Source organism: Triplophysa rosa, linkage group LG21, assembly GCF_024868665.1.
Source record: "Triplophysa rosa linkage group LG21, Trosa_1v2, whole genome shotgun sequence".
Taxonomy (NCBI): Eukaryota; Metazoa; Chordata; class Actinopteri; order Cypriniformes; family Nemacheilidae; genus Triplophysa; species Triplophysa rosa.
This window is the reverse complement of record NC_079910.1, coordinates 18385376-18457464: the sequence shown is the minus strand read 5'-3', so window position 1 is coordinate 18457464 and position 72089 is coordinate 18385376. Positions and strand designations below refer to the sequence as shown.

Here is a 72089-nt window from a genome sequence, read left to right as displayed (position 1 = left end):
CTTGCAAGATCAGAAGTGCACTTGGATCTTTAATCCTCCCCACTCTTCACACATGGGTGGATATATACTTTAAGTACCCGGATGTTGCATTTTTTCAACCTAAAATATGAAGTGCGGAACTCTGGCCACTTGAGGGTTATCAGACGCTTCTCGATCAAAACTCTCCTCTTCACACGCATTGTGCTGTGCGATTGACGTCATTTGAGCTCTTCTGGGAAACGGATATACTTCCGGTTAGTATAAAACTGTTTAGTATTCCATTTCGGGACGATACTACCCTTCTAAAATTCATACACTACATGGTTGAGTGCATAATGTATAGTATGTCTTTTGGGACACAGCTACCGTCTCTACGCCCCCTGCACCAGTGCTCTCCACCAGTCACTCACGTTCCCACTCACCCAACTACTAATTGCATAAATATTTTTATTAAATGTTATAAACGTAAAATAATAAATGTGGCAAACATTTGTTTTGTTCTCTTTATTAAAAACGAATGCAAAAACGTGACAAATAAGCTGAAATATAACTTTACCATTTTATAAAACAATCCATAAAGCCACACACGTGTAACATAAGCGTTATGATGAATGTCCATGACAATACTGTCAGACGCAGGTTATATTATGTCAGTGTCTGAAATCGTTCACTCATTTTCACTCACTTCTTCCCCATATAGTGGACTATTTTTCGTTTTAGGGAATAGTGAATGAGTGAACAAGTAAGGGAATGCAGACGTAGCTTATGTTTGTCAGGTCTAGTTGTTTAATGCTGTCATTAACGCTAGTGCTGATCTCTCCCGTGGATGTTTATACCAGTGGATGTTTATACCATTAACGTCTGTCAGCTGCAGTGCCCTCGTGCTCCACAAGAGACCACTCTCCCCATCACCCGGAATTTCATTATTCACTACATTTCCCATAACCCATTGCCCGGACTCGTTGAACACTGATCATTCTCACCTGTTTGTAATTACCTCTGTCAATATAGGCTCTCACTAAAGCCTTGGTGTTTCAAGTCAGATCCGTGGACGTGGCTTGTTGGTTTTGACTAAATCTTTGGTGTTTCAAGTCTTATTGAACCCTAACCCTAACCCTAACCCACACCTTAACCTTTACCCTAACCCACACCCTAACACTAACCTTACTCTAACCATCTAAACTACTTATGATTGTTAAAATTGATGAAAAAACACGTTTGGGTGATGACTCAGACTCGAAACACCAAGGATTTAGTGAGAGCCGTCAATATAAGCCTGGTTGAATCATTCTGTCATTGCTAAGTCTTGTTTGAGTCCCACTGCATTTCTGAGTGTTCTTCTATTGGATTACTTGTGTTTTGATTCTTGGATTTGTTTATCGTTTTGGAACCTCTGCTGCTGTTGTGGTTTTTCTTCCTCTAATTCTTAAGAACGACTCTTGAGTCAAGGTTTTGAAACCAAAAGTAAGTTAGACTTTATTGTCACAAAGTTGAAACAAAGCCGAGTTGGATTGCAATGCAACTAACTTCTCTTCTTCCAGCCCAGCTTATATACTCGTCTTCTCAGGCACATGCCACTATTATTAATTACCATAGGAAGTAGGAAGAAAGGGTCTATTCTCTTACAGCCCAATTTGGTCACAAACACATATCGGAACAGGAGGACTATTCTATAGCATCCTGATTTGATTTTCAACATGTGATTATAATCATGTGAGCGGCAGACTCAATCATGTGAGCTGCAGACCCTCTCCCATCCTCCATACATGCAGGCATAGAAAACTACATCGCATAGAATAATTCAAATACATAATGGTAGAATAAGTTTATACATATAATATATTATTTTGGCTATAAAATCTTCAACATTTCCCCCTTTGAGACGGTCACGTCTCATTTGACTGATTTCATTCAGAGAATTGCTTCATAACTCGGTTTTCTTGATTAACCATCTAATGACTAAATAGTCACAATTTCTCATTACCAATAACCATTTATGTAACATTTCTCTGAAGTGATCAGAACCAAACCTCTTTCTCCACCATTGACTAGGAGAAAGTAAAAGATCCTGATAACAACAAAAGATTATAGTTAATAAACTTGTTCAAAGCATGTGCATGCAATTGGTTCTGCGCTTGCCTGTGATTGTCACAGTTATGTAGAATATACAGTACATAACAATGAAATAAAAGAAGAGAAAAACAAAATAAGCAAAATGAGAGTATATATATAAACAAAAATAAGAGTTATAATGAATACTAAGTAATATGAAGATAATAAAAATAATTAAAAATATATGCATAAATTGAAAACAAATAAAATATACATTGTAAACAAAATAAAACAAAACAAAATATGCATAATTTGAAGATTACTTTGCTAATGCATGTGTTTTAGCGTTCATTTCAAATATTCATTGGAGGTATTTGAAATTTCATCTGCCCTTTGCTAATTCGATACTGTTTTGTAAAGCAAATCTTGATAACATTCTTGTTGAGTCAGATTTCTTTTCTCGTCATCATAATATCTTAACATTTCCATTTGTTTGACAGTGGCTTTGATAATTAGGGATTTTAATAAAGGTAATGCACAACAAAATAATAATCCTCGAATGCCAATTGTCACTCCCAAAAGTATTCCTAATATGGCTAACCATGCTCCCCATGGTCCTAACTTTAAATTAAACCAATCCCATATTTTTTCGTCTCTTCCAGCATTACTTGCCAATTCTAGTTGTAATTCTTTGAGTTTGGTCATAGCTTTTGCAAATGTTCCTTCTGGTGCTGTATTATTAGGAATATATGTGCAACATATTTTTTATTTGGTTTCCAAATAAGATGCACACACCTCCTTTGTCTGCTAACATCCAATTAAGAGTTAATCTATTTTGCCATGTAATTTTACTGGTTGCATCTAATTGTTCTCCTAAAGAAATTAAAGCTTCGTTGGTATAGTTAATGAATCTTTGTTGATTGTAGTATATATAATTTATCCATTGTGTATTTTTATTTTGTGAAATCCAAATTAAAATTGATTCAAAACCTGATTTAACTTCATCTCGTGGTTTGAACTGATCTGGTATACATCTGGGTTGACCTATGGAGTCTATATATACTTTAGGATCTGGTATATAACTTCTTTTAACTCTGTGATTGATTGCATTATTATTTTCCCTTGTGGATTCTGAATCCCATTCAATTATTTTGATTTCTTGTATTAATCGTACTCTAGTACATTTTCATCTCCATCCGGGGGGTAATGAAGATAATAGCTTTCTTTTTCCACAAATCCAAAAATAGTCAGCTATTGCTTTAGTTTGATCCTCATACAGGTCTGTTACGGGTAATGATATAGTTTGATTTTCACAAGTTTCAGCTGGACTTATTTTTTCTCCTCTTCTTATTCCTGATGGGTAGGAAATCCATAGAATCATCAACATTTCGAAATGTCTTTGTATCTAGATTCCAAACGACATAAATTGTCCCACATCCCTAACCCCTGTGGATTTGAAAAACATTCATATTCTTTGCTATAGTCTATGCTATACCAGGGTGGAATTTCTACTTGGTCATTTTGTCTTTTCGTACCTTCAGTTATTTCAACGCTTTTACATTTAGCTCTCAGTAGTGGTATATTCTTAAAGAGCAGCATGTGTCCTGGATTACTTAGGAAGGCCAAACATTTAGCTGGACAAAAATATCTTGCGTCTTTTCTCAAATGGCAAAAGTCTCTCTTGAATTTAGCACAATGTTCGTAATCGAAAGGATTTGGGACCACTATTACTTGACTCATCTGTGTTTTAGTGCAGAATAAACAGTCTTTCTTTTTTAACTCTGTTGCTGTATAGGTTGCCCATTCATACCATTGATTACTCTGTGCTGTTTCCCATAACGCATCAAGTTTAGTATCGCCTTCATCCATACTGTAATCCTCTTTGATGTTCCTACGTTGTTTTCCATGAAATTCTGGTACGGATTTGTTACTGGGTTCCGTTGAGAGCTGAAAAGTTAATGGTAGGGAAGTGTGGTTGAGAGTCTGAATTATCGGATCTGGAGTTGTGGTGTTGACTGTAGCTTGAACTTTTGACAAGCATATGACAATCAGGCATATTGTCGGAGTTATTATTTTCATTGTTTTGTTCAATTCCTTCTGCCACACTTTGCAATTCATTATTTTCAACTATCAGACTTTCTTGCTCGTTGGTTTCCGGTCTATTTTCTCCTGTTCCTGTTTTTTCTTTAGGAACTCTTGTGCAGTGGTTCAGGTGGTACAAGGTATTTTTCCCTTCCACTTGTACTGCCGTGGAAGTAGCTGCTACCACTTTATAAGGTCATTCCCTTCTCGGTTCGTTCCATTTCCTCCTGAATACCCTTAGATAGACTTGATACCCTGGGGCAATTGGATTGATGATCTCCGTCTCCGTCTCCTCACACGACTCCTTTCTCTTTTCCTGCACACAAATAGCTTTATGGATAGCAGTTAGTTTTTTCATATACAATCTCAATTCCATTTGCAATTGTTCTAATGGGGGTCCTTGGTATGGGCCTCTGCTGCATGGTACCGGCATAGGTCGACCTGTAAGCATTTCGTGCGGTGTTAAATGCGTGATTCTGTTAGTTTGCATGCGGTAACTCATTAAAGCAAGAGGTAGAGCATCCACCCAATTAAGTTTAGTACTTGCACATATCTTGTTGAGCTTGGACTTGAGAAGACCATTTATTTTCTCAACCTGACCTTGACTTTGAGGATTGTAAATACAGCCTAATCTTTGCTTTAGGGCTGAAACGATTCCTCGAGTAACTCGAGTAATTCGAATACAAAAAATCATCGAGGCAACAAAAATTGCCTCGATGATTTTTTGTATTCGAATTACTCGAAGTTAAGCTTCGTTTAATCCATTTAACTACAGTACCCACGGAGCGCTGCGTTTCCCCACGGACCGTTATTACTGACGCACAGCCCGCTAAACTCTATTCATGTTACAGGGCTCTCAAGTCTCCTGCATTCACCGTGAGACACACGCATTTTAGTCTGTTCACACGCTCACACGTATGTCTCATGCTGATAAATAAGTGATAGCTTATTGAAATGGTGAACTGCTATTTTACTTAGTTTTAGTCTATTTTGCGAGTGAAACTTGTTTTCCGGCTGCATTGAGTCCATCAAACTAGATGCGCACTAGTGGATGCTGGATGCTGTGTTATTTACACATGCCATCTGACTGTTCTGCGTGTCTGAGTGAATGAACTGCACTTTATGAGGACATGAACTTCATCTCCAGAGTTGCTCTGAGAGTTTATTTCAGAACATTTTACTGAGTGAAGCTAACACACTAAAAAATAAGCGTCTTCCGACGACCTGCCAAAATAAAAGTCCAGTTAACTCAGTATTTTTATGTGGACAAATATATTACCATTTAATAGTAAAAAATAAACTAAAACTAATTTAGATAAACTAAATGCATCATGCATAAGCTGAAGTTAGTTGTTTACCTTTGAAATTATTCTTTCTATTTTTATTAATGTTTCTTATTTACACATTTGTATTAGGCCTATATTGCATTTTGAATGTAATATGGCAATGGAATGTACTAAATGGGTTTAGTTTTCACACATATGAATGTATGCAATTTCAGCAATAAATATGTTAATTTTTCTAAAAAGGAAACAAATTAGTTGTTCATTTTAAGAGACCCGTCTTATTTTCTCTTGTGTATTTAGTATTGCTCTTTAATAAAGAAAAAGTACTTATTATCCGAATACCCGATTAATCGATGGAAAAATCAGTAGAATACTTGATTACTAAAATAATCGATAGCTGCAGCCCTACTTTGCTTTGTTCTTAAATGTTGTAATACTTGTTTTAATGTTTTTTGAATGAACGAGGATCCGAACTTAATATACTTGGAATTCCAAAACGCGGAAACACTTCTCTCGTCAAAAATGTTATTACTGTTCCTGACCCTTCATCTGCTAATGGTACTGCTTCTATCCAACGGCTAAATCGGTCGACGACCACAAGCATGTATCTTTTGCCCTGCACCCGTTTTATCATATCCACATAGTCCATCACCAAGTGTTTAAAGGGTCCTTCAGGTACGGGTATATGACCTATTGGTGTTGTTATTCCCTTTCTCACATTATACTTAGCACAGACCTCACATGTGGACAAAAATTCCCCTACCATAGCGTACAAGTATGGAGACCAATACCCTTGTTGTTTAATTTTTCTTATTACTTCCCCCTTTGCACAATGGTCAAAACCATGTGCATCTACGATTAGGCTGTTTAAGAGTCAGATTGGTGTAACAATATGTCCTTTATGTGAACGCCAAATGTTTTTGGAATCTTTTGTCGCTCCTCTTTGGAGCCACATAGATTGATCATATGGGCCTGCCTGCTGTTGAATTCTGATGATGTCATCTAAGCTTGGGTTTGGTTCTATAATAACTTCTGGAGCTATTATGGCTACCTGACACCCTGAGGCTTTTTTAGCTGCATTGTTGTTACCTTTAACCCTCTAAGCGCCAAAGTCACAAAATTGCGACAAGACGTCATAATATGCTAATTAGATCACTATATTTACACCCCACTTAACTTTCTGTCATGCCCAACATTTTTCTAATTTACAGAAGATCTCTATCTTTAAGACCTTTCAAGCCACAAGCTTTTGAAATCTTGATGTCAAAATCCAGCATGTTTTCCAAAAAAACCTGGCACCTAAAGGGTTAATGACAAGGTCGTTTCCTTTTTTGTGAGCTTGACATTTGATGATAGCTAATCGTTTTGGTAGCATCATAGCATGTATTAGTTGCCCTGTTTGTTCAGCATGTTGAATGGGATTTCCATCACTCTTTTTAAAACCTCTTTGTTTCCATACTGCTCCAAATAGATGGCAAACACCATGTGAATAAGCTGAATCGGTGTAGATATTTGCGGTGTGTCCTTTCGCTAATTGGCATGCAGCTGTAAGGGCTTTTAATTCTGCTAGTTGAGCAGAGCAAGGCTGTGTGCAGTGTTGAGATATTACTGGCACAAAATTATTTCCGTCTTTTTGTACCACTGCATATCCAGTATGTATTCCCACGTGATCTCTAAAGCTGGATCCATCTACAAAGTAGGAAACTTGTGCTTCGGGAATTGGAATAGACTCAAGATCTGGTCTTAATCTAGTAAAAGCTAATGCATTAGCCACACAATCATGCGGTTTGCCTTCGTAAACCAAGGGAATTAATTGTGCTGGGTTAACAGTGTTACATCGTTTAATAGTAACATCAGGATATGTAAGTAACGATGCATATACTAAAGTTCGTGCTGGAGTCAACACAAATTTTCCTTGCCAATTAATTCTGCAGTTTTATGATGTGTATATATGATAACTGGATATCCCATAGTTATCCTCGAGGCTTTTTCATATGCCTGATTTACGGCTGCAAGACCTTGTTGTTAACATGAAGGGTAACCTTGCGATACATTGTCTAATTTAGTACTATAGTAGGCTATTGGCTGTTTTTTCCTACCAGTGCACGTCTCCTGCATTAATATAGCTGATGCAAATCCATCAGCTCTGTTAGACACATACAAATGAAATGGTTTGGTATAATCAGGTACACTAAAGACAGGTACTCATTGTAGCTCTTTCTTAATGGTCTCGAAAGCTATCGAGGCATCAGTATGCCATGTTAATGAAGCATTTAAGTTCTGCAGTCATGCTTGCTTCATAAGGTCTCTAAATAGAGATGTTTTTATAGCATACTCTTCTATCCAATCACTACTGAAACCAGTAATTCCTAAAAAGGTCATCATCTGGCCTACTGTTTGTGGCAATGGTGCTTTGCTTATGCCTTCTAAGTGTGTTGGCGCTATGGCTTTTGTGCCACATGCGATTAATCGCCCTAAGTATTCTACCTGTGGCAGGCAATATTGCAGCTTGGTTTTAGACACTTTGAGACCTTCTTGGGATAATTTTGTTAGCACTTTAATGGAATCTCTATGGCACTGTTCCAGTGATGTTGAACACACCATTACATGATCCATATATTGAATTATTGTGCTATCTAGCATAAGGTCTTCTAAATCAGCTTTGAGAACCTGATTAAATGTATGGGGCGAATTCTTAAAACCCATCAGTAGACGTTTATAAGAATATTGTTTACCTGCATAGGTAAACGCAAACAGGTGTCTACTTTCCTCTGCCACTGGAATGCTAAAAAATGCAGAACAAAGATCAATTAACGTAAAATATTTGGCATTAGGAGGGACATATGTTAGCAGCGTGTGTGGGTTAGGAACATCGGCTGGACAATCCTCTACTATATCATTAATTGCTCTCAAATCATGTACAAGACGCCATTTTGTTTTGTTTGCTTTAAGGATAGGATAAATGGGAGTGTTGCAATAACTGTTTGTTTCTACTAACACTCTGGATTTAACTAGTCCTTCAATTGTATCCTTTATACCTAATTCAGCCTCTTTGCTTAAAGGATATTGCATTTTCCTGGGCAAGCGTGCATTCGGTTTAAGTTGCACTTGTACAGGGCAGGCTGATTTCACTAACCCTACATCCGTCTCATGCTGAGACCATAGCTCAGCTGGCACTTGTTGTTTAACGTCTTGTAAAAGTTCAGTAGAATTAGTCTCTACTTCTGGTAATGACATCATTGGTACTTGTTTTTGGCTAATGACAACTTCCTGAGGAATACCTAGCCATGAACTACCACACAAAATTTTTATGTAATTCTTGTTAGCAGAATGATAAATCAAGGGATTTATTGTAGGCTCCCATTCACATTGTGCAACTTTTTTCATCATTGGTCCTAAATCTTTAGCTTTCCAATTTTTCCCTACATATAAGAATATATGTGGAATAGAATCTTCTACATTGAACCATTTCGTTATGAAACCATTTTCTCTTATTTTTAGAGCTGCTCCCTGTTTATTTATTATGATATATTGTGAGATCATTTCAATTTTTTGTTCTTTAGTTCCTTCCTGCTATTCCTTTTCTGTGTCTGAATTCCTCGTGGGGGTCATAGTTCATTGTGCAGTGAAATCCTGACTTGGGTGTCTGTGCTTCAGGGATCTGTGCTTCAATGAATCTACCCCATTTATTAATCGTCTGTCTCACATCATCCTCTATTTGTCCTATCCAGTATACATTTGCTTTTGGGTCAGATATAGTCATTTGAGTTCCTACCATATCAACATACAATCCCTCTGTAGAACACCAAATTTGCAAACCCAATTTACACAATGCATCTCTTCCTAACAGATTAATAGGAGTCTGATCTGATATCAGGAATGGTACGGTCACACTTTTATTTTTTGTTTGTATGCAAATTGGGGCAGTCATTGGAATTAGCTGTATTTTTCCCGAGAATCCTACTGTCTTTACAAATTTTCCAGACAGGGACTTCCTCTGTGATGGCTCTATCAATTCAATACATTTGTGTTGGGAGTAGGTGTTGTTAAATAAATATTGGATGCTTTGAAAGTGGTTGCTTATTTTTTTTTTTGTGAAAATGGAGGACACTTCCTTCACTCTCTATGTAGTGGGTCAATTTTGCCAGATTATACTGATGCCAATGCATTTTGTTTTCATAACATCATGAGTGAGTGGCCTTGACAAGAGAACATTGTGGTGCATTTGTAGTTCTATGAGCATTTGCACATCTGTACATCAAAATGCACTTGATGACAGTTAGTTATTGAAATATTGAGTATATTTACTGTATTACTGTAATTTATTCTGTATTTTGCCAGATTATGGTGATCCTGGGGTCGTGATGATGGGGCCCTTGAATATTGTTGCCCAGGGTACAGTGAAGTGTTAATCTGGCCCTGCCTTTGAGCAATGGAAATTGACCCTCGGAGGGCACATAGGGTGGGGGCTCTACACACACATTCTCTGACACACACACATGCTCCTTTTGTGTTTCTTGGAGTATTTTCCTTGCCTGTTTAAGTGAAATTTGTCCTTCTTTCTTGAACAATGATAAAACTTCTTGTTCTTTTTCTCTTTTTTCCTGTCTCTTTTTATGTTTTTTATTCATCTATTTAATTTTGTGATTTTTTACCAATGTTTCCATTTCTTCACACAAAGCCACATCAAAAGAACCCTCTTTCGGCCAGTTCGTGATCATTTTTTTGGTTCTTTTCTGCCATTTTTTAGAGATATTATTAATAAGTTCTTTACACAAGGGGTATTTTATTCCCAACAGTTCTACAGGAGTTGCTGCCATCATTTTTCAATACAGCTTTTTTCACACAATTATTAGGGTTTTTTTCACTCAAAAACTTTGTCAAAATTCTCTGATTTACAAAACTCTTTCTTTTAACAAACTTTTTATTTTTCCCAAGTATTCAATTTAGTACAGATTCTCAAAGTGATACCAATTTTTCTTCTAATTAATACCAAACAGCAATATAAGCCACTTTTTCCTCAATCCTAAATTTTACACATCATTTTTCAACCAATCACAGAGTATTCAAAATTTTATAACTTGTTATATACCTTATAAACAATAATAGACTCTGTCACATTAACTTATACCGGTAAGACTTTAAGCAAGTAATATTCGTCATTCATACCAGTCCCTTTATTCATTTAGGGCTCATATTCGCAAACATCCTTATCTCTTTATTTTTAGAGATTTATGAATTCATTCTGTGTCTCTTTATTCATAGGTTTTATGTGTTTATACTTTACCTTTGTCCCTTTATACAGGGATTATATGTATATATTTATTCCTTTATTTACAGGATTTATTTATTCTTCTCACGTGTACTATCAATTATATTCCAAAGCTTATGGCCACAGTCACACTTCAGTCATGCTCACACAGATCTCATCAAACACAATTTAACCACACACCCTAAAGTTTGCACTCTGTCTTCATTAATTCACCTTTGAATAAATAAAAGGCAACACTTGAACAAACACACAAACAAGTTTGCTCTCTGTCTTCGTTTTCCTCTGGAATCAACGAAAGGCAACACTTGAACAATCACACCCTCAAGTTTGCACTCTGTCTTTATTAATTCACCTTTGAATAAATAAAAGGCAACACTTGAACAAACACACAAACAAGTTTGCACTCTATCTTCGTCTTCATTCTGGAATCAACGAAAGGCAACCCTTGTAGGACTTTTGGCCTATAGGACGTATTAGCGCTTTTATTTAAATACTATTATAATCTAATATAAATTCTACACTTACATAAGTATTAAAATCTGAATTCACTGTTCTCCTCAAGACCAACTCAACAGAAAACACAGATCAATGCATGCATTTTTACTCTTTTGGAATCAAAACCCCTTTAAATCTTTCATTTTAGATTTTTTCTATTAAATTTAGTTTGACGAATTTAGAAGAACTTAAAGTGTCTCACCACGAGCAGTCTCTGGCAAACAACACAACCTAACTATTATAAGCAAAAACTGCTCACCTTGGCCAAATTGTTGTGTTGTTGTCCAGACGCCGCCCGCTGTGGTCCACTTCACTGCTCTTTCAGGGGTCCCTTCATGGTCGCCAAAATGTTGTGGTTTTTCTTCCTCTAATTCTGAAGAACGACTCTTCAGTCAAGGTTTTGAAACCAAAAGTAAGTTAGACTTTATTGTCACAAAGCTGAAACAAAGCCGAGTTGGATTGCAATGCAACTAACATCTCTTCTTCCAACCCGGCTTATATACTCGTCTTCTCAGGCACATGCCACTATTATTAATTACCATAGGAAGTAGGAAGAAAGGGTCTATTCTCTTACAGCCCAATTTGGTCACAAACACATGTCGGAACAGGAGGACTATTCTATAGCATCCTGATTTGATTTTCAACATGTGATTATAATCATGTGAGCGGCAGACTCAATCATGTGAGCTGCAGACCCTCTCCCATCCTCCATACATGCAGGCATAGAAAACTACATTGCATAGAATAATTCAAATACATAATGGTAGAATAAGATTACACATATAAGGGATTATTTTGGCTATAAAATCTTCAACACTGCCTGCCCCGACCTTTGCCTGTATCGTTTGTGGATTAAAGCTGCATTTAGATTTTCAACCCCTGAGTCTCGGAGCAGTTCGTGCCAATACCTGTGGATGTTAACCTGTATTGAGCTCCGGAGGTTGACGTCATACAATCTAAACTCCGCCATTTTGGCAGGCATTCAGGAGAGCGCTAGGGCAGATGTAGCATTGATATCGACAGTGGTCGAACAATAATTTAAAACCAGACTGTTTAGACCTTAGTCAGGTATAGACCAATTTGGAGTCAACGTCACGGTTACTTCACTGCCAGCTGCACGCGCATACTGGTTGCAGAAAAACAGTGGAAACAAAGCAGCAATGAGTGAAATGGAGGAGACAATTCCTTCAAAAACGTGTTTTGTGTTGTTGAATGTCAGAATAGGAATGGCAAAAATTATGGTATTATTTCCTATGGAATACCATCGTTGAATATGCCATTTTAAGCTAAACAAGTCATTAAACGAATAGGCTGGACTGACGAAATCATCCGGATATGTAAGCTTCAGCGCAAGTTCTGCCAGAGAGACTCAATCTTACGTCACTTACTACCCGTATGTTTACAAACTTATAATTAGCCTATACTGATACTCAGTAAGTCTTAAAGGGATAGTTCACCCAGAAATGAAAATTCTGTCATCATTTACTCGCCTTCGAGTTGTTCCAAATCAGTATAAATTTCTTTATTCTGATGAACACAGAAAAATATATTTGTAAGAATGCTATTAATCAAACAGATCTCGCCCCCCATTGATTCCCATAGTGGGAAAATTACTTTATCATTATTTTTCTGTTAAGTACAAAAGAAGACATTTTGAAGACTGTAGGACAACTGTTATGGTTCAGGTAAGAAAACTCGAGAGTCACGTGCAGGGTAGCTAGAATCTTTAATTCCTCATATCAGCAGAAACAACATAGGGGAAACACAATGCAACTGAGGACCGCCAAGCGGTGAGAAATAAGATATTCAAAATTTCCTTTAAAAGGAAGAGTCAGGAAGCAGGGTCTCGGATGCACGGGGCAAAAAGGGCTCGAGCGCTCGGCCAAAAAAGGGGGAAGGAGCAAAGGAGGCTTATATCAAGCGGCCGGACCGCAACTGAGAGTAAGAGCGAGGATTGTGCCCACGGCGAGTCCACTAGACCGACGGGGTAGACGAACTTGGATGAGGATCCACTTAATCCGACAGGAGAGGTTATTCCAAACAGGAATCCACAAGACCAACAGGGTAGAGAAATTTGGGTGAGAGTTCACTTAATCCAACAGGAGAGATATATTCCAACAGGAATCCATAGAGCGAAATCCCTCTAGCCGTCCCACCGATCAGGGAGAACAAGAGATCCATGCAGCGTGTCTGACACTGCAGGCAGACAAGACACCACGTGGCAAACACAGCTCTGGAGCCTGGACGAAAAAGAGGTGATTACACAATACCCAAGGCAAGATAAGCGATCGGCAAATCGCCGGAAATAACAATGACGATCTGACACAGGACAGAGGCACAAGAGGGTTTAAGAAGGAAAAGAAATCAAGGGAGAGAATGAGAAACCAGGCGGGGAGAAAGAAAAACCGGAGCCAACCCAGGTGAAAGGAGTGAAACAATGATGAGGTAATTAATGTCGACACAAGGGGGCGGGGCTGTCACGAAGACACCGAGCACATGGAAAGCTGTCAAGCGGAACCATGTGTTCGACAAGAAACAAAACAAACAAGTGCTCAAACCCGAGACCTCAAAGACAGCAAACCGTTCTGACGCACTTTTAACTATCCTTGTATTGTTTCCTACTATGGTAGTCAATGGGGGCAAGATCTGTCTGGTTATAAGTGTTACGCCTGAGAATAAACAGGAAGAATAATCACAAGAGAGAAGTGACGTTTTCTCAGCGATGGCGTTTACTCGTATATTGTGAAACACACATAACTCAGGTGCATATAAAGATTGGTTACAGCAGCATATAGATTTCATCTACTATTTTACGGATAACCATCCGCAGACAGTTCTCTAAACATGTATCACTCTTCTCACCATCAGTGAATAAAGCATGAATACAGTTGCATACATTCTGACAAACTCACAGTTACAAAACAACAGTATGAACTGAATACAAAATAGAGAAACGTCTTTTAACTTTCCCACACGTCAAAACCAATATTAGCATAATGCGACCATGCGGTATGCTCCGTGGGCTCGGCTCATAAAAACACATTAAACATTTCAAATAAACCTTTACTCTCTTTACTCTAATACATACACGTGTCATAACCATTGAAACTCGTTTCCGAAATGTATTATAATCACTTTAGTGATCCGTTACCTGAGAATAAACAGGAAGAATAATCACAAGAGAGAAGTGACGTTTTCTCAGCGATGGCGTTTACTCGTATGAGCCACCTCTCGCGATCTCGCCTGAGAACGTTCACCCGTATGAAGAAACTCTCGCGATACAGTGTGAACAACAGGGCATGAGCAATCAATCTCCGATGGACGGATCTACGCTTAAACTCACTATAAGAATCGAGCCCAGACTAACGGCTCTGTTAGAAACAATACGACCATCACTAATTGCATTACACCATTAACAATAAAACAATCAATAATGTTAAACGAAAATTACTTTGAAACTTTGAATAGAACTATGACCATATTAACAATATTAATATCTGCCAATGTGATGAGTACTGTGAATACTACCAATTACATAAGCATTCTTTCAAATATCTTTCTCTGTGTTCATCAGAACAAAGACATTTATACAGGTTTGGAACAACTCGAAGGTGATTAAATTATGACAGAATTTTCATTTTAAGATGAACTATTTCTTTAAGCATGTTAGGGCCTATCCATTTTTTAGCCCATGTACATCAACATTTACTGTAGTCGATTACGTGAGGTGAGGTGACGTGTAAATTTAGCCCCAAACAATATCCTTTATTACCCCATCACTCTATTTCAATTACCTTTTGTTTTTTGGTCACAATATAAAAGTAATGTAGTCAGATTTCTTAAGGATTACTTCAGGGTAACATATGTAATAAAATTATTTAAAAAATATTTTCATTTACACAGAAGCAAAGCAGCATCAGAATTGTCTTGAGGAGACTCAAAGCAGAATATCAGACGATAAAAAAACAATAACTTATTAGAGAGGGCTGAAAGATTAAAATTAAATCATTGTTGATTATTGACTTTGATATTGTAATCATGATTATTAATGTAAATAATGCAAATACAATACATTTTAAACGTCATATTTTAATAGGCTATATATAGATAAAAACAAGCTGAGAAGCATTTAGGAATGTTAATTTTTTTGCTATTTTATGCATTAAAAACATAAAATTGTATATAGAAATTGGTTGCACAGCACAAAAACACCTTACTCTGTGATACACAGCGCCTCAGTCTAGAACGTCGAAAATCACTCTGGCTGCCCTGCCAACAATGCTGTAGAAAGATTTGTGGACGCTCTGATGCATCGAATGCTTATCTTGTATTTAAAGGGGCCGCAAAGCAAACAAGCCTGTTGATTTTGTTTAATCCAATATGTGTCAAGCTGTAACACTGTTTTGCATGCTCTGGCGCTAAAGTTAGCATGAAATTCCGCTTATTTTCAGGAAATATATAACGTTAATGCACATCAGCAACTCACCAGGAACACCAACAATTCCAGACACCTTGGTCCACGCATCATTTTTTAATTTACAGGGACACGTCGTATATGATTGGGAAACCCGCCACAGCAATAATCAACCTCTTCTCCATTTTGCAACTAATGTGGTCGGAACCAAAGTTTACAGGGCTGCGTTCTCTGGGCAGGCAGTTCTCTGGGCAGGCAGGGGCCACTTATGCTTTTAGGGGGCACACTAACATGTGTCATGATTAATTTTCAGTCATTTTTCACTGTCATGTATTACTGTTTTCTCTAGAAGTAAACTAATAAGCTAATAAAACAAGTTCAGCTCAAATTAATGTTCCATGGTCAGTTATTTCACAACACATGATATATAGTCAAAATAACAATGACAACAATAATAACATTTGTGACCCTGGACCACAAAACCAGTCTTAAGTAGCATGGGAACATTTTTAGTAAAAGACAAAAATACATTGTGTGGGTCAAAATTATCGATTTTTCTTTTATGCCAAAAATCATTAAGATATTAAGTAAAGATCATGTTCCATGAAGATATTTAGTAAACTTCCTACCTTAAATATATAAAAACTTCATTTTTGTGAGTGGATGGTCTGCCACAGTGCCCCTGATTAACAACTTCAAAGGTAATTTTCTCAATATTTTGATTTTTTTGCGCTCTCAGATTCCAGAGTTTTAAACGGTTGTATCTCAGCCAGATATTGTCCTATTTTAACAACTCATATGTGGCAAGGTGGGCGTGGTTCAGCGAAGTCTGCAGCGGGAGAGAGAGTGAGGAGACGAGCGGTGAGTGAGTGGCGCTCGCACAAATAATGAACACCTGTGCCTTGTTCCAGTAACTGGCGTGGAGAGGCTTAAAAGCAGCAAGGCAGAGACAGTCGGGGAGAGAGACCGGAGCTGACGGCTGGAGGCGAGAGGATTCGAGCGAGTGAGCGGTGGATTCTGAGCGGGAAGCTCTGCCCGTAAAAAGACTGTTCTTGCCCTAAAGTGGGCGTGTTTATTTTAGGCGCGTACAGCGCTTGTGCTATTTTGAGTTAAATAAAATACTTAGTCGTCAGCTCTACCCTGATTCCAGCCTCTTCCTTCCGGTTCCTTTTGAACGTTGTTACATTGGTGCCGAAACCCGGGAGGAAGGAGGGACATGCTGTCGAAGAGCCCTCGCCGCCGAGCGGCCTCGCGGTGCTGAGGAGTTCGGGCAGCGCGGACGAGGGCGTCCGCCAGCGGCTGCCCGAGATCGTGGTGCTGGAACGATGGGATTCGGTGGGGACGGAGAGCCCGCGGCCGTGCTCCTGGGACGAGGTGGGATGGCGGCCATGGAGGGAGCTCGGGAGTGCCGGCTGCCCTCAGCCAGAAGCCATCGCCGGCCGCCAGGAGGCGGAGGAGGATCGGGCCGTCCACCGAACGTCCAGCACCACAGCATAGCACCGCGAGGAAGAGCCTCTCGGCTGGCTGAGGACCGTGCGACGGCGTGTCGGGGAACCGGACTATTTTTTTTTCCCTCTCTCCCCTCTCTCGTCCCTGTCGCTCGGGGTGCTCCCGGCTCCGTTCTCTTGTCTCGTCGGTGCGTACCCCCAGGCGCTGGGGCTCTCAAGGGGGGGCCCCCCGGGGGGAGTAAGCACAGGCGCGGTGGTACCCCCCGGCCTGTGAGGGGCGATGGGGGTATGTAGCGAGGAAGGCGGGACGAGAGCCGTGGGGCAGGAAGGCGGGGCAGGTGGCGTGAGTGATCATGAGTATCAGCTGTACGCGCACCGGTCCCGCATGCCTCACGGGGAGCTAGGGAGCATAAGAAGACGAGCGACGGGACTGCCGAGGAGAGAGGACCGGGCCCGGAAATGTTAAGTTTTATTTATGTTTGTGTGGCCGGCAGTCGACCGTGAGGTGGCTGCCGGCCTTTTACTTCCGTGTTTTTGTTTGTTTATTTTTGATTAAAGTTTATTGTTTAAATGTTCGCCGGTTCCCGCCTCCTTCCTTCCCTACATTGAACTTTGTTACATCATATATCTATAGAAAGTTTATTTATTCAGCTTTCAGATTATGTAAAAATCTCAATTTCGAAAAATTGACCCATAAGACTGATTTTGTTGTCCAGGGTCACATTTAGGCACTTTTCTGCATCTTAAATGTACATACAATGTATCATACATGAATGAAAAACTACCCACAAACAAGATATTCAAAAATCAACTTAAGCAGTCATCTAAACATGAGTCACATTATCAGGCATTTCCTTTACACAAAGAAAAAAAACATGGATTTCAAAATTTTCACATGTGATAGGTTTTGGCACACTTTCATGTGAATGCCATGTTAACAAAATACTCATGTAAAACTCATGTTTTTCACATGGAATTTCAGGGTTACAAAAGTTGTCTCTCTGCACAACTAAATCACCTTGCTGATGGGTGCTCTGTTCTGCACTTTCTTCATTCTCTAAGCTTTTGTGCATTTCTGACTCTTTTTCAGAAGCATCTTCTTTCTCCAGCCTTGACTGACTATTATCTTTAGTTTTCTTATTAGGTCCTTATGATTTTTTCTCTTCATTTTAACTGCAAATGGGGAAATTATGAAAATGTGTAAATGAAAAGAGGACTCTCAAATACACGACAAGTAATATAAAGGACAGTATAGATTAAGCTATATTGATTACTTGAACTCTGCTAATTCCTTGGGAATGACAGACCATTTATTTTAATTATGAGGCAAAAGTGCATTTTATCAAACATTCATCCCAATAAATGTAAGTTACATTTGATCTCATTTCATTAACAAATAAAATTTATTTAGTGCGTTACACGTTCTCTGGCAGCAGCTGATTCTTTGTATAGGCACGAGTCACGACTGCTTTATATGTAAATTTAACATGCGCAACACCAGAAAATATAGGTCAGTATTTTAATATGGTGTGTATGCATTTTCATTATATTTTTACAAAATATTTCCATTACCTGTATGATGTAGACGTAATCTCGCTGAAGGCGCAGACTCGACATTGTTTGCGTCTTGCTTGCGTAATCTTCCATTTGGCACACAAGCATCATTACTGCCACTCGCAGGACAAACTGTGCATTGCACCCGTAATTGCTCGGTAGTGGTAAAAAATTCCAGAAACGATTCCAGATTTAGGGGGGCCAGTTCTTATTCAGAAGAAAAATAGTTGTGTGTTGCTCAGAAACCCACTAAAGTTTTGATTTGTTCTAGATTTGATTGGGACTAGCCAAATTGGAACAAAAACTTCAGTTTGTAGTTGTGTCTAAAATTTAAGTCATTTATTAACTCACGGTTTATTGAATGAATGTATAAAAACAATATCTCGATTAGGCATGGGGCAGCATGATATTTTAACGGTATGATAACCTTTGGCAAAAGTGCCACGGTTTCACGGTATTGCGATTACAACACTAAAATGTGTTATTTTCAAATGTCTGTGTATACAAACAACAACTTTTCAACTGTACACAAATACATTTTATATTTAACCAACATTCATAGAACATATATGTCAGGTAAAAATAAAGCCTTAAAATTATAATGCTCTTCAAAAAATATATTTTAGTCATAGTCCATTTATTAGGCCTAAACATCAAACATTGCATTACATGACTTAATTATGTATTTTTGTGTAAACGTGACATTCCTGTCTGTCCCTAGTCCGTGTTTTTCCCGTTTTTGCCCAGGGATGTTATCTTGCCACGCTCCCTCACCTGTCCCTCGTTGTTTTTGCCTACACATGTGTCATCAGACTTATGATTTTCACGTGTCCCTCATTGACATTCACACCTGCACCCCATTATCCGGACATTATTTATACCCTGCCTGTTTCAGTGTTCTTGGTCCAGTATTAATGTAATGTAACTTTGAAACCTTGACTCTTTCAAACCTCGGTATACCTTGAAACCGGTATTTGGCCCATGCCTAATCTCGATACCTCAATATTTCTAAGGAAAGATGTCTGGTTACAAAATTGTTAGACTGAAAGGCTGATGTCGAAAATAAATTTCTGCAATTTCAGATGTCCCATTATTGGAAATATTTTGAAGTTTGAGTAGAAGTATTTTTATCATTATGCAATCCTTTTATTGTTTGCTTATTTATACCTGACCTCAATGCAGAAAATATTTTTGTCTTAAACAATCCTTCAGCAATCCCACAATAATAACAAAAACAACAATAATACTAATACTACTAATAATAATATGGTATATTTACATTATTATTAATAATTAATACAGAAAACCATGTATTTGAAATTGTGTCATTGTTATGACACGTGTGTTTTTTAACACACTCCTGTGCCTACTTTATGCACAATAGTTCAAAGCCACCAGCTCTACTTTTAGCAAAGGTAGTTGATAATTGCCCTTTAAAAAAAAAAAACGTTTGTGCAGTCTACTACCTCCTTATGTAATGCAAATTTGCAAATGATGACTATAATCTTTGCAAATAAACACTGTTTGGCTCATTTTTGGCAACAATTTAATAAGACCAAACATAAAAGATGTGAAAAGGCTTACTGCCAGTACTGCCTATTTGCCTATGGAGAACGACAAGTGGTGAAGCCTGTTTTTCCACAGCACAGTGGGAGTTAAAGGTGAAACCTAACTCTGTGACGAATGGCCCCTCCCAAGCTGCTGCCCTCAAGGCATTATATGGTTGTAATGACTCATTGTGTTGAAAGACACCATACAAACACATACACACACACACACACACACACACACACACACACACACACATGAACATGAACATCCTCACAGAATTGTGCAGAAGTAGACAAACGCTGTGGGATGGCTTATCACATCTGATGTTAGTACAGGTGAAAGCCAAAGGTGGTTCATTTTAGGAGTGTTGGCTAGGAGGAGCATTTCAGCATGACAAAGATCACCTTTTTGCTCTGTCTGCTCGCTGTGAGTACAACGTATTTGAATTTAAAATGACTAACATCGTATGTAATATATAACAATGACTAATAGTAATTGTCGATATGTTGTACATGCTGAGTCAGATTTAAGTATTTAAAGTTATTATTTGCTTTACAATTTAAATTAGATGTTTGTGCGCAGTCAGCACACATATAAGAATACTAATTAAGCACCCATTTGCCTCAATGATAAACAAAAGAATAGAGGATAATCAAACAAACATTTGAGCTCTCCCAAACTAGAAGAGGCTGTGGAAATACATGTACTTCAGTTCCCTGTATTGACACACACATTCAAATTGTACATCAGATCTTTGTGAATTACAGTTTATGCATCTCAACATGCTTGTACAAGGAACAAAGGGTTATAAAATGGAGGAACTAAATTACATAAAAATCGAAAGTAATAATTGTGAACTAGCGCCCCTAATTTATTTGTAGGTCTGCAGGATAATAACATTACGCTGTTTCACTTAGACATATGTTGTTATATATTGTTATCATGGAAGTATCATGATTTACTAGAGCAGAGGTACTCAACTTCAGGGGCCTGGAGGGCCACATTTCAACCACATGAGATACAGAGGGCCACTGGCTTATATTTATACGATTTTAACATGTTTATTCATTTAAACCAGGTTTTGGAGACAAAGCACAGTATTGCTCTGTAAAAGAGTATGAGAAAACTATATTTACACATGAATTATGCCTAATCAATAAGCACAAAAACATTACTGATGTTTACATTAATAATGATTACTAATTTATAAAATACTGCACAAAACTTTCAAATGGTCATGAAAACCTATAAAATAAAATGCAAATTATATTTCACACATCAAAAAACTGTTTAAAAGTACAGTAAGTCTTATCCCAGTATGGTGAAAAGGATGCCATTGTGGATTTTACTAGTGAGACGTTTGAGTCTGCATACGTTTCACAAGTACTTTGAGATTTGGTTCCTGTTCACTTGTAGCTGCTCTCAGATAATCTGAAAGATGTCTATCAGTTAGACGGGAGCGGTGCTTTGTTTTAATTATGCCCATAGCAGAGAAGGAGCTCTCACAAACATATGTAGATCCAAAGCAGGTCAGGATTTTCTTAGCACACTGAATTAGTGCAGGATATGTGTCCTTGGGAACGAAAGATATCCAGAATGCGTCGGCGTTTTCATCCTTGTGCCTTTCTTTGAGAATAGTATTGTGCTGCAACTCAATTAGCTGCTCCTCAAACACAGCCCGTTCGACTCCGAACTGTAGATCTCTGACTAACACTGAAGTAGAAAGTACGTCACAAGCAAAAGGATTTTCCGTAAATGCCAGCAAAGGTTTCATGGCCTTCACGTCCGCGAATCGCCGGGAAAACTGCTATTTTAGTTCAGTGAGGTATGGGCAGTAAGCAGCAGCTGACAACGGTCGTGCAACAGACTGCAGAACGGGAAAGTGTGTCAAGTCGTCTTCCTTAAGTTGTTGAGCAAATAAGTCAAGTTTTGTTTCAAATGCGGATACATCATTGAACATCATCGGAAGAATTTTTTGCCTCCCTTGAAGTTTGAGATTAAGTGAATTTAAATGGCAAGTTATATCTGTCAAAAATGCAGCGTTTTCAATGAATGTGTCATCATTTAAGAGAGACAGTAAATTATGTTGACCCTTCTCTTCCAAAAACATGCGCACAGCAGGAAGCAATTGCATGAAACGGCATAACACCTTTCCACGACTAAGCCATCGGACATCCGCATGCATTGTCAAGTCACTGTATGCACTCTCGTACTCTTCCACGAGCGATCGGAACTGTCTATGTTTCAGTGCGTGTGCAAGAATAAAGTTCACTATCCTTACCGCACTGTCCATTGTCTCTTTGAGTGCTCAGCCTCTTAGTTTGCTGCATAATTGCTCCTGATGCAGAATGCAATGATATGAAAATAATGCAGACATTTCAGGATCATTTCTGAGCAAAGCAATCAATCCTTTCTCCTTTCCGACCATTGAAGGAGCTCCATCGGTAGTTACAGAAACAAGTTTTTTTAAGGTTAATGCTTTTGCCTGGACCATGAAAAAAGTCTTTTAGCGCAGAGTAAATGTCCTCTCCTCGCGTTTGGCCTTTTAATGGTAGCAAAGTCAACATTTCTTCTGCAAATTTCTCCTCTTTGAGAAAGCGTACCCAGACCAGAAGCTGCGCGATGTCTGTGTTGTCAGTGGATTCATCCAATGCCAAACTAAAATACTCGGCACTTTCAATGTCTTTTAAAAGCTGTGAAAAGAGATCATCTGTAATGTCTTCGACTCGCCTGGTAACTGTTGAATCAGATAGCTGTAGCTTTGAAATTTGTCTAATAATGTCATCCTTGTTCTTGAAATCCGAAAACAGTGATTCCGCGCAGTCGATGAGTGTATTTTTCAGAAATTCTCCTTCTGTAGCTGGTTTCTTTGCTTTTGCAATATTCCAGGCGATTCTGAACGATGCCTCAGTAACATTGTCACTGCACTTAACATCACTGCGAAACAGGGATTGTTGGGACTGAAAGCCATCTCGCAAAGTCTTTATTTTCTGTTTTCTGAGATTACTGTCAGTGGGATACGCATCCTTGAATTCGGGGTGAAGCTGTTCATGGTGCCGTTGCAGATTAGCGCACTTTAACACAGCAATCGTCTTTTGGCAGATGAGACACATTGGTTTGCCTTGTACCTCAATAAAAGCAAATTCAGATTCCCACGCAGGGTTAAAAATCCTGTTTTCATCATCCACCTTTCTTCGTTTGGTCGCCATCACATAAATTATAGTTAAAAAAAGTTCCGTGAGTATAGCTAATAAATTAGCCTGATTAGGCGGTTTCACTTTCACAGACTAATATTAGTCTCGCGATAGGTTGCATTAAATTATATAGGCAAAATCAGGTCGAGCAATTATATACATGCCATTAAAATTAATTAAGTCATAAATGTCATGTGTGTACTATTTTGTTTAGTCATGATAACAGCATAATTTTAATAATAAATAAAGTTTTCATGCCTCATTAGGTGTGTTTACTTTATGCTGCGCTGCGCAGACGGATCAGCATCTGACGTCAAAGTCCCGTGAGAGCAACTCGACAGCAGGAGCGGTCTGCTCTCGAAATAGGATGTTATAGGTTGATCGGTCAGCGCTGCCACGGGCCACATTTTAAAGGGCAACGGGCCTGATGCGGCCAGCGGGCCGCCTGTTGAGAACCACTGTACTAGAGTCTGGTTTCAGACATCAAAGTGCAGGAATGTGTGAGCAGGTGGTATCCAAATAAATATACCTGTACATCTGAGCTGAAAAGTATTGGGAATTGTTTCCTTTTTTACAAATAGTTTAAAGAGATAATGTGCACAGATAAACAAATAAACACACGCACATACAGAACATTACAGAATTGAACAAAAGTAGTTAAAACCATTTTTACAGTATGTAATACAATGGCATTTCAGCCAGTGTTTACAGGAACAGGTTGCAAAATTTCACAACTGTTATAAATGGCACTTGTTAAGGCAACTTTTGTTATTAGTAATGCTTATTACCAAAGCACCCTAGCTATCACATAACATCATGCCAAAATCTACTCTGGAAATAAAGGAACCGCACAAGCTGTTGGGTGTAGGGACACAGTGTAGGGACACAGGTGTCTTTAGAAATAAAGATGACATTTCCATTGCAACACATTGTCTTTACATACAATTTTATTACAGGTGCCAAACAATTAATCGCATCCAGAATAAAAGTTTGTGTTTACATAATATATGTCTATACATATTAAAGGCGCAGTTCTTTATTAACAGCGACCACTAGCGTTGCATTATAGATTTGCAACGAATCGCTCAGTCCAAACACGATGGTGGCCACCACAGTACAAAAAGATGTCGTTCCCTATTGATACTTCACTCGTACAGCGTAGCAGGACGCTATGGGGAAAACGTCTTGGTTACGGATGTAACCTCAGTTCCCTGATGGAGGGAACGAGACGTTATGTCCTTCTTGCAACAACACGTGCTGCCTGCTGCAGCAGTCGTGAGAGGTCTCAGGCTCCTCAGAACAAAGGTGAATGAATGAGGCACGCCGTCTTCCTTTTATACCCGGATATCCGGGGTCGGAGTCCGGCATGCAAATTTCATTCGCCAATTTCATTGGCCTTTTCTAAGAAATCGGAAGCGATTGGTTCTCAAGGACGTACCCCATCTGTCGGCTCGACACAACGTCTCGTTCCCAAGACGTTCCCTTTCTGTCGGTCTCTCGACGTTGTGTCGAGCCGACAGATGGGGTTCCTAAGGAAAACACCACAACGCTGTGCCCTGTCACAATCTCTAGCGAAGCGACGGTGATTGGCCTGGGCGTGTCACCGTGAGCGCTACCGCGAAATTGTAACCTACCAGTGGGTAGGTAGGGGGTCCCAGAGCTTTTCTCGAAAGGTGGGAAGGCCCCTGCCTTCGGCCCTCACAGGTGGCGGCCTTGTTTCTCTAACAGCGAGAAGCCGCCCGGTACCGTAAGGCCACTGGGTAAGCGCCACTTCCTCAAATGGGGGATGCGCTACAGAGACCACTTCCTAACGCAAGGAGGAGTTTAGTGGAGATACCAACATGGTCTCGCCGTTAGGGGAGAACTCATGGGAGGAATGTGTGGACTGAAGGAGTTAATCGCAAGGTGGAGGTCCACCTAGGGAAGGTCATGGGTTACCAAGGTGGGAACCAATCATGAGGATACATCAGACGGAACCGCCCTGCTGGGGGGTTACAACGTCCGGTAGCACTAGGTCCGGTTAGAGCTATGTTGTGGATAACTCAGTTGGTACCCGGCCTAAGGGGCAGGGCTGCTCTGCCCAGCCTGCCTGCAGGAGGTGCTTGCTTAGTGATGGATGGAGTGCCTGTTCTTCACCCAGTGGGGAAAGAAGGGGGGCAAAAATAGGTAAGGCACTGTCTTTTCGCAGGTGTACGCATTACCGACCGCCGGTCTTACCTGATGCCCTGTAAGACTCGAGCTGATACCGGTATTACGCGGAGGCTGTAGACCCTCGTGAAGGTGTTGGGCATAGCCCAACCCCCAGCTCTGCAGATGTCTGCCAGAGAGGCGCCCTGAGCCAGTGCCAGTCTCTGTTTGGAGACAGCCCTCCCCTTCTGCTGACCTCCAAAACAGACAAAGAGCTGCTCAGAGCTTCTCAAGCTCTGCGTGCTGTCCAAGTAGAGGCGCAATGCACGTACTGGACACAACACGGATGGGGTTGGGTCTTCCTCCCCGGTGGGGAGCGCCTGTAAGTTCACCACCTGGTGTCTGGGGGGAGTGGTGGGAACTTTGGTCACGTAACCGGGCCGGGGTCTCAGGATAGCGTGAGAATCACCGGGCCCGAGTTCTAGGCAATCTGTGGACACGGAGAATGCTTGTACTTTCGAAGAACAGGGACGCCTTGGCCCACACTTGGCCCAATCGGCTCCTCTATGCTTTCCCCCCAATCGCTCTCATATCACAGCTGATCAGGAGGATCAGAGATCAGGCGCACAAAGTGCTGTTCGTATCCCCACTCTGGACGAACCAGCCTTAGATCGCAGACCTGTCTCGGTTGCTCGTGGCAGCCCCGTGGCCTATTCCCCTGAGACGAGACCTCCTCTCTCAGGCAGGCAACACGATCTGGCACCCCCAGCCCGAGCTGTGGGCTCTGCACCTCTGACCTCTCGATGGGAGCCTGTCTTTTCCGCCGGGTGTGCAGCCCGTGGCACAGACCCGGAATCTTGCGACGTATCATTGATACTGTCCTTCCTGCAGGAGCTGTTGGAAAAGGGTCGTTCCCCTTCCACGCTCAAGGGCTATGTGGCAGCCATTTCAGCTTCCCACGCCCCTATAGCAGCCCAAACGGTGGGAAAGAACAACCTCGTTGTTCGTTCTTAAAGGGGTCCAGGCAGCTCTGCCCTCCTCTCCCCTCTACTATCCCTGTATGGGATCTTCCCACGGTGCCTGACGCTGAAAAAAAAATTGCAAATGCAAATAATTGTTAACAATTTTGATTAAATCTTTAACACAACTGTGTGTCACTTTTATTGAGTAAAAACTGCTTTACATAGCCTATCCTCCAAAAAAGCAACATATATTTTAAAAGTTGTGTTTCGTTCCATGACAATTACTGTCTAAGATAATCCAAATACTTGTTAATTCATATGTAACGTGTAAACTTTATCCACGTTATCGTCGCTTACCCATTGTGCTAACAATATTAAATGCACTAAATCTGCTCTTACATGTATGTATTTGACAGACTCTCTGTATAAATGACTTCAAGGTGCATTCAAGGTATATATTTTTTAGTAGGTGCGTTTGTATCAAACCAAGTATCCTCCAATACGCCACTATGCTAACCCAGCAATAAGTGCACAATAAACCCCAAAAAACATCAAGCTGAAAAGTTTCTGTGGAATTGCCTGCTGAGACGCTAAAGTTAAATAAAAAGTGAATGTACAATATGAGCAAACAGCCTACATAGTCATATGGTTAGGGGGTTCGGTTGCAATAATTGAGTAAAAAGACAATAAACTAAAAAAGCAAGAAACATTAAAAATCAATAGAACAAATGTGTTTTTAGTATAACAAAGGTTTTTGACTATACAAATCTCACTTGTATTCATGGTGTGACGGTCCCCGGGGTTTATAGTGGCTAACGTAATTTCCCTTTCTGTCGGTCTCTCGACGTTGTGTCGAGCCGACAGATGGGGTTCGTCCCTGAGAACCAATCGCTTCCGACTTCTTAGAAAAGGCCAACGAAATTTGCATGCCGGACTCCACCCCCGGATATCCGGGTATAAAAGGGAGACGGCGTGCCTCATTCATTCACCTTTTGTTCTTCGGAGCCTTCGCTCATGATCAACAGACTTCGCTACAAGTAGCAACTACAAGACTGCCGGTTCTACGACGTGGTGCAGTGGACTGTCCCTTCCTGCGGCGACTTCCCCTGGTTCGAGCTTTTTCTCTAAAAGAGCAAATTTCTCCAGCGTGGCATGTCCCGCTGTTCTCGTGGGTGCAACACACTCATCGATAGACACAATGTCTGCTTCCAGTATGCTGGGGCAGATGTTGTGGATACGTCCTGCCCGCACTGCGGGCGGTTGACGATTCAGACACTTGTGGTCCAGGAGAGACACCTCTGGCTGAACCTTGCACAGATGAGTAACGCCGAGAAAGTCCGCTTTCTCGATGCACCCATCTCGCAAGGGGGCTGTTTGGTGATACTGTCGAGCTGCAGTACTCGACAGTAAAGGAGCAGACAGAGGATATCAAGTATATCCTCCCCAGCCACGACTCGACCGCCCTCTGGCCGCCGAGATCCCGTTCACCATCTGCTTCCCAGCAGCCCTGGTCCTCTTCGAGACATCGAAGAGGAAACCACCACCCCGTCAGCAGCCGCGGCGGAAGCCAAAGCGGCCCTCATGGGAAGACCCCAGGGAGATCGAGAATACCTTCGGGCCCGACCCCAGCCATTCCATTGCTGGTGGTCGATCCGGGATGGTTCCTGCCCCGTCCCAACAGCCCACTTCTAAGAGTTTTTTCTCTCTCTGGGCGTTTATCACGGCCGCTCTCACCCTCTACACGACGGTGTTCGGCAACTCGACGTTGCGTCACGGCGAGACCCAATGTCGAGGATAATCATCAGCCTAAGCTATATCATCGCCAGGCAGGTAAAACTGCAGAGCCGATCTCCTCTCCGGGGGCCCCCCCACGGCGAGGGATCCGCACTGCCAGCCATCGAACCACCCCCAGGAGGTCGATGAAGCAGAACGTACCCCTAGCCTCCCTGTCTCGGTCCCTGGGAGCCTGACAAGAGCTTCCCAAACCGTCACGGTGACTACGGGATACGGTCAGCAGAGGCAAGGATGCTCCCGTGCTTCGGGCCGAGGTCGCCACCCCTCTGGTGAGGAAGCGATCGTGCTCGTCCCTCTAGCCGAGATGTTCAACGGGTTTTACAGCCCGTACTTCATCGTCCCCAACAAAGCGGGGGTCTCTAGATCTGTGTACCCTGAACAGGCACCTACTCAAGCTGCCGTTCAGGATGCTCACGCAGAAGCGCATCCTGGCATCTATCAGATGTCAAGATGGATTCATGGCAATCGACCTGAAGGACGCTTACTTGTCTCGATTCTCCCTCGTCATCGCCCGTTCCTACGGTTCACTTTCGAGGGTCAGGCATATTAGTACAGAGTCCTCCCTTTCGGTCTGTCCCTGTCCCCACGAGTCTTCACGAAGATCGTGGAAGCCGCCCTCACTCCCCTCAGGGAGAGAGGTGTGCGGGTACTAAACTATCTCGACGACTGGCTCCGCGAGATCTGTTATGTACACACAGGGACCTAGTGCTTCGGCACCTAGATCGATTGGGACCACAGGTCAACTGAAAAAGAGCAAGCTCTCCTCTGTGCAGAGCATCCTCTTTTTTGGTATGGAACTCAACTCTGTCTCCATTACAGCGCGACTGACTCAGAAAGCGCTCAGTCAGTGTTGAACTGCCTGGAATATTTCAAGCAGCCAGCGGTCCCCCTGAAATTCAGAGGCTCCTGGGCACATGGCATCCTCGGCGGTGGTGATACCCCTCGGGTTGATGCACATGAGACCGCTCCAACACTGGACTACAGAGTCGAGTTCCCTGGAGAGCGTGTCACACGGGCAGCAGGCGGATGGTGATTACGCCTCTCTGCCAACGCACCCTAACCCCTGGTCTTCAATGACCTTTCTACGGATGGGGTCCCTCTCGGGCAGGTCATGAGGCGTGTCGTGGTGACGACAGATGCCTCCCTGCAGGGTTAGGGTGCCGTGTGCAACGGGCACGCAGTGTCGGGGCGATGGACGGGCCCCCGCCTGCGCAGGCATATCAACTGCCTAGAGTTGTTGGATGTGCTACTTGCACTGAAGGGGCTATAACCTCTCGTGCAGGCCAAGCACGTGCTGGTCCGGTGGACAGCACAACTGCCATAGCGTATATCAACCGCCAGGGTGGCGTTCGCTCACGGCAGCTAACACGACTCGCCCGACGCCTCCTCCTGTTGAGTCCGCAGAGGAGCAGATCCCTGCGAGCCACACATATCCCAGGCGACCTGAACCAGACAGCCGATGCGCTCTCTCGTCAGTTGACGCCTCGCAGAGAGTGGCAACTCCACCCCTGCGCAGTCCAGCTCATTGGGTACAGTTCTGGCGGGCTCAGGTAGACCCCTTCACCTCCTTGGACACCACCCATTGCCCGCTAAGGTACTCCCCACCCGAGGCCCCCCTCGGCACAGATGCTCTAGCACACATCTGGCCGTGGGACAAGCGGAAGTACATCTTCCCCCCAGTGAGCCTCATTGCACAGACCCTGTGCAAGGTCAGGAAAGAGGAGCATCAAATGTACTAGTTGCGCCATACTGGTCCAACCGGACTTGGTTCCAGGAGCTAATGCTCTTGACGACAGCTCCCCCCTGGCCGATTCCCCTGACGAAGGACCTGCTTTCCCAGGGGAAGGGCACATTATGGCATCCCGGGCCAGACCTCTGGAACCTCCATGTCTGGCCCCTGGACAGAACGAGGAGATCCTGAGTGGCCTACCCCCTGCGGTGGTTAAGACCACTACTCAGGCTAGGGCCCTGGCCACTAGGCGACTATACGCCTATAAGTGGTGCCTCTTCTCATCCTGGTGCTCTTCTCGAAGAGAAGATACACAAAGTTGCTTGATCGGGTACGTGCTTTCCTTCCAGAGACTCGAGAGTAATCTCTCCCCTTCCACACTGAACGTGTATGGAGCCACTATTGCCGCTCATCACGACTCAGTTGCTGGTAATCTCTAGGACAGCACAACCTGATCATTTGGTTCCTAAGGGGCACGGGAAGGCTACCGCCTCACCCGCACTCCGTACCCTGTTGCGACCTTGATGCGGTCCTGGAGCCCCTCGGAGATGCCGCTCTTTCTCACCTCACGATGAAGACGGCTCTCCGGATGGCGCTCAAGAGGGTAGTGGACCTAAAAGCATTCTCCGTGTCCACAGATTGCCTAGAACTCGGGCCCGGTGATTCTCACGCTATCCTGAGACCCCGGCCCGGCTACGTGCCCATAGTTCCCACCACTCCCCCTACACCAGGTGGTGAACTTACAGGCGCTCCCCACCGGGGAGGAAGACTCAACCTCATCCGTATTGTGTCCAGTACGCGCATTGCGCCTCTGCTTGGACCGCACGCAGAGCCACAGGAGCTCTGAGCAGCTCTTTGTCTGTTTGGAGATCAGCAGGGAGGGCTGTCTCAAACAGAGATTGGCGCACTGGATCATGGACGCCGTCACTATGGCGTTCCAGTCCTAAGATCGCCTACGCCCACTGGGTGAGAGCTCTCTCCACACGGAGTACAGCCTCCTCGTGGGCACTGGCTCGAGGCGCCTCTCTGGCAGACATCTGCAGAGCTGCGGGTTGGGCTACACCCATCACCTTCGCGAGGTCCTACAGCCTCCGCGTAAACCGGTATCGGCTCGAGTCTTGCAGGCATCAGGCAAGACTGGCGGCCAGTAGGGTGTACGCCTATGACAGTACCTTCCCCCCTTTCTCCTAAGGGGGTCAGCGTACTAACTAGCCTCCCTTCTTCCCCCACTGGGTGAAGAACAGGCACTCCATCCATCACTAAGCAAGCACCTCCTGATGGCGGGCTGGGCAGAGCAGCCCTGCCCCTTAGGCCGGGTACCAACTGAGTTATCAACAACATAGCGCTAACCGGACCTAGTGCTACCGGACGTTGTAACCCCCCAGCAGGGCGGTTCCGTCTGATGTATCTTCATGATTGGTTCCCACCTTGGTAACCCATGACCTTCCCTAGGTGGACCACCACCTCGCGGTTAACTCCTTCAGTCCGCACATACTTCCCATGAGTTCTCCCCCATCGGTGAGACCATGTTGGTATCTCCACTAAACTCCTCCCTCCGGTAGGAAGTGGTCTCTGTAGCGCATCCCCCGCTTGAAGAAGTAGCGCTTACCCAGTGGCCTTACGGTACCAGGCGGCTTCTCGCTGTTAGAGAAACAAGGCCGCCGCCTGTGAGGCCGAAGGCAGGGGCCTTCCCACCTTTCAAGTAAAGCTCTGGGACCCCCTACCTACCCACTGGTAGGTTACAACCAGTAAGCGGTAGCGCTCGCGGCTGACACGCCCAGGCCAGTCACCGTTGCTTCGCTAGAGATTGTGACAGGGCACAGTGTTGTGGCGTTTTCCATAGGAACCCCATTTGTTGGCTCGACACAACGTCGAGAGACCGACAGAAAGGGAACATCTTGGTTACGGCTGTAACCTCAGTTCCCTGATGGAGGGAATGAGACGTTGTGTCCTTCTTGCCACAACACGTGCTGCCCACTGCAGCAGTCGTGAGAGGTCTCAGGCTCCTCAGTACTAAGGTGAATGAATGAGGCACGCCGTCTCCCTTTTATACCCGGATATCCGGGGGCGGAGTCCGGCATGCAAATTTCATTCGCCAATTTTCATTGGCCTTTTCTAAAAAGTCGGAAGCGATTGGTTCTCAGGGACGAACCCCATCTGTCGGCTCGACACAACGTCTCGTTCCCTCCATCAGGGAACTGAGGTTACAGCCGTAACCAAGACGTTTAACGTTGCCCGTTTATTTGCCCTGAGGTGCAGCAGCTGGAGGCGATCCGGGAACCACTAGGGCCCAGTGTTTCCCGGGGTTTAAAAGGACGGCTTCCGCCGCGGCTCTCTCTTGACACCCCAATCCGCGGGCTCGGACATGCCGCTCGTCTATTGACCGCACATCATGTTTTGCAGCTACACATCCACTTCAACACTTACATTTTACTACACTTGTTTTCCAACTGACTTCCATTCTAACCACACACACCACATTACATTATTCATTTACACTGTCAACAGCAGAGATGGCAAAAGTACACACATCCTTTACTTAAGTAGAAGTACAGATACTCATGTTTAAAAGTACTCAAGTAAAAGTTGAAGTACTGACTAAACTTGTTTACTCAAGTAAAAGTATAAAGTATGGGCTCTAAAATGTACTTAAGTAAAAAGTAGCCAATACTACTACCTGTTTTAGAGTCACGCTCGTACCTCACAACTGAACTACCATTATGTAGAACACAAGCATAAAAAAGACTGATGGAATAAATCTATTTGCCACTACCTAGTGGAAAAAAACACAAATGTATAATACAATTATGATGTAAGATAAGAGTGTAAAGGACAAGCGTATTGATAATAATTGTGACAGAATTCCCTTTGTCTCAAGTTCTCAACCATAATTTTAGCTATTCTTTGTGTTGCCTTCCGCCTTGGTCCGTGGCAGCTTCTTAGACTACTAGCCTATGTCTGTGATGCGTAATAGCCAGGAAATGACTGTTTGGTACTGTGATTGTCAAAACATTTTATAACAGAATTTCACTGCTTTCAATTTTAGATTAACTGTCCCTTTAAATTTTAAGCACAGACCATTCATGGACATATCATTATACAAAGGTTGTAGACACTTGGGAGATCTTGTCAAAAAGAGAAAACTGAGAAATAAAGAGATAATTAATTAGGCAAGTCAATTTACTTGGTAACCATTACTGTTTTTCTCGATTGGTTAAACACATTTCTTGAAATTATGCCTCGCTTTAAAATATTAAATGTTTAGCCTCTTACATTGTACGTTACACTCGTTCAACATTAAAACTGATGTCAGTGTTGCTAGATTAGGTGGATGATTTCCAGCCCAAAGGCTCACTAAAACCTACTCACTCCAACAAAAACCAGCCCAAAATTTTAACTTCCAAAATAATGTGATAGTATTTTATTGCAATGTCAATCAACGTTGATAAGGATCGTTTTTTATTTCCTTATAATTTTAATCATGACAAGATGAAAAAATATAATAAAAATCAGGAAAATAGATCAAACAGATCAAACAAGGCAAATGCATTAAGAAAATTAGAAAATAAGACTAATAGGATATGTCCAGAAACCACTTCAAATGGCAATCAGGAAATTAGCGCATTTTTGTGCAAAAGTGCCCACTATAATTAGTTCATCGAAAGCAACGCAATGAGCAGGTATTTTTCACTCGTTCATGAACTTAACGCACACACCACGATAGCAAAAAACATGCAATTCATACATACTAATGAACAACAGCAACAATAATGCGCTTACCTTAACGAGCTGCTTTAACTTCTGACAGAGCTACAGTACATCTTTCGTGAAGTATATGTTTGTAGAACATGCGAATAGCTAAATAGCTAAATTACATATTTAAAATCTGGTCCTTTCGCGCTAAAAAACCCTACCATTCACGAGTCACCACATGGTGCAGAATATCACGCTCGAGATCTGAGAACAGTTACTCTGTCTTCTTTGATTTGATTGGTCACCGCTTTGCTCTGTAAACAGTAACTCCCGCCTTCTTACATTTGATTGGCTAGTGGCCACCTCACACAGCGCTTCGGCTTTTAGGCAGACCTATCATTAGGTTGAAAAAGTCACGCAATGACAAGAAATAATATTGATTGTGCATCAAATACAGATTAAAACTAAAGTAACGAGACTGGTTTGAAAATGTAATAAGTAGAAAGTACAGGTATTTGCGTAAAAATGTAAGAAGTGAAAGTAAAAAGTCGTCAGAAAAATAAATAGTGGAGTAAAGTACAGATACCAGAAAAATCTACTTAAGTACAGTAACGAAGTATTTGTACTTCGTTACTTCCCATCTCTGGTCAACAGTAATATAAATATGAGTGTTCTTCATAAAAAAGTCCCAGAAATGGGCTTAAAACGTTGAACGCTTGTTCACCTCTTTGTTTTGTTGCTTCACGAGCCGGCCGTAACAATGGAGAGGCTGAAAGATGCACAAGGATTGACTGAAACGTGTGAATCACAAATCTAAATATCTTAAACCTGACAACATTGGCGGGAATGGTGGTGATATGTCGAAAAAGTGCAAGGGGCAGATCTTTGTGTAAAAGTGGTGTAGTGGCAACACCCTAGAATTACACACAAACAAACTGTAGTGTAGGCCTATGTTGTGTATACTTGTTTGTATTTACATGTTTACTTTCATCAGTTTGTTCATCAGCTTGTTGTGGTGACCGCACTCAGAACAAATGTTACGCACCACAGAGAAAAGCGGGTACGTAAAGAACAGATCTTGACATTATATGAAATCTTACTTTTTATTCCATTTTTACCTGCCATTGTTTTTTTAAGACTCTCATGAAATCTCATGAGTAAATCAGTTTTTATTGGAGGTTCTCTTAGTTTCTGCAATGAAAACATGTCATTTATACTGTATTTATAAAGTTTTGTGGCAATGTGAATCAGTGATGTTTTTTAAAAAGGCAATTTTGATTTCTTCAAATCTAAAATTTTGATGAAAATGTTCTCTTCATCTACCCCAGGAAGCTGTTCTCATTCGTTCAAAAAGAAGATGGGTTCTCTCGACCATTGATCTCGAAGAGAACATGGAAGGACCTTTTCCCTTTAAATTAACACAGGTAACTTTATAATGTCACCCATTTGGATATGTTCAATTTAAAAGAATATTACAAAATGATGAGTAATGCTGGATGGTACAGACCCTTGGTCTAAATAATGAACACACAAATGCATAACTGTTATTCCTTTTCCAAAACGATGCTAGATGTACAATGATAAAGACACAGACTACAAAATCAAGTTTCTCATCAAAGGTGAAGGGGTCACGATAGAACCTTTGGGTTTGTTTAGCATTGAGGAAAACACTGGAAATGTGTTTGTTCACCGGCCCGTCGACAGGGAGGTGAAAGCAGTCTACCACGTAAGCCGGCAAACCATACCTACAGCGAAACAATATCACAGGGCGGCATGTGTAATGTCACGAATGCAGTCCAAGTAACACACAGGAATTCAAAGAGTGGATATAAACAGATTCAGAATCCAGATTTGTTTTGATTCAATTGCAGGTGGACTTTGACGTTCTGGACAAGAACACTAATGCTGTGGTGGACAAAACACTGTCATTTAATGTGGAAATAAAGGATAAGAATGACAATCCACCTGAGTTCTCTCCTTCAACCATCCATGCAGTAATTCCAGAGAATGCGCAAGATGGTTCGTTGAACAACATAACTTCGAAATAAATTTCTTATTTCTCCCTGTAGAAATACATACATTTCAAAATAAGTCAGTTTTGTATGTTGATTACTCCACTTTTCTCACTCTATATTTTCTTATACTAGGCGCAGTCCTGGCAACATTACTTGCTCACGACAAGGATCAAAAAAACACTCCTAACTCCCAGTTCACTACGAGATTGGGCTCCCAAGAACCTGCTTTACCAAAAATAGTCCTGCAGAACCTTACAAGTACACTGAATCAGCTTACCCTTGCGGGCTGTTTTGATTATGATGTAAGTAACCTCAGCACGTTTATTGTAAGACAGCATGATAACATTTTTAACAAAATTAACATTTTCACATTTGTCTGTCATGTTTTAGATAGCAAAACGATATAAAGTGCTAGTTATAGCACAGGACAGGGGAAGACCTTTGTTGTCCTCCACTGCAACAGTTTTTCTGGACATCGGAGACTCCAACACTCATCCTCCTGAATTCACAGCTGCCAAGGTGAGTCATTGCAGGCTTTTGGTTAGCAACAATCACGGTGATATGTGTCACAGTCGGTAAGCGGGAACCCAGATGCAGGCAGGCGTGGAGAGAACAAATAATATTTATTTACAAAAAAAACATTGAACAAAACCCACGAATGTAGCAAAAAAGGCAACACACTAATATAAACTAGAAAATAAACCACAGGAGACGAAGACACGAATGAAATATACGTGAGACGATCTATCCTGGAATAAACAGGCAAAAACCGTGTACCAACATAGAAACTGCAAACGAATAACAATGAACCGACAACAAACCTGAGAATGAGGGGAACATTAAATAGGGAGGCACTACAGAGGATAATTACAAAAGAGATGAGGGGCCAGGTGACTAGGATTTAACAACAATGGAAAGATTACGGGAAACAAGAGGGCGGAGCTAGGAGACAAGTCCGGAGGACACGTGGTGCACAATAACAACAAAATCCACGCGCCTCCACACATAACGCCCGCAGGACATGGTTCTGTCATGACTGTCCAGTGAGTTAGAGAACTCGAGACCAGAATGACCGAGTTCTGACAGATATGTGTAACTCTTTCTGTGATAAACGACTCTGTTAATGTGTAGAGAAATGACAAGTAAGCCATTCATGCTGGTGCTTTTGAATGTTTTGCCAAATGAAGCAACACTGGTTTGTGTTTGGTGCAAGAATACGGTCCATAAAACCAGTCGGGTCAATTTTTGAGTCAATTGAGATTTATAGATCATATAAAAGCTGAATAAATAAGCTTTCATTGATGTATGCGTAACCTCTGGCTAAAATTCGAAAACACAGACTATGCCACCTAGGTCATTTCTCCACCCAGGAAAATAAAATAACACCCCCCAAAAAAGAATTAAACCAAAAGGAATTACAATGATATGAAGGACCCTGCTGGTTCGTATGGAATTAAAGACAGAGACGTGATTTTCCAGAATAGTATACATTTATTTAACCAAAATAATCATTAAATCTAAAATCTCTTAAACAGTTTGCCAGTCATTTACCCACAATTGATAAAAGACTAGAATAAATCCACTTTAACAGAAGGGACAAACCACTCAGCAAATCGGACTATTTCGGTTTCGAACGCAGCCATAGACATGCTTTTTATAAAGCCACTAGCACCTTGACAATTGTGTCGCACAGGTTTGCTCAATATCAGGATGCAGATCCACGCCAGTGGGCGTATCTCCCATTTGAAATATACACCATTCAGAAACAAATAATAAAAAAACAAGACACATTAAAAACACTTAACCTGTCAAATTTGGTTTGTTAGGATAGGACATATTATTTGGCCGAGATACAACTATTTGAAAATCTGGAATCTGAGGGTGGGAAGTAGAAGGTGCTCACAGGTGCTGTAGCAGGCCGTTGCTAAGAGAATCAGATTTGTTTACGCTCAACACTGTAATGACGTTGTGGAGAGTAGATGAACCCGAAATCTGGTATTCTAAGCTGATACCAAACTCGAGTGGGTAATTCTCAAAGAGTGGGCAGCAGCCAGTTAAGTTTGTAGGTGCGTTTCCGGCCATTTTTGTTCAAGATTTTGCTGCAAACCAGTCACAAAAACATAAAAGAGTCTTTCTAACAACTATAAGAATAGACATAATGATTATTTAATTTAAATCATAAATATTCAATATTTCACTGACTCACCAAATGTGAAAAGACACACTGCTCTGCGAATTTTGGCCTTTTACATATTTTAGGGTGGCCTGTATTTTTAACCTACAAATCGAAATTGCACTCATGCGCTATTTTGCCCTGTTTAGAAAATCTCACCGTGAGAGGTTCTTACTGTATTTTCTGCTGTATTATTATTTATTTTTAATAAAATTACACAATATTAAATATAAATGAACACCATGTATCAAGCTTCTAAAATTCATATCACAACACAGTAATTCAGGAGATCGCAAATAGCTTACTGTAAATACTGTATTTAATGTTAAATTAGCTAGCAGTTGTTTATAGTGCAGGTCATATCTTGAGACAACGGAGACAAAATATTATCAATCTAAAAATACGTCATAGAAACACCCTGTGAATCACCACACCCCAGAAACACTGAGGGCCCTATTGTACACCCAGCACAACGCAACGCAGCGCAAGTGTTTTTGCTAGTTTCCGCCCAACGAAGTTCTCATTTTCCTGTCCTGCACTGCGTTGTTTAAATAGCAAATGCATTTGGGCTCATTTGTGCGCCCATGGACGCGTTCGTCTATAAAAGAGGTGTGCTCAGACGCATTGTTGGCGCTTTGCTATTTTGTGGAACTGAAAATAGACTGCGCCATAGACCAACTCAAACCTGGTCTGTCAATGGCGCAATATTTTATTGTTTAAAAAAAGAGCACATTAGTAGAAAATGCGCCTCTGGGCAGGTCCACAACGCGCTTTCACTTTACTTATTACACAGAGGGAAGTGCAGCAGCACACAAACATGCCTAATATAAAAAATAAATGGATTACAATGTAAAAGATTATTATTGTGCACATAAAAATAAAAACCCGGCTTGTCATGTAGATGATCTGCTCGCGCGCTTTAACCTCACGCACGAGCAGAAGAGTTTCCTCTGTAGAGAAGCGTCCAGTCTTTGCTCTTGCAAATTCCGCCGTATAAGTAGCGAATCCGCCATGGCGCGAGCGCCACTGGCTCTTAAAGGGAATGAGAGATGAGACTCTGATTGGTTTACAGCACGTTACGCCCAAAAACACCCATTACTCATTAAGAGAATCAGGACAACCTGATTAGACCGGGTGCGCCAACCATTTTCCCGTCATTAAATTAGCAAAAGTGGATTTGGACACGCCCTGAGTGCACCTACTCCGTGCGCTTTAAACCATGCACTTAGATCATGAAAATAGGGCCCTGAGCTTTGTACAGGCAAGACCTGTAGAATTTCCGTACAAAATATAACCTGGGGGGCACATAAATCGTATCCTTTACATTTAATATGTGAGTACTATACCTTATTGAGTCATTTGTCAGAAATGGTTGTTTAAAGATATACATGATTGTGTTGCAGTACAACACTGAAGTCATGGAAATGGAATTCAACAAAGAGATCTTAAGAATCGGCGTAACAGACAAAGACACCCCAAACACACCTGCTTCAAGAGCCGTGTTTACCATCGAGAAGGGCAATGAAGGAAACTATGAGATTAAGACAGACCCAAAAACCAATGAGGGTGTGTTGTACGTTGTCAAGGTGAATGCCATTATTTGCTTTTATCTTTTGTACAAATCTGTAATTTTCAAGTGTAAAAATAAAGAAATATATAAATACATATTGACCAATATACTTTGTATATTTTGAGAAAATGTTAAATGCTCTTTCATTTTGGATAAAAGTATCTTCTAAATGAATGTATGTACTTTACATATAGGTAGAGGAACTTTATCCTCCCTTATGCCAAATTGATCTTTTACTGTATTTCTTCTATAGTTTGGCTAAAGTGTGTCATTAGGTTAGATGGCACATGACAATCAAACCAAAAGTTATTTGGCTATTTATGCCTTTTGCGGACACATTTTTGATGGTAGTGTAGCAGAGTGGATCACATGTGCCTGGATGGCCAGGTGAGTCCACTCATTTTAATGTGTGGTCTTGAACTTGTGGGTATATAAGGGTGAGTTGTCCATTTGGACACGCGTCATTGTTTGTACCGCCCCTCGGTGGCGTCATCTGTTGTCGCCGAAGGTAGGATACGGTTTGTTTTTAGCTTTTGGTTCCATACTGTATGTGGGAAAAGTAATCTTATCTGTTATTAGGAAGCGCAATATGTTTGCCCACTGGTGGCCGAGTCCTGGCTGTCCGTTTCTCCTGTTGGCCTCAGGTGTTATGCTGCTGTCGAAGTGATTGCCATGAATGGCGTCAGTTACAGTATTTGCTGCAGTTCACTAAGGTGCAAAAGGATTTCAATGACCTTTTGGAGTTAACTGTGATCTAATGCGACCACGTTGCTGTTTTGCCCTTGTTCGCTTCCTGCAGAGCTTAGCCTCGCTTGGCAGTCCATGTCAGCGTTTTCTGTGATTAATGAACGGTTGCCGATTGGCTACTTCGTATTCTTTTTTCTTTGTAATGTCTTTGCCTCACGTTACTTAGTGTTATTTTCCTGCACCGCTTGGGTTGGGGTGTGGAGCTGTGCATTCTTTGTTTCGTCCCGTTGCTGCGGGGATAACCAAAGGTTACATAGCATGAGATAAGATCTTTGTTTTTTTCATTTGTTTGACTTTTCTATTGATGTTGTAATAACATGTGGAGGCATGAGATCAGTTCAAGTTTGCATTTACTCAAAGGAATGCAACAACCAGCAGTACACACAAGCACATCACAGGTGGAGTCACTTTGCACACATCACTCTGCTACTTATAACCAATACCAACAGCAGCCCTCTACAGGTCATCACAACAACTAACACTTCATTGTCACTCTACAACATCCCTCTACAATAATCACCATTACAAACAGCATCACAATTACAGTTATATATATACACTCACCTAAAGGATTATTAGGAACACCTGTTCAATTTCTCATTAATGCAATTATCTAATCAACCAATCACATGGCAGTTGCTTCAATGCATTTAGGGGTGTGGTCCTGGTCAAGACAATCTCCTGAACTCCAAACTGAATGTCAGAATGGGAAAGAAAGGTGATTTAAGCAATTTTGAGCGTGGCATGGTTGTTGGTGCCAGACGGGCCGGTCTGAGTATTTCACAATCTGCTCAGTTACTGGGATTTTCACGCACAACCATTTCTAGGGTTTACAAAGAATGGTGTGAAAAGGGAAAAACATCCAGTATGCGGCAGTCCTGTGGGCGAAAATGCCTTGTTGATGCTAGAGGTCAGAGGAGAATGGGCCGACTGATTCAAGCTGATAGAAGAGCAACTTTGACTGAAATAACCACTCGTTACAACCGAGGTATGCAGCAAAGCATTTGTGAAGCCACAACACGCACAACCTTGAGGCAGATGGGCTACAACAGCAGAAGACCCCACCGGGTACCACTCATCTCCACTACAAATAGGAAAAAGAGGCTACAATTTGCACGAGCTCACCAAAATTGGACAGTTGAAGACTGGAAAAATGTTGCCTGGTCTGATGAGTCTCGATTTCTGTTGAGACATTCAAATGGTAGAGTCAGAATTTGGCGTAAACAGAATGAGAACATGGATCCATCATGCCTTGTTACCACTGTGCAGGCTGGTGGTGGTGGTGTAATGGTGTGGGGGATGTTTTCTTGGCACACTTTAGGCCCCTTAGTGCCAATTGGGCATCGTTTAAATGCCACGGCCTACCTGAGCATTGTTTCTGACCATGTCCATCCCTTTATGACCACCATGTACCCATCCTCTAATGGCTACTTCCAGCAGGATAATGCACCATGTCACAAAGCTCGAATCATTTCAAATTGGTTTCTTGAACATGACAATGAGTTCACTGTACTAGAATGGCCCCCACAGTCACCAGATCTCAACCCGATAGAACATCTTTGGGATGTGGTGGAACGGGAGCTTCGTGCCCTGGATGTGCATCCCACAAATCTCCATCAACTGCAAGATGCTATCCTATCAATATGGGCCAACATTTCTAAAGAATGCTTTCAGCACCTTGTTGAATCAATGCCACGTAGAATTAAGGCAGTTCTGAAGGCGAAAGGGGGTCAAACACCGTATTAGTATGGTGTTCCTAATAATCCTTTAGGTGAGTGTATATATCAAATTCACATTCAATATTACTTGCGTTCATAATCTTTCAAATGAGTAAGCAAGTTCCTGGTTCTTTGAGATTGTCTCAAAATTACAACAGGACTATCAGGTTTGTTCATTTCAGTAATTGTCTCAGAATGTTGAGAGAAATCCCCACATACTTCAGAGGGATCACTAGAAATGTCCTCAGTCCCTGTTTACTCAGTCTCTTGAGCAACTACAGGTGTCGAATTCTCAGGAATATCAAAATCAGATTCCCACTTCTGAAGTGTTTACAAACAATTTCTGTTGGGCATGAATTTGATCCACATGCCGTCGAACCACTCGCCCATCACCCAACATTATAAGAAAGTGGTCCAGTAACAGTTGCTATATGCCCCGGAATCCATTTCGGTCCATAATTAAAGTTTCGAGTAAGTACTAGATCTCCAACATAAAAATTCTGTTCCCGGGCCTTTTTATCATGACAGACTTTTTGTTGTTGTTCATGAATCTTCCTTGTCAAATCAGGATGTATAAAGCCCATAGAACAGTGTAATTTCCATCCATACAACATTTCCACTGGAGAGAGCCCTGTGGTGGTCTGGGGAGTGGACTGAATAAGACTCGAGACAACTTGGTTGCAATTGTTCCATCCACACTTTTATTTGCATGGTTTTAACAATTTGGACAGCCCATCCACTAAACCATTACTAGAAGCATGGTAAGGTGCAGAAGTAACATGCCGTACTCCATTTTTCTGCAGGAACTCTTTTAATCCGGCACTAAGGAAGCAAGTAGCGTTATCTGATACAATCAGTTCGGGTAATCCATGGTTACTGAAGCTATTCCTCAAACATTCGATAGTGGTAGCCGATGTGGCTGAATTCACTGGATACACGTCCATCCATTTGGAATGTGCATCATTAAGAACAAAGGACATTTTTCCCATGAACGGTCCTGCATAATCCACATGCAATCGTTGCCATGGTTTATCTGGTCAATTCCAAGGATGCAGTGGGGCAACAGCTGGAACATTTCTATGCTCTTGGCACGTACAACAGGTTTTACCAGCCTTTCCACATCCTGATCTAACTTGGGCCACCACACATAACTTCTGGCCAAAGCTTTCATCCTAGACACTCCTGGGTGGCATTGATGCAATTGTTTCAAAACTTCTGATCTACCCACACTGGGAATGATTACTCGGGCCCCACAAAGCACACAACCATCCTGTAAACTTAATTCCTCTTTCCTAATCATGAAGGGGTCAAACTCCGTTCCTGTTAACTCCTGTAAACATCCGCGTTGCACTGTTTCTTTCACCCGAGATAATACTGGATCTTTTCTTGTCCACCCTCTCACCTGTTCTGCTGTGATCAAGGTGATATCAGCATTCTCCAGCATTAGTACTCTTTCCTCCTGCTCCGTGGCAGATTCCATTGGCAATTCTAGCTGACTCAGAGCATCTGCGTTGCCATGATCTTTACCAGCCATATAGATGATGTTATATTCATATGCTCTCAGGGTCACCATCCATCGCTGGATTCTAGGAGAGGACATTTGTGGAACAGTTTTTAATTCATTAAATAAAGACAACAAGGGTTTATGGTCTGTAACGATTGTAAATTTAGGACCATATAAATACTTATGAAAGCGCTGTAAGCCAAACATTACAGCCAACCCTTCTTTGTCCAACTGAGAATAATTCTGCTCAGCTTGATTCAATGTCCGTGACATAAATCCTATAGGTCTTTCACCTTTCACTTCCATCAGGCATCTTATGCGAGAGAACTGCTTCCAAGCCATAAGGAGAAGCATCACATGATAAAATCACCTCTTTCTGTAGGTCATAATGAACCAGAACTTGTACGGAGTTAATCATTTTTTTAGACTGAGCAAAAACCGCCTCTTGTTCCCCGGCCCAGCTCCAATTTGCATCTTTGGCAGCAATTTGTGCACAGGGGCTAAAACAGTAGACAGGTTGGGCAAGAACATATTATAATAATTTAGAAGTCCTAAATAAGCCTTCAATTCTGTCACATTCTTTGGTGAGGGAGTATTTTGAATAGCCGTCACCTTTTCTGGTGCGGGATGGAGGCCCATCTTATCCTCTTTATGGCCTAAAAACATTATCCTCTTTTTCCGTGAAGGTACATTTACTCCGTTTCAACCGCAGTCCTGCCTCCTGCAATCTATCCATTACTCTAGCAAGAGTTTGTAGATGCTCTTAATCATTACGATCGGTTACCAGGATATCATCAAGGAAAACTGCCACATGCAGAAGACACTGCAGTACCCCCTCAATAGTCCGTTTGAAAATGTCGGGCTAGAAGAGACTCCAAAAGGTAGAACATGGTAAGTAAACAGTCCTTTGTGGGTATTCACTGTGACATATTTCCTGGACTCTGCATCTAATGCTATCTGATGATGAGCATGGCTCATATCCAATTTTGTGAACTTCTGTCCACCCGACAGAGTTGCAAACAAATCCTCTATCCGAGGAATGGGGTACTGTTCCAACTTTGAAACTCTGTTTACTGTTAGCTTGTAGTCCCCACATAGACGTACTGTATTATCAGACTTTAAAACAGGTACTACCGGTGCAGCCCATTCAGAGTGTTTAACAGGTTCTATGATGCGTTCTCTTAACAGGCATTCTATTTCAATTTGCTACATTTGCCTTCATTGCATAAGGGAACGGACAGGCTTTGAAAAACATTAGGACTGCTTCCTTATCTACATAAATCTTCGCTGGTGAACCATTCAATTCCCCCAGCTCTTCTTTAAACAATTCTTCATGTTGGCTGAGGATTTCAGGCAAAGTTAAATTTGTTCCCCTTTGCATCCTATGTAGGGTCTCCCATTCCAGGCCCAATTCCTTAATCCATCCTCTGCCCAATAGATTTGGTCCAATTCCGGGTACTACTACTACCGGTAACTCCTTCACTGTGTCTTTGTATCTGAGTTCTACTTGTGCAGAACCCAATACGGTTAGAGCTTGGCCAGTATAGGTCTTTAAGTTCAAAGAACAGGTCTTTAATTCTTTTTCCCACAATTTTGCAAAGTTGGACCCATTCATTATGGTCACACCACATCCTGTATCCACTTCAAACTGTGCATCTGACTCATTAACAGCCAATGTGATGGTAAGTGGAGCTACTTTCGGAATTTCTGTTCCTGTACACTGTAAAAATACCTTCTTCAACAGATGCCGATGCACTTTTTTAATCTCTGCTCACAAAATGCATCCCCTTCCTCCTCTCTTACGTCTTTCTCCCCCTTGGAAGTTGGATTCCCCAAAAGAAGTTTTTGATCTGCATACTTTCATTATGTGTCCTTGTTTTCCACGTTTATGACACTTCTCAGAAACAAATCTACATTCGTTAGCCAAATGTTGTAAACTTCCGCATCTGTAACATGCTTTACTTTGGCCATCATCTTGCTGTACTGACGTTTTATACACTCTCATTGAACTGGATGTTTCTGAGCGTTGAGCTTGCAAATCTTCAACATCTTTATTGGCTGTTTCTATTGTTTGTGCTATTTTCAATGCCTTCTCAAATGTTAAATCCGTTTTTGCCAATAACCTACGTTGAGTACAGTCATCATTTATACCACATACCAGTCTATCCCAAAGCATTTCTGTCAGTCTTTCTCCATAATTACAATCATGAGCCAACTTCCTCAATACTGCTACATACTCCAGCACAGTTTCTCCCTCTTCTCCTGATCTTGAATTAAATTTGGGCTTAATAAATTCCTCAGTAGACTGTATGTTTGACTTCCCACAGAGCTCAACAATATAGCTTTCTGCTTGACTGCTTCTGTAATCTCATTTGCCTCAAAAAAATGTTGCAATATTTCACAATATTCCTCCCAAGATTGGGACTGACTCTCAAATGGTGTAACTGTTCCTACCAGATTGGCCATCTTCTTTTCCAAAGCTCCAACTCATAGAGATCCTATTTCTATCTTCCACAAAAACTCCTTCCGTCCTCAAAGTATTCCCCTTTGTTTATCCTCGTCGCCAAAATGTAATAACTTGAGGAGGCATGACATCAGTTCAAGTTTGCATTTACTCAAAAGAATGCAACAACCAGCAGTACACACAAGCACATCACAGGTGGAGTCACTTTGCACACATCACTCAGTTCTTCTCTGCTACTTATAACCCAATACCCACAGCCTGCCCTCTACAGGTCATCACAATAACTAACACTTCATTGTCACTCTACAACAGATGTTAAGACTTATTTAAGTAAAGACTTTTGCTGTTATTCGTTTGTAAATTTGTTTTGATTTATTGTTTTGCCTGTGTTTATATGTTTTGTTTTATTTCTATCTATTGGGGTGCTGTATGTTGTGTGCTAGCCTATTATGTGGTGTTTACACAGAGTGCTGTGCTATCACTGCTTGTATTTGATCTTGTGTGCACGTGTGAAGGCTGTGGTTTGCCATTTATTGTAAGTCTGCAACTAGCTAATCGCTCCAGTCTCCTGATTGTTGGAAATATATATCTTTTTTTGGTTTCTTTGTGTGTCTAGGTTTGCCAATTTGTCAAGTAAGCAGCTGATTTTAACAGTTCCTATTTAATAAAGCATTTTTGTACATTATGTAGTCGACTATTTAAAGAAAATTAGATTACATTCTTTAACTGGGCCTTTTGGGTGTAAAACTCTGAAGGCCACTGACCCTTTTTACCACTTCGCTACAGTAGGAAATGTCGTATTAACTCTGAATGGTTTGTTAAGTTATAGGATGGGGCTTTATATTGTGTGTGAATCAAATAAAACATTAAAAATAATAATATTTTACATGACATGCTTGGTAAAGGGGCTTGAGTATTCAAAGCAACGGTTTTGGATGAGTTTGTTCAGATTCCAGCTACGGATTTAGAAGTTCTATCATTTCTCATACATTTTCCATTTACTCTTTCTCCCAGACTGTTGTCAAAGGACATAGTCTAAGCTAGATTTTTATGGTGTAACACTGTGTTATGACAGCTTAAACAATGTCTAATATTTTTAGAGAATTGCATTTTTTTCTGTTGCGCTGGACAATTATTCCATGGAAATAATTTTTTTGCAATAAGTGTTAAGACTCTGTATATGATTTCCTAGCATGGATGATGGTTCACCCAAATGATTTAAAATATGTTTGTATTGTCACAGGGAAAGAATTTTGAGAAAACACAAATCACAGAGCTGGAGATATCTGTGAAGAACGTGGAGAGGTTATTTAAATGTGTTGACGGGAGGCCTGTAACAAATTTCGACCCTCCACCGAACACTGTTAAAGTGGAGGTGAAAGTCATCGATGTGAATGACCCCCCTGTGTTTAACAAGAACGTGGAGACGCTATACAGGCCTGAAAACACGAGTCCAGGAGATTTGCTGTTCACACCTGAGGTTAAAGATGAAGACTCGGATGTAGCCAAAATTAGGTGTGTTTGAGCACTGACAAAAATGTGATTTTTTTGTAAACTATGTAAACAGCCTTGGGCACCATTTGTTTGTAAATCAGGTCTATAATCTGTGTGTTTGTGATATTTTTGTATGTACACAATTTCATTCAAAGGTATGAGTTAGTAAAAGATTCAGCAAAATGGGTGGCTGTTGACCCAAAGTCAGGAAAAATAACCACAGTCAAGAAAATGGATCGGGAGTCTTCATATGTCGAAAATGACACCTACACTGTTGTGATCCATGCTATAGATGATGGTAGGCACCTGACTAGCAGTTATCAACAATTATATTTTCCTTGTTACTATAAGAATCAGAAATCTTTTCAAAATGAAGAAACAGGATTAGGACAATATACCAATGATGCCAAAATGTACAAAAAAAGTTAAATACTTGGCAAACAAATGAAAACACTTAATAATTAGTACTGTTTACTAAATACAATGTTTACTGCAGACCAGTGTGTTTAACCTGTAAATGTGTAAACAATTTATCACAGACTGCAGCTCTATTTCAAATTGTTTTACACAAGAAGTTAGGGAGGAGACTTTCTCATCTCATGAACTTACCGATCACTGACTTCTCTTAATGTGCTGTTTACAGGAGAGCCACAAGGCACAGGTACATGCACCGTAGTAATATACCTGGGTGATGTAAATGATAATGCCCCCTATCTCCTTAACAAGACTGCGGTCCTATGCGGGAACAAGGTTGACCGTGTCAACGTGAAGACTGTAGACATTGACAAACCTCCATTTTCGGGACCTTTTTCCTTTTCCCTGATGGGGGAAAAGGAACTTGAAGACCTCTGGAAGTTCGATCCCACCACAGGTCAGTGAGTGCACATAAGTTTAATTTTACACTTACATAACAATTACATTAAGGCTAATATTCACCGAAAAAGTGACCCTCAGCTAACCAGAGAGGGATTCTTAAAACAGATATGCTATGAAGTATGGGAGTCTTGAAGTTAATGTGGGAATTTTTCTGTTGTTGTGATAACATTTGAAGTAGTAAAGTGTTGTTCAATTTATTTAATTATGATTAATCAGCTTTATTTTAATGCTGTTCTTTGCTATTTTGTTTATACCGTTGTTAATACAATCCATATCTGTTCTCTGGGCCAAGAAACCTTTGCAACAACTAAATAACCGTCTTTAATTAATAATAAATTAGAGACTTTAAAGCTTTGTTGGCTGTACACCTTAGGGCACAGCACCTCCCTGATAAGTTTGAAGAGTCTGCCACATGGAAACTACTCCATTCCCTTGAAGATACAGGATCAACAGGGCTTGGCAGCAGAAGAAGTTTTTAATGTGGTTGTGTGCGACTGTGTGGGAGAAAATGTGTGCCGCGGTCGGCAGGCGTGGTCCGCTAGGTTGGATTCAGCAGGCATCGGTCTCCTTTTTACTGGAATTATCCTGTTGGCCTGTGAGTCGAAATCACAAACTAAAACTTTCAATACACATTATAAATGAGCAAACCAACAAACAAGAACTGAACAAATCAACATATTTAAATGTGCAGTTTCATTCATTACACTCTAAGAAGTGATGGGATATTTTCTACCCAGTATTGGGGCGAACCCAGCCGCTTTGTTAAATTAATCCCCCCCCAAAAGGTTTATTTTTGACTCAACAATGGGTTAAAACAACCCAGCATTAGTTCATTTACAAACCAACGGCAGGGTTCCTCACTTTTTTGTGTGTTGAGAACGATTGGTAGACTTACAGCAGCATCCAATTTACCCAAAATCATTGTCATTATTTATTCACATGGACGTTTAACTGTGAGCATTGACAGCTGAAAAATACTTTTGCATTACATTTCTAGTCTTTTGAAACCATGCAATAGCTTTGTGTAAAAAACATTCCACAAATTATTTGACCAAAATCCCAATGTTTTGCCTCATGCAGAAATATTTGGTGTTATTGTTTGCCATTTTTCATGTTCTGTAGCCTAATAGCATGGTTTAAAAATTGTCTGTTGCTGTTCAGCTAAAATAAGTTTACAGTTGGTAGAACACACCGGTAATATTAACATTTAAAAAAAAAGAACTGTCCAATTTAGGCAAAAAAAAAGAATTACTAAAAAAGATTGACGACTAACCTCCAGTGATATGCTGTGAGGGAAATAAAATGTTGAAAATTCCCCGTCATGAATAATCTACAGAACAACAAATTTGTTTTTCTACAGTATTACTCCTGTTTTGTTTACTGTGTGAGTGTGGAAGCAAGACTTCTCAACATATGCCACTAGACCTGCACGACGAGGGAACCCAAACCCTTATTAAATACAATGAGGAGGGAGGAGGCTCCGTCTATAAGGTATGTTTTTTTTTAACGTATGTCAAACAGTAATGCATGAGTTATGCAATAAGTAACCTTTAGCAAATTCTTTAGGCTTGTTGGAACTAAGGGAAACAATTGATTGTTGTCTTGAGTTTTACTGCTTATCATAATTCACCAGTTCCCACTCTGTCTGTGTATGTATGTATGTATGCATGTATAAAAATAATCACATCCGGAATAAAAAATGGTGTTTACATAATATATGTCTGTGTACTGTGCATATTAATGTATTATTTATTCTTAAACACACACACACGTACACACACACGCACACACACAAATATATATTTACAGTATAGATATGACTAAATGTGGAATATAAATGTTTTATAAACACTGTTGGCCATGACATCAGCTTTTATTCCATCTTGCACACACACAATTTCAGGGTTATTGTTGAGAAACACTTCAGATTGTATACACTTCATAGGCAAACCTTGCAAAAAAAATATTAATAAAATAAGCTGCACTTAATGCACATTAAGAGGCTTCAGAAAATGATTATTTACACATTTAATATTAATATATAACCATCTATTAACACATCATTAGGCTGCATGTAAACATGGCTGTTCCATTTCTAGACAGTAATTGTTGTCAGCAAACAACAATAAACAACAACAAAAAGCATTAATCAGGTCCAATTCAGGATAACACCTGCCGTCTAAAACAATCTTTCAGTTTGAAGTTTTTTAATTTTCTTCTTTATTTTTGTTCTCTCGTAAGCCTGAACCTGTTCCAGCTGGCAATGCTGTTGGCATGAAGATTGCATCTGCACCGGTACTTTCCTTTAAATTAAATTGAATGAGGACTTTAGCTGTCTGATCTGTTAATGACTTTACTGACAAATGGCTTAAGAAGACTTGTTAGGAATAAAGTTCTTTGCACCGATTTTATTGCATTGAATGAGTAGCCATAAAAACTTCAGCAATGTGGATTTAGAATGAAATACGGATTAGTAAATAAATAATACAGCATATTTTTTGAGTGAACTGCTTTTGAATCTTAAGTGTCATTATGGCCAAAAGCTGTTGGATTAGAGACAGCAGTGTTAGATGCGAGTCTCTGCATGCATGCAAAACAATGCATTCAAACAGCGCTCAATGTGCTTTTACATGTAAGGAGATATTCTTTCCCGTGTATAGTAATAGTTAAATTACTTTATTGGTGGTTCCAACATCAGTGTCACTAAAACAGGAATAAGGTTCAGTTACATTGAACTCGTGAAACAAAGACACAGCTTGATGTAATGTAGTAAATCAATAGAGTAAATCCCTGTATTACCAGTGTAAAAATAAAAAGTATTATTATTAATATTAGAATCACAATGAATAATACTAACAATAAAAGATAGAGGCCTCAAAACAGACGCCTGGGGGGTGAGATATGACAATCTTCCAGATATTGTGTGTTCAGCAGAACAAAGAAATTCATACAGGTTTGGAATAAACTGAGGGGGGAGTAAATGATGACATCATTTTCATATTTGGGTGAAGTAGCCCTTTAAGGTTGATTGAAATTCTGTTAAGTTCAGACTTGGCATACCTGCCATGTACGTATATGGCAGCATACCTCTTCGTTTTGGCTGTATTGTTTCTCTTCAATGACTGTCCCCTTCCCAAATCCTTTCTGACTAGCCATAGCAAATGCCAATCATGGTTTTTAGCAAACAACCATAAACAAATAAATGATTTAAACACACACACACACACACACACTATGATTGTCGGACTGTTTTCTGTGTTTAAGAGAACAACATTCAATTAATGTCTTTCAGATCTCTGTAATCAAAGATTCTAATAACATGCTACTAACAACCTGGGTGTTGCTATTTTTCTAGCCCGAGCACATGATTGATGGATTCAAAAAGAGTGAACATGGCTCACTCAGAAGCCCTTTAGGGGTAAGTGTCAAATCTAGTAAATTTTCACAAAACTACGAATCATTTTGTAGTCTAGAACAAAAAACTGACAGGAAATCAAGGTAAAAATTATTAAATAAAAAAAGCACAGCATATGATCTTTATGATCTAGATTATCTTAATAGATCTTTAAAGAATCTATACATTTTCATACTTTCTTTGTTGATTTGGAAAAAAACTAATTAAACTGATTTTTTATGTGGTCTGATGGGTAGTTAAAGAGTATCGCAGTCGCCAACATATTTATATTTACTAAATAAACATGCAATTGTTGGGGATATTAAAAACTTTACAGGGAGTGTGAATTTTGCTCTAGATTCAGTGTAGTACTGCATTTTACCACAATTCTAACGCATGACGGATAACTGTTAATGTCATAACTTATACGTGTGACAGTTACATCAATGCAATGATACTTAAAGTTTAAACTTTACTTGATTTTGATGTATTATTTGATTTAATAATAACAACTTTATCAATATAATCAATTAATTCAGATTGTGAAATATGGATTTTGCTTCTGTCTTTCTCAGTATTCTTCCAAGAAATTTCATGAAATGTCCAACGGCGGAGGTGTGAGTAGCATGGTAAGTGACAGCTTTGTCAAACTGACAGATGGGTGTGACACGTGTGGTGCTGGCAGGTGCCTGGGTGGGGCTTGTGTGTGGGGAAGTGTAGTACAAAAAACAAAGGAGTTTTAGCCTAGAGTATTATAAAGGTCACAAAGCTTCACACATTCCTGTTGTTTCAAGGCAACATTTAACCGACACACACTGTGTTTCTATGTGTTTCTACATATATTTAAAATGTGTCAGAAAGTATTTGTAAACAGATACTTAGGGCCCTATTTTCATGATCTAAGCGCATGGTTTAAAGCGCACGGCGCAGGTGCACTCAGGGCGTGTCCGAATCCACTTTTGCTAATTTAACGACGGGAAAACGGTCGGCACGCCGGGCGCATGGTCTAAACTGGTTGTCCCGATTCTCTTAATGAGTAATGGGTGTTTTTTGCGCGTAACGTGCAGTAAACCAATCAGAGTCTCATCTCGCATTGCCTTTAAGAGCCAGTTGCGCTCGCACCATGGCGGATTCGCTACTTACACGGCGAAATTTGCAAGAGCAAAGACTGGATGCTTCTCTAGAGAGGAAACGCATCTGCTCGTGCGTGAGGTTAAAGCACGCGAGCAGATCATCTCTACATGACAAGCCGGATTTTTATCTTTTATGTACACAATAATAATATTTTATATTGTAATCCATTTATTTTTTATATTAGGCATGTTTGTGTGCTGCTGCGCTTCCCTCTGTGTAATAAGTAAAGTGAAAGCGCGTTGTATGTGGACCCGCTCAGAGGCGCATTTTCTACTAATGCGCTCTTTCTTTAAACAAAAAACATATTGCGCCATTGACTTTAGACTTCAGGCCAGGTTTGAGTTGGTCTATGGCGCAGTCTATTTTCAGTTCCTCAAAATAGCAACGCGCAAACAATGCGTCTGAGCACACCTCTTTTTTAGACCAATGAGCGCAAATGCATTTGCTATTTAAACAACGAGGCGCAGGACGGGAAAATGAGAACTGCGTCGGGCGGAAACTAGCAAAAACACTTGCGCTGCGCCTTGCGCCACGTTGCGCCGGGTGTATAATGGGGCCCTTAAAGTGTGATTGTAATTGCATCAGATAAATTATACTGTAAAATGCAATGCACTTATTTTAAGTCTGTTAATAAGAATATAAGAGAAGTCTGTTTAGGTTTTAAAAGAGCATACTTTTCACATGACAAAAATAATTTAGACACTTTCTGCTTAAACATTCTGGTTTGTTATTGCAGTGAGCTATCTTTTGAGTCCTTTACAAGTAACAGCTCAAAAAAAGTGAATTTAGTTTTGGGAAAGGGTATTGCATAACTGTTTTCTAATGTCTACAGTATGGAGGATGAAACTGTGTGGCAAAATACACCTTCCAAAATTTCTTTAAACTTTTAGGTTACTGTTTGCACCACATATGAGCTTCGTACAATTAGAGACATTTTGTAAACTCTCGCATATTAAGTTGCAAAATTACTTCATTTATTTCATCAAACACGTGTCACTTAGTTTGATCTTTTTTAAACAGTAATTCATACATTTTTAAGTGTGGCTAAGTGTACAAATACATTTTGGGGTGATTGTAAATATTAATTTTTTTAATTACATAAATGTTGTGTAATGATGAAGAATATTTAATATATATTTTTGCTCCCTAAAGCCACATCAAAGCTGGTCAATGGCTCGAATCAACACGGGAAGGGTAAGTTTTGCGAATGAGTGAAAAAAGAAATAAAAATAAGAAACACTGTATGCCACATGATATTATAGTTAAGTAATAATAATTATTTTTAATTTTACATAATCATGTTAATGAATTTATTGAAATATTTTAGTTTTATCCAATAAAAGCTTAAAATGCTGAACAATGAATGTAATGTAATTGAAAAACATAAAGACCTGTCTTAGGGTAAATGTACAAACACAGGAATTGAATTTGCTTTTTGTCACATTTGTTTTTCAGAGTGGAGTGAGTCAGTTGAGTCGTTCATATAGTTCACGATCAGACAAAAACCTGGCAGATCATATTGACTGGGTGAGAATCTCCACAAAACTGAACACTCTTAATGCTATCAAAGTTACGACTCTACTCAAAAAGACCCTGTGCCAACTTGTTCTGATAATGTACACACACACACTAGAAAAGGGAACATATAATAAATGAGCACGAACACATGTTGCGTTTCCCTCAATCAGTGTATTGTGAGTAATCGAAAAGGAAAAATAACAAGTTTACAAGTTAAAAACCATACACAACATGACAATGATGAAATACATAACCTACACATTATACAATAACATTACATGACCTCTACATGAACGAATCTTCCTTTGCCTTTAACCGAAAAGATTACAAGCATTAACTAGTAAAGGCAAAAGACTATAATACAAAAATGTACACCGAATCAATAACGAGACACTATTACTGTCTTACATATTTTTAGAAACGCGGTAATTCGCGCCAACCATTGCACAGGAAGTCTCAATATATTCAAGAGCGATATAAACACAAAAGTGAGAATGCATGTTAGAGACAAAACCATCGACAGTGTCATCACAATGAGCAGACTTACAGCATAAACATCATTGAAATAGTTGCTTCATCAAGCTTAATTACTATGCATAAATCACGCTAATATTAGCACCATAGCATCGGAGTTACTCACGTGCTCAGAGTGTCGCTCAATCTCACTCTTTTTTACCACTCAAGTACATTATAACAACAATACAAGTTTTCAAGCAATTATTTAACTAATATTCTTATAAGTATCAGATTTTAAAGGGCTTACCTAGAAAAGGGAACATATAACAAATGAGCACGAACACATGTTGCGTTTCCCTCAATCAGTGTATTGTGAGTAATAGAAAAGGAAACGGGTGCTCACCACTAGTTGCTAATATGCGCCCTCTACTGGAACATCATAATAATGCATTCAATGAACAATGAATAACAAATCTCAGTGCTGTCTGTGTCAGTGGTTAGAGCATGGCACTCGCAACGCCAAGGTCATGGGTTCGATCCCAGGGGATTGCACATTCTCAGATACAATGTATAGTATAATGCAATGTAAGTCTGCTAAATGCGTAAATGTAACTAAACATGGTGAACAACCATGAGTTGAGAAACAGGTGCACATTGCCACCTACCTGCAAAAGTACAAAACAACACAGAACAAAAAATCTCAAAATTATGCTATGTTAAGGATTTGGATTCAAATATTTATCTTTTCTTTGTTATACTTTAGAGACTCATTGGGCTTCCAGAAGATCAGAGAGACTATCCCGAATATTTGCCATATCAGTATGAATGTGAAGGAAAGGAAAGTGATTGTCAGTCATTAGATCAGCTCACGGTTAGCAATCTCGGAGATAACCTGGACTTCCTGCAGAACCTCGGGCCAAAATTCAACACTCTGGGTGGGATTTGTCAACAATCCATGACACGCAAAAATGTCAGACTTTGAAGATGGATGCTGATTTAACGCTTTGGGTTTTTTACTTTATATTATTCTGTTTTTCTAACACTTCTGTTATAAACTTTACCTCTTGAAAGTCACCTTTTTACATGTGGGAGACCGGTGTAAGACACAAAGGGTTAACAGGGTTTTTAGGCTCTTTTTTAGACTTTTATTATGGCTATACGCTTTCAAAATTAAGTCTTCAGTGCCATGTCTGGCCATGAAGGATCTCTGGGATAAACTGTGCATTTAAGTTTAATATAAAAAAAGAGCATTTTTGAACTTTGGTGCTTGAAATGAAAATTCACAGGACTTCTGCTTATGCTCCAAAAAAGATGTTACCAAACTAGTATTTTTGTCTTGTTTCCAGGAACGATATCCTTTAAATCTAGACTTTAGTCAAGAAACAGAACTGTGACTTATTTTCGTGGATACGTTTTAAAGTTAGTTTGTTTTTCTTACCACATTGTCATTTTGAGGCATAAATCTAACAAAATTTAAAAGCTCACTTCAATTAAGATAAAGCCTATTCTCTAAAAAAAGTATCATAATGTAATTTATGTAAACAAATTAGTATATTTATTGAGGATGTTTTAGTGAAAACAACAAAAACATGATTGAGAAAATTTTTTGCAGATCATCGGTGTTGTTTTGCACTTAACTTGGATGACTCCAGCACTTGTGCTTAAGAACTTTATAGCTTTCACTTGGGCTCAAATGTGAATGAAAAACAGCAGAGGTGATTAAAGATTATAAATAAAACTGTCTTTTCCTGTTTAATGGAGAACTGTGACAGAAAATGAAGTGCATGGATGGGAAAAAGTGGCAATCTGTAACTCTACCTATGGTCTTTACGTTAAAGTCAAATTACATCAAACTAACATTTCCTGCAAAATAGTCACCAAAAGCTCAACCTTTAATTCATTATTACAAGCTTACTGTTGAGAACTGGGGTAAGGTAAGGGGACAGATTTAAACATTTTTTTTTTTTTATTAGCTCCAGGGCTTAAAGAGACACTCCACCCAAAAATGAAAATTCTATCATTACTCACCCTCAAGCTTTCCAAACCAACTGACATTTCTGGGACATCATTGATACCACAGAAGGAAAAATTACTTAATAATTTTTATTGTCCTGTTAAACACAAATTGATATATTTTGAAGAATTTAGGAAAGCAAACTGTTCTAGGGCATCTTTGACTAACTACCATTTTATTTTTTCCTACTATGGTAGTCATTGATGTCCCAGAAATGTCAGTTGCTAACATACGTCCTAATACGTTTCTTTGTGTTCGACAGAGCAATGAAATTTACACAGGTTTGGGGGTAGTAATTAATGATAGAATTTTCCATTTTGGGTGGAGTATCCCTTTAAAAACACAGTATTTTAACATTTCTGTTCTTGTGTTCCTGAAAATGGTTTGATTATGAAAAATGCTTGTTAATAACATTATTTTAGTTTAGGCTATACATTTTACAATTGTTTATACAAACTTATACAAATGTTCTGCTTCAGTTCAGTTCAACAGTATAACTTATGACTGCTAAACATACTGCTGTTCATTTGATCGATGCTCCTTTGTGGTTATTTATCATACAATGCACCATTTAAGACCTAATGAAGTACCTTAAAATGCGCAATGTAATTTTATTTGCCACTAAAACAGGAAGACTATCTAGTGCAATATGTACCATTCTCCATCTTGAAAATAGTAAATATGCATAAATTGGCTGATTTAAGGTGCTGCTTTAGCATCTTTTATAGACAGTTTCATCTTAACAACATAAACAAACGTTCCTGCACATGCGCACTTTTGTGACCCCCAACTGAACTTCCGGTACACATTCACAAACAATAGAGTGCCTGTAGATTATTTCTGATAACAATCAAAAGAAACCGAGAAGAACCATAACTTGGCTTAAGTTGTCTAAACTTGTCTCTCCAATATTTTGAATGACTGCGATACCAAGCTCAACCACTAGATGTCATTGTACCATATGGTTTGTTTAAATGCGACCGAACTATTCAACAAATTGTTTATTTAATAAAATTAACATACAATAAAATTCAACAAATCATTTGTTTAATACAATTATTATACAGTAAACTAATAATACAAATAGATATTATCATAAATTAAATACAATATAAATTGTTAAATTATTAGACACTAGCTAAACACAAACCAGAAGTTAACTGGGGGTCAGGTGCGCGCGTTCGATGAAACGGTCTATAATATAGGGGTGGCGTGCTTCAGATTTAAAGAACATTTGATTGTACTGGCAATCTGACGAGAAGTTAAAGTGTAAAATGATGGCATAAAATGGCAGCTTTTTTATTGTGAGAAGAGAGAAACTTTATTTGAAATGATTTGCTTGGAAGCAATAGCCTTAAAATAACTCAAACTAAAAGCCACAAAATGCATTTTTTTTCTTTGTCATATTTGTGGACCCTCCTGTTTAAGAGCTGTACTCTCATTGCTCATCATTTTCTATTTTTTTACTTGTAGGATGGATATGTTTGTTTCATAAAAAATGGTTTAAACTGACTCAGTTATTTTAAATTCAAGGCCGGGTTAGGGGTTAGGGTTAAGGTTTTGGTTTACGGGGAGCTGAAGTCCTGAGACGGTGTCTCCAGTTTTTCCTATAACAACCAATCTTATCCTTACTAAAACATTTTGCTTGCAGCAAAACATTATCAGTTTGAATAGCATTCATATGCAGGATGGCACTGCAAATCAAATAGAAAAGGTTGAAATATTTTATAAATATTTTTACAGTATGTTTTTTTACTGTAGGCTAATCTTTAAAAACGTTCTTCTATCCTACTTTAATCTGCGAAGTCAACTATACTGTAGGTCCTTCCTATAGTGATTGATGTGTGGGACACAATCCTTAATGACATCAAATGTGAAGTCAAGCTTTTTCCAGGATTGCAAGCAGATGAGACCACAGCCGTTGCATGTCACGCACAGCTGTCCATGCTAACATAAGTACTTACCGCTGCTATTATAAAGAGGTTCGATCAGATGCCCAGAAAGGATGATTTGTAAGATTTTGAGTTTGTTACACACATATCTTAAAGGTCCAGTGTATGAAAATTAGCGGCATCTAGCGGTGAGGTTGCAAATTGAAACCCACTCCACCCCTCCCCCTATCTTTCAAAGCACTACGTGGCTGAAACAGAAAGATGTCATCACGTTTTCCTGTTTCTCTGAATCCGATTGCTGAAGCCAGTTTGGTTAACATCTGCAGAAATTATAGACAAATGGTGTTTGAGCCTGCTTGATAGATAGATACGCGCCTGAGAATCCATTCCTGAAATTTCAAATCGGGTTTTGCGCAAGATTTTAAATTGAGATATGCCGATCAGTCTGTAAGGCACTACAAAAAGTGGTGTACACCTAATGCAAAAGCCAGAAGACACATTCATTTGTGAGTAGCAGTAATACAGGAACATGCACTTTTTCATTAAATTTGGGAAATTAAGGGACACATTTTTGAAAAACGGGCATTTCTGCATGTATTGTAGCAATTCCAGTCCAGTTTGTGTTGAATTTCAACATAAACAAACCCATGACGTAAAGTCACCCAACAGCAATCTGATACGGGCTTCAACCGGTAGCCAGTGGAGAGAGATGAAAAGGGGTGTCACATGAGCCCTTTTGGGCTGTTGGAAGACGAGGCGTGCTGCTGCGTTCTGAACCAGCTGGAGTGGTTTGATAGCCTTTGCAGGAAGACCAGCAAGGAGAGCACTGCAGTAGTCCAACCTTGAGATTACCAGGGCCTGGACAACGAGTTGTGCTGCATGCTCAGTGAGATAGGGTCTAACCTTTCTAATGTTGAATATGGCATATCGGCATGACTGCGTTGTCTTTGCAATGTAATCATTGAAGGACAGCTGTTCATCAAATATGACTCCGAGGTTCCTGGCTCTTTTGGAAGGAGTGATTGTGGTATTGCCAAGTTGGATGGTGAGATCGTGTTGCATCGTAGGGTGTGCCGGAAACACGAGTCTTGGCAGGGTTCAGCTGGAGGTGATGCTCTTTCATCCAAGCTGAGATGTCTTCCAGGCAGGCTGTAATGCGAGCTGCTACAGTAGTATCGCCTGGATGAAACGAGATGTAGATCTGGGTGTCGTCAGCATAACAGTGATACGAGAAGCCGTGTGCCGTATATGATGGGTCCCAAGGATGTCGTGTAGATGGAAAAGAGCAGCGGTCCAAGCACCGATCCCTGAGGGACCCCAGTGATCATGTGGTGAGCAGTGGACAGCGAGCCCCTCCACGACACCCTGAAGGATCTGCCGGAGAGATAGGATTTGAACCAGTGGAGAGGAGTGCCTGAGATTCCTAGAGATGACAGGGTTGCTAGCAGTATCTGGTGATTGACAGTGTCAAATGCTGCAGAAAGGTCTAGCAGAATCAGGACCGAGGATTTAGATTCCGCCTTCGCTAGCCGCAGTGCTTCTCTGACCGATAGCAGTGCAGTCTCAGTGGAGTGGTTTGTTTTGAAGCCAGACTGCTTGTCATCCAGTAGTTTATTCTGGGATAGGTAGGAAGACACCTGGTTGAAAACTGTCCTTTCAAGTGTTTTTGCAATAAATGTGAGGAGAGTGACAGGTCTGTAACTGTCGGAAGTAGAGGGGTCCAATGTGGGTTTCTTAAGTAGGGGCGTGACCTGGGCCTGTTTGATTGTGGATGGAAAAGTGCCGGTGAGCAGGGAGGTGTTGATGATGTGTGTGAGTGCAGGTGTGATTGTGCTGGATATGGCCTGAAGGAGATGGGAGGGGATTGGGTCAAGGGGACAGGTGGTGGGGTGGCTGGAGAGAAGTCTGGTGACTTCAGTGTCAGTCAGTGGGGCGAAAGAGGATAGTTCAATGTTTGAAGTGAGTGTAGTGTGTACGGAGGTCTGAGGTGCTGAGAATTGTTTGCTGATGGATGATGTTTTCTCAGTGAAAAATACAGCGGACTCCTCCTTAGTCAAAGATGAAGTGGGCGGGGGAAGAGGGGGGCAAAGAAGAGAGTTAAATGTCTTGAAAAGCTGCCGAGTTTTAGGTGCATTGCTCACCTTGGTGGTATAGAAAGACGTTTAGCTGTGGTAACACTAGCAGAGAAAGAGAAGAGTAGTGACTGGTAGTCTCTTAGGTCAGCAGGATTCTTGGTCTTTCCCCATTTCCTTTCAGCAGCCCTGAGTATACTCCATTGTTCATGGAGGATGTCAGACAGCCAAGGGCAGGAGGGGGTGGCACGAGCTGGTCTGGAGGACAGAGGACAAAGGTTATCTAGACAGGATGTAAGTGTTGAGCATAAGGTGTCGGTAGCAGTGTCAACATCTAGAGATGAAAAGTTGGAGGGAAGAGAGGATGTCACTTTAGCAGAGAGGGTGCTATGGGAGAGAGAGCGAAGGTTACATATAAAATAAAGTGGTGGTGGTGTAGGTGTAGTGCATGTAGGAAGGAGCATGTTGAAAGTGATGAGGAAGTGGTCAGAAATGTGAAGAGGTGTGACTTAAATGTTATCTGTGGTGAAGTTACGGGTGTAAATGAGATCAAGCTGGTTTCCTGATCTGTGAGTCCTGGCTGTGGCGAGGCGCGTGAGGTTGAACGAGGCAGTGAGGGTGTGGAAGTTAGAAGTATAGGGTTTCTCCAGGTGGATGTTGAAGTCCCCAAAGACTACAAGAGGGCCGCCATCCTCCGGGAATGATGAGAGCAGCACATCTAACTCTTCAATGAAGTTGTGAAGAGGACCTGGGGGCGGTAAACAACAACAACACTGAGCTGAGTGGGAGAAGTGATATTTACAGCGTGGTATTCAGATGAATAGTTGTTGCATAGAGAAGATAGTGTGGAATATTTCCAATTATTGTTGATAAGCAAACCTGTGTCTCCTCCTCTTCCAGTTCATCAGCATAAAAATTAAATGACACCACATGTTTGGAAAGAATGGACCCCAGAGTAAGCATATGTAATGAAAACAGTACATGGGACAAAACAGAGTCCTGGGGAACTCCAAAATGCAAGATAGAGCTGCATGAGGAGAAACCATCAAGACTTCAAGGTAGGATTTAAACCAGTCAAGAGCACATCCTGTAATGTCCAGACATTGTTCAAGACGTGATATTTGTATTTATTGTTTATATTGTATTTGTGAAGTTATCTGATGTTGTATTATCTTAAAGCTGTATATACAGGTGCTGGTCATATAATTAGAATATCATCAAAAAGTTGATTTATTTCACTAATTCTATTCAAAAAGTGAAACTTGTATATTATATTCATTCATTACACACAGACTGATATATTTCAAATGTTTATTTCTTTTAATTTGATGAGTGTAATTGACAACTAATGAAAATCCCAAATTCAGTATCTCAAAAAATTAGAATATTACTTAAGACCAATACAAAGAAAGGATTTTTAGAAATCTTGGCCAACTGAAAAGTATGAACATGAAAAGTATGAGCATGTACAGCACTCAATACTTAGTTGGGGCTCCTTTTGCCTGAATTACTGCAGCAATGCGGCGTGGCATGGAGTCGATCAGTCTGTGGCACTGCTCAGGTGTTATGAGAGTCCAGGTTGCTCTGATAGTGGCCTTCAGCTCTTCTGCATTGTTGGGTCTGGCATATCGCATCTTCCTCTTCACAATACCCCATAGATATTCTATGGGGTTAAGGTCAGGCGAATTTGCTGGCCAATTAAGAACAGGGATACCATGGTCCTTAAACCAGGTACTGGTAGCTTTGGCACTGTGTGCAGGTGCCAAGTCCTGTTGGAAAATGAAATCTGCATCTCCATAAAGTTGGTCAGCAGCAGGAGTGCTGTATTGAGTGCTGTACATGCTCATACTTTTCATGTTCATACTTTTCAGATTTCTAAAAATCCTTTCTTTGTATTGGTCTTAAGTAATATTCTAATTTTCTGAGATACTGAAATTGGGATTTTCATTAGTTGTCAGTTATAATCATCAAATTAAAAGAAATAAACATTTGAAATATATCAGTCTGTGTGTAATGAATGAATATAATATACAAGTTGAATGGAATTAGTGAAATAAATCAACTTTTTGATGATATTCTAATTATATGACCAGCACCTGTACGGTGTGTATACAAACATACAAAGTGCTGTACCCGCAGTATGTCAAATACTAGATATACTTTGCATATAACTTGTCTAATGTTCAAATCGATCTGTGGTGTATATAATTGTTTTGCACAAATGTACTTGTTAATTGATAAATTGTTTAAATGTTGAATTTTCTGAGCTTAAAGGAGTTAGGAGAAATTAGCTCAGCAGTAATAAACTGACTGCCATTACAAAAAGACGTAAATTCAGTCTCTTTGTGTCTTTCTCAGTTTATTCGCCGATCCACAGTGCCAAGTAGTGACGTTCGCGCTGTGTTTTCTTTTCATAGCACGAATTAAGTGAATTAGATAGTAAATTTGTCCAATAAATTAACATTTTAATTAAAAAGTAGCAGCAAAAAGTAGGGAGGAGTTAACGGATGCTCCGGCCAAGCGGAATTTACATCATTTGAGATGGATAGTCAATTCAGGGCGGAAGTGCATTTTCAGATTTTACCTGAAGATTATGAGGGTACATGAATTTTGAAAAGAAAATTACCTACATTGATAAGCTATTTACTATAAACGCTGCAATATTTCATGAAAAAACAAGAATTGTCATTTTTAATTTCATTAGTCATTTGTAAAGTAATCGGTGATAACAATACGGAGGGCCGTATTTAAGAAGTAAATGTTTGGAAACGCTAGTAGTGCTAGCAGCCTGTGGGTTAAAGGCGAATGTCAGGATAAAAATGGTAATTATCTGTGCGTTTAAAGATGATTGTGATATAAGAAACACTTTAGGATGAGTTAATAAGCTTAAGTAATGATGTAAAGCACACATTTTAAGATATAATAAAATGTAATCCGTGAATTAAGAATAAGTTTGACGGAGCTCCGACTCGAACCATGCGGCACTTGGCAAACAGGAAGTGGAAGTAAAGTCAAGTCAACTTTATATAGCAATTTTTACAAATTTCAATGTTACAAAGCAGCTGTAAATGAGACATTTTGAATATAAGCAAACATTTATATTTTTTTCAGATTCGCTTAATAGGACTAGGTGTTATAATCCCACTATTTCAGCACAGTTGAACTGCCCAATAGGACATTTCCCACGCCTTATGCATGATAGGTGGAATCAGTCAAGAATATGAATATAGGAAAGGAGGTCTGAGGTTTCACTGGGTTCGTCGGGTAGGCATCATCAAGAACTGGCCAGGGGTACAGATAGAAGCCAATCCCTGTGGTTTAGGCAGATGGACACAGCATGGGCTGCCAGATGACCTTGTAACAATGCGACACACACCCAGGTCTGATCAACCTGCAGTGGGCCTCCCTTGGCTGAGGTTGTCTTGTGATAAAGGGCCGAAACACCCAATGAGGCCGAGGTGCACAACTGACGATGTGTCGCATTGATGGGAACCATACAAAGGGCATTATCAGAAGCACCTCACCAAAAGGCATCTTTCACCCAGGATAAGGGATGCGACGAAAGTGGGACACACAACTCATGAGATGTCTCTGATAATAAAGGTAAGTAACACAGAGGATGCCTACCCCACGAACCCAGTGAAACCTCAGACCGCCTTTCCTATATTCATATTATATTAGTATATTAACCCTTAGTGGTTTATTGTCTAGGGCAGGGGTGGCGAACCTGTTTGGCATGATGAGCCAAAAAATATACCTTATCACTGCAAAGAGCCACATATATGGAAAAAACTGTCTAACAAGAACTTTTACACAAAATTACATAAATGAGCCTTTATAAGCCTACCTTTTTTAACATTAGTGTGACACCTGGCAGTCTTTCATTTCCACAATACTTTTTAGGTTTGGCTTGTATTCAGTTGTGGCGACTCGCAGTAACTCTTTCACATGTCTGTCAGTAAGAACAGAGCGATGCTTTGATTTGACTTGTTTCAGGGTGGAAAAAAGTGTTTCACAGATGTAAGTCGACCCAAACATTGACAACAGTTTGAGTGCAGCCTGTTTGACATTGGGATATCTCTCAGTTGGCACCATGTTCCAAAACTCCACGGTTCCTTCCCTCAGAGTACACTTAAGTCTGTCATCCTCAGAAAGTTCAATCATTTCAAGCTGAGATGCTGCTTCATCTTCCACTAAAGGGGCTTTCAAACAGTCTGTTTCAGCAGTGAACGGGTTGATGAGGAATGTAATCTCAGGTCTTTTTTGCCGTAAATCAGAGAATCTGTTTTCAAAACTCTGCTCAAGATTTTCAAGGAGTGTTGCATACCGTTCAGCACTCGCTTTTACAACCTCTGCTGCTTGTTCACTTGCCTTCAACAAAGAGGGAAAATGTGTGAGCTCTCTCTTTTGTAGATGTGTCTTGAACAGCTTGAGTTTGTTGATAAATGTGAAAACACTCTGCACCAAGTCAGGCAGCATCTTTAACCTCCCTTGCAGATCCACATTTAGTCCATTCAGATAATGCAGCATGTCGACCAAAAATGCCAAATCTGATATCCACTGGGGGTCATGCAGCTCAGGATAGTCCTTCTCTTTCTCCGCAAGAAACACCTTCACTGGATTCAAAAGCTCAAAAAAGCGGGAAAGAACATTACCTCTTGAAAGCCATCTCACAGTGCAGTGCAGAAGCACATCAGATGGAAGATCTTCATCAAGTTCAGCAATGAGATTTCGGAACTGTCTGTGATTGAGAGCATGTGTGCGTATAAAATTGACAATTTCCAGCACAGGTTTCGTTACGTGGTCTAAGTTTAGTTTTTTAGACACCAAGTGTTCTTGGTGAATAATATAACAGTGAAACTTCCAAAAATCTGGAAAACGTTCATCAGCTTTACACAACCCTACAAGGCCATTCTTAGATCCGACCATAGATGGCGCTCCATCCGTGGCAATTGCGGTTAGTTTTGATAACGGTAGATTGGCTTTCTCAACAGCTGTCATCAGTGTCTCTTTCAGGTCGATGCCACGAGTCCTGTCTGTCAGTGGCATAATGTCAAGCAGCTCTTCTTTAATCGTGCAGTCTTCTGACACAGACCGAACAAATATTGCCATCTGTGGCTTATCCTGAACATCGCAGGATTCATCAACAGCAATGCTGAAATACATGCACTTCTGAAGATCGGAATATACATTCGTTTCAACAGCGTTATTAATGTCCGATATTCTTTGTTCAACAGTGTGTCGTGACAATTGAAGGTCCGCTACCGAACGTTTCAAATGTTCGTTTTCGGGACAAAAAACATCAATAACATCATTGAGGCACTTTTTAATGAAGTCCCCTTCACTGTACGGCTTTTTAGCTCGCGCAATATTCCATGCCAGCTGATATGATGCTAATGTGACCGTCTCTGAATGTTTGGTAAATTTCCGAAAGAGCTGAGTTTGCTTCTCTGACTGACGTTTCAACGTTTTTACCTTGTGCTTTCGAAGTTCACTGCCTTTGGGAAATTCCCGGCCCTCGGTAGGATGGAGTGTGGTGAAATGGCGCTCAAGATTTGAAGCCTTAAAATGCGACAGTGAAGTCTGACATATCAAGCAGAATGGTTTTCCGTTTCTTTCAACAAAAAAATATAAATCCTCCCATTCAGATTGAAATGTTCTGTGCTCATCTACATATTTGCGTTTAGCTGTACGCTTCCCTGACTCCGCCATGATGATTGCCAATTACAGTACGAACTAGACGAGGCTAGCCGCTAGTAGCGCATGACGTTCAGTACAAAAATAATTATTTAAAAAAGATACATTTCATTTTTTTATTTCAAAATTAATTTGTATACATTTCTGTTTAGTTTAGTTCAGTTTAATATTATTTAAAAACAAAAAATGCGATTAAGAAGCAACTTGTGGATAGATGATTTAAGAGCCGCAAAGAGGCAGTCAAAGAGCCGAATGTGGCTCGAGAGCCGCGGGTTCGCCACCCCTGGTCTAGGGGTATGAAGGGACCTACATATACTTTGATTGGTGGTAAAATGCCATGTTTAACTAGCTCTGAGCACAAGTTTGTTTAAAAGCAACACGAACAAAAGGGTAATATTTTATAATAAAAGGTTTATTTATAAAAACAGTTCAAGTGTATCAAAAGAATAGCTTGTTTTCACAAGTATGGACACTGGTTCCACACACGGAGGGAAAAGAAACATAAGCGTCGCTAAATCAAAGAAAATAACAAAACCTACGCTATCTTTCCCTTCCCCTAATAAACTGAACCACCACTACCACTACCAGTACCAGTACCAGTACCAGTACCAGTACCAGTACCAGTACCAGTACACAAAATCACAGCGAGAGAAAAAGGTCTCTTAGATCTCCTCCAGAGATTGCTCTCGAAAGATCTTCCCACAAGATCCCGCCTCTCTCTTCTTCCAAGAAGGCTTTATAAGTGGAACCTTGATGCAGATTGATGCCTCCCAGGTGTGTTGAATATAACTGATGAACCAGTTAACCAATAGGACGATCCTAAGAGCAACAGGTAGAAATGGAGAGAGAGAGAGAAGAACACAGAACAACACTACACAAACACATCCCCCACTTATACTAGGACGTAACACCACCTATCATGCATAAGGCGTGGGAAATGTCCTATTGGACAACTGCTATTATCAGAGACTTCTCAAGAGCTGTGTGTCCGATCCCACTTTCATCACATCCATTATCCTGGGTGAAAGATGCCTATTGGTGAGGTGCTGCTGATAATGCCCTTTTTATGCTTCCCATCAATGCGACACATTGTCAGTTGTGCACCTCGGCCTCATTGGGTGTTTCGGCCCTTTATCACAAGACAACCTCAGCCAAGGGAGGCCCACCGCAGGTTGATCAGAGCTGGGCGTGTGGCATTGTTACAAGGTCATCTGGCAGCCCATGCTGTGCCCATCCGCCTAAACCACAGGCATTGGCTTCTTCTTTCTGTACCACTGGCTAGTTCTTGATTATCCTCCACTGGACCTGTCCTCTGAGAGTGACCTATTTGTCAGCTATGGTGACCTCTGCATTTAACCCGTCCAGTTTAATGCCATTTTAATAATTATCTGGAAATATACTCTTTTTGATAATGTAACGTTAGGCCCTATATAATGCTCACTGCAGTGTATAGTACTGATGTAAACAGACACGGAGCTTTCAGTACACTACACACAATACTGTTTGTTTATACATGTTGTCATGCGTGGGAAAAACATTTACGTGTGAAATCTTCTGTTTGTCGTACGTTTATGGCCATAAAATTTTAACTTAACAGTTTAATCACTTTCTGGTGTTAATTTAGACGATGATTCCAAATGACGCACAATTCACAAAGAATAACGTCAAAAACATGTAGAGCATGAGCCATCAAAAAATGAAGTAAAAAAGTGTTTAATTTATATATTACCATATATTAAAACGCAGGCCTGGCATCAGGCCTTTTTCACAGTGCCATTGTCCCACTCCCCCGCATGGCAGTAGGCCATATCACTTTACTATCCGGACCAGAGCATTCATACATTATTATGATGCGGCGACTGTTTAGAGTTAACCCGTAAGAAAAGCGCACACTCTCTCATCACAACAGATTAATGTTAAGTTTGTGATTTATTATGTTTTCAACTTTATGCGCGCGTTGCGCAGACCTAACACGAGAGCAATTAATGACAGACTCTTTCTCCTGCGGTACACGCCTATCGGTCTGAGCAGCGCTGCCTGATGTCCGACAAACCAAATATATTGACAAGTTTTGGACACGGTGACACACAGGGCAGCATGTAATCATGTGTGGCGCGCCCCGGTATAATTTATTTTTCTTACGGCGACAGCCGAAGCTAAAGGATGAATTTAAGCAGACTCATGCCCATCATGCATTCAAATCATTAAAATTGGCAGTTGGCAATCAAACTACGTTCTGTGCCTGAGCAACAAACAAATATACTCAAAACATTTTTTTAACCTAATAAAGAAACGAAACGAAATATAAGTTTTTAACTGTTTATTTATTCTAAACTATTTTAACAGTTTAAACAGTGTCATTCACATTATTAATTCAAATTCGTGCTCCAGCACATTTGGCTATCAAACTATGCGTTCTGCACGTGAGCCACAAAAAAAAATACTCCAAACATTTTTCTAAATTAACTTAAAAACGAAACATGAATGATTTGCCATTAAAAACAAAACGGAACTATTTTGGCGATTTGGAAAAGGTTAAACGAAGTGCTTTTGGCGCTAAATAAGGATGGATATTAGAGATATAGCGCCAAAAGATAATCATTGCCGGCTCTATGGTGGGGCATACGAGGGCCGTGCCCCCCTAGCGATCATTGATGCCCCTCCTTCCACAGGCCATTGCGTGGCCCAAAAAATATCCCTTTTAGTTATTCTTTTAATATTAAATGTGCAAACTGTAACTTAAATGAAATAAAATGAACGTGTGACATGTGTTGCGGGAATATGGGCATTGTCCCTTTAAGAAGCATGGGGTTTGTAGTCCTGGCCGTACTGAATGATGGGAAAAGTAGTGCGGGTGCGGGGTATTCACGTACGTGAGAGAAAAGTAGCAGAGAAAAGGAGAGTAAGCTGCTTTACTGTAGATGTTTTGTTGTTTTCTTTATAAATTCGTGAAACCACTTGGGAGTTCAAGTGATTGTCAAATGGTATAGTGATGGATGGAGCTTTCCCTGACGAGATTAAACAACGTGCTTCGTAATAACTTTGTCGGCTTATCATTGTGAGAAATGGACCAGAGCAAACTGTTACAGCTAACATTATCTGCGATCGGAGAGGCGGATTAACAAAAAGGTAACACATGTCAGAGATGGGTAAACTGCATTTATTTGCGTTTAGCCTCCACTACAGCCCTCCGCTGTGTGTGACTGTGCTGGAGTAGAGAGAGGGCATAACTTTACCCCACCCACCCCTTTCTGCCTTTTATTATCGTCTTCGTGTGTGTGACTGAGTAAACTGTGTGCATAGGGCTACCACATAGCCTCGACTAAGTGACATGATATGGAAATGAACACCAACAAGAATAAACGAAATTAGCAAATCATAATTAATAATAATAAAAAAAAACGTCTTTCGTTTTTTATAGCATTTCTGCTGTGTTGGACTTGACTATGATGTCACCACTGCGTCAAAATATTTCTCAAACGGCAGTGCCAACCCCCCACCCACCCCCCCGCCGATGACCCAATGCCCCTCCAGTAGATCTGCTCTGGCGCCGACTCTGATTATAAATGTCATGGGTGCGCGTGCTGCGTACAGCTCCGTTGTGTAGATGCGCTGCTCATTTTAAACGACAGAAATGGTGTATGTCAAATGTCCCTATATGCAGACTGCTATTTTAGCTGGAAATAATATGATGCTGAAGCTGCCCATACGGAAATGTAATCAGTGTTGGGTGTAACTAGTTACTAAGTAATTAGGTACTGTAATTTAATTACTTTTAATTAAAGAAAAGTAAAGTAAGGGATTACTCTTATTTTTCTGTAATTTAATTACAGTTACTTTTGATGTAATTAAACTAAATACTCTGTGTAATACATGTGTGTGCAATGGTGGAATTGACATCAAAATTCAAAGTCTAACTTTAAAATCCCTGCTTTAATGTATAATTCTCACATTTGTAATACTTTGGTCAGTTAAAACTTCTTTATGCAGTTAAATATTATTTATTTGAATGAATTAAATAAGCCCTTTCATGTCTATCCTTCAATCACTTAACTAATCAAGGTTGATATAGGACATAGAAAGTAATTAGTAATAAGTAACTAAATACTTTTTGAAGAGAGTAATTTGTACAGTAATCTAATTACACTATTGAATATGTAATTAGTAACTAGTAATTAATTACTTTTTCAGAGTAACTTACCCAACACTGAATGTAATATATGACATATATATGTCCCTATATCAGTAGTGATCTTGCCATATATGTTACATATAAGAAAATATATTATTGCCACATATATATATCTTTTGGATATATGTAGATATATGTTTATAACATATTTGAAATGCCCATATTAAATTCATATATGAACATATATTTAAAGTATGTATAGGATTAATGTTTATATGGTATTGCATGTTGTGACCATATATGTTAATAATATATTGTAGCGAGGAAGGCGGGGCGAGAGCCGTGGGGCGGGTAAGGCGGGGCGGCTGTGCAACCGCCGGTCCCCGCATGCCTCACGGGGGAGCTCGGGAGCATAAGAGGACGAGCGACCGGACCATCGGGAGAGAGGACCCGGGCCCGGAAGTTAAGTGGAGTTTGTTTATGTTTGTTTGGCCGGCAGTCGCAGCCAGCGTGATTTATTATTGTTTATTTACTTTCACGATTAAAAGTTTATTGTTTGAATGATGCCGGTTCCCGCCTCCTTCCTTCCCTACATTGAACTTTGTTACATATATATACAAATGTTATATTTTATTATATGACATAACCATATATGTTAACAATATATATCAAAGTTTTATATGGTATTATATGTTTTCACCATTTGTTAACAATATATATATTGAATTTATATATGCAAGTTTATTAGCCATATATGCCTAAAATATATTGTTTATTGTAAATGATTAATTAATAAAAATTACTTTTTGCTTATTTTTTTAATGTTTCAATTCAGTTTTCCCGGGGTAAAACTATAGATGAATAAATAACATGTTCAAAAAAAAATGTCAATATGCCAAGACTACACGTCAATTATTGGATAAGTAACTTGTTGTAGAATAAGGAATGTATTGTAGAGTTGTATGGGGAAAAAACACTTCAATTAATTTTTTGTCCATATGCGCTCTCATCATTGCAACTAACGTAACATTATATGCTAGTACAGTACTGGCGCTATTGTGCTTGAACTACACAATACCGCTTTGCGCATGCGCCAAATTCAAACACAAACGCGCGCGAATGGCGGAGGGCAATGGCTGCGGCTCAACAGTCATCTGCGTTAAGATGTTTTTCTCAGCAAGTGGAAGGACAACAAATGTGCCAGCACCTTCACATAAAGTTTAAACGACGATGATTTTACAGACGGGCTCTAAGACGTAGTGACATATTCAATTGTTTTGCACAAAAGCGTCTGTTCCTATTTATATCAGCGAATGTTTAGAATATTCCCTGTCAGTGTTTTATGATTACAGCTGCATTGATGTTTTCGTAGCTCGAGTATGTTAGTTAATATATTTGGTTACATTTTAACTTTCACTGGATAAGCAATGCAACTAAGTTAAGTTACACTGAAAATGAATTGAAGCTGTCTGAAAAAAGTAGTGGAGGACGTAAAATGTTTGTCTCTGAGATATAACATTAGTCTGATCTAGACCAGTGGTTCTCAAACTGGGGGTCGCGACCCCTATGGGGGTCGTGGAATAATTT

The 72089-nt window shown here is 40.4% G+C and overlaps 1 protein-coding gene across 3 annotated transcripts; it reads left to right on the top strand.

Annotated features, from left to right (window-relative positions):
• Positions 1 to 20409: 20409 nt before the first annotated feature.
• Positions 20410 to 56433, top strand: cdh26.1 (cadherin 26, tandem duplicate 1). Of its 3 annotated transcripts, none has more exons than XM_057319879.1 (19): positions 20410 to 20559; positions 34639 to 34692; positions 34961 to 35056; positions 35203 to 35358; positions 35504 to 35651; positions 35780 to 35949; positions 36038 to 36166; positions 39224 to 39406; positions 47067 to 47338; positions 47473 to 47615; positions 47961 to 48188; positions 48567 to 48788; positions 49554 to 49684; positions 50435 to 50488; positions 51549 to 51611; positions 52163 to 52216; positions 53874 to 53915; positions 54177 to 54248; positions 55459 to 56433. In XM_057319879.1, exons 1-19 carry the CDS (start codon positions 20524 to 20526, stop codon positions 55675 to 55677), a joined length of 2472 nt encoding a protein of 823 aa, XP_057175862.1. In that variant the 5' UTR covers positions 20410 to 20523; the 3' UTR covers positions 55678 to 56433. The 3 variants fall into 3 exon arrangements, with proteins under 3 accessions (XP_057175862.1, XP_057175861.1, XP_057175863.1); XM_057319878.1 differs by having other exon boundaries at positions 34627 to 34692; XM_057319880.1 differs by lacking the exon at positions 35203 to 35358 and having other exon boundaries at positions 20411 to 20559; positions 34627 to 34692.
• Positions 56434 to 72089: the final 15656 nt, after the last annotated feature.

What these genes read in the sequence shown, in the direction of transcription:
- cdh26.1 (XM_057319878.1), top strand. Translation starts at nt 20,524, where the DNA reads ATGACAAAGATCACCTTTTTGCTCTGTCTGCTCGCT. An exon ending in GTGTGTTGTACGTTGTCAAG is followed by an intron (nt 39,407 to 47,066) that starts GTGAATGCCATT and finishes GTATTGTCACAG; the next exon opens with GGAAAGAATTTTGAGAAAAC. An exon ending in TGGAATTATCCTGTTGGCCT is followed by an intron (nt 48,789 to 49,553) that starts GTGAGTCGAAAT and finishes GTTTTTCTACAG; the next exon opens with TATTACTCCTGTTTTGTTTA.